The sequence below is a fragment of the Triticum urartu genome, chromosome 5 (assembly GCF_003073215.2).
Source record: "Triticum urartu cultivar G1812 chromosome 5, Tu2.1, whole genome shotgun sequence".
In the NCBI taxonomy this organism is placed as follows: domain Eukaryota; kingdom Viridiplantae; phylum Streptophyta; class Magnoliopsida; order Poales; family Poaceae; genus Triticum; species Triticum urartu.
The window spans coordinates 72,521,010-72,593,098 of record NC_053026.1 but is presented as its reverse complement, the minus strand read 5'-3'; the positions used below and the strand labels follow the sequence as shown (position 1 = coordinate 72,593,098).

General features: G+C 44.8%; 3 protein-coding genes and 1 pseudogene across 3 annotated transcripts; 3 read left to right on the top strand and 1 right to left on the bottom strand.

Annotated features, from left to right (window-relative positions):
- The first annotated feature begins 19,325 nt into the window (after positions 1–19,325).
- LOC125555678 (B3 domain-containing protein LOC_Os12g40080-like) lies at positions 19,326–20,752 on the top strand. Its single transcript, XM_048718551.1, has 2 exons — positions 19,326–19,439; positions 19,872–20,752. Exons 1-2 carry the CDS (start codon positions 19,377–19,379, stop codon positions 20,298–20,300), a joined length of 492 nt encoding a protein of 163 aa, XP_048574508.1. The 5' UTR covers positions 19,326–19,376; the 3' UTR covers positions 20,301–20,752.
- A 9,325-nt stretch (positions 20,753–30,077) lies between these two features.
- On the top strand, positions 30,078–33,597 carry LOC125507956 (putative FBD-associated F-box protein At5g22720). Its single transcript, XM_048672500.1, has 3 exons — positions 30,078–31,181; positions 31,267–31,410; positions 32,923–33,597. Exons 1-3 carry the CDS (start codon positions 30,153–30,155, stop codon positions 33,349–33,351), a joined length of 1,602 nt encoding a protein of 533 aa, XP_048528457.1. The 5' UTR covers positions 30,078–30,152; the 3' UTR covers positions 33,352–33,597.
- Positions 33,598–34,469: 872 nt separating this feature from the next.
- LOC125507957 (54S ribosomal protein L37, mitochondrial-like) lies at positions 34,470–36,786 on the bottom strand. The gene is made up of 2 exons (XM_048672501.1): positions 36,535–36,786; positions 34,470–35,192 (listed from the first exon to the last, which is right to left on the bottom strand). Exon 2 carries the CDS (start codon positions 35,171–35,173, stop codon positions 34,784–34,786), a length of 390 nt encoding a protein of 129 aa, XP_048528458.1. The 5' UTR covers positions 35,174–35,192; positions 36,535–36,786; the 3' UTR covers positions 34,470–34,783.
- Positions 36,787–38,700: 1,914 nt separating this feature from the next.
- On the top strand, positions 38,701–39,776 carry LOC125555677 (annotated as a pseudogene).
- The last annotated feature ends 32,313 nt before the right edge of the window (positions 39,777–72,089 follow it).

Here is a 72,089-nt window from a genome sequence, read left to right as displayed (position 1 = left end):
GGATACCCATGTTGTCTCCCACATGTTCCACGATGATCTCATCGGATGAACCACGATGTCAAGGACTTAATCAATCCCGTATACAATTCCCTTTGTCTAGCGGTACGATACTTGCCCGAGATTCGATCGTCGGTATCCCGATACCTTGTTCAATCTCGTTACCGGCAAGTCTCTTTTACTCGTTCCGTAACACATCATCCCGTGATCAACTCCTTGATCACATTATGCACATTATGATGATGTCCTACCGAGTGGGCCCAGAGATACCTCTCCGTTTACACGGAGTGACAAATCCCAGTCTCGATTCGTGCCAACCCAACAGACACTTTCGGAGATACCCGTAGTGTACCTTTATAGCCACCCAGTTACGTTGTGACGTTTGGCACACCCAAAGCACTCCTACGGTATCTGGGAGTTGCACAATCTCATGGTCTAAGGAAATGATACTTGACATTAGAAAAGCTTTAGCATACGAACTACATGATCTTTGTGCTAGGTTTAGGATTGGGTCTTTGTCCATCACATCATTCTCCTAATGATGTGATCCCGTTATCAATGACATCCAATGTCCATGGTCAGGAAACCGTAACCATCTATTGATCAACGAGCTAGTCAACTAGAGGCTTACTAGGGACATGGTGTTGTCTATGTATCCACACATGTATCTGAGTTTCCTATCAATACAATTATACCATGGATAATAAACGATTATCATGAACAAGGAAATATAATAATAATAATCAATTTATTATTGCCTCTAGGGCATATTTCCAACAGGGACATCATCGAGCTGAACGTGTGCTGAACTCGGAGGTGCCGTGCGTTCGGTACTTGGATCGGTTGGATCGTGAAGATGTACGACTACATCAACCGCGTTGTGCTAACGCTTCCACTTCTGGTCTATGAGGGTACGTAGACAACACTCTACCCTCTCGTTGCTATGCATCACCATGATCTTGCGTGTGCGTAGGAATTTTTTTGAAATTACTACGTTCCCCAACAGTGGCATCCGAGCCAGGTTTTATGCGTTGATGTTATATGCACGAGTAGAACACAAGTGAGTTGTGGGCGATATAAGTCATACTGCTTACCATCATGTCATACTTTGATTCGGCGGTATTGTTGGATGAAGCGGCCCGGACCGACATTACGCGTACGCTTACGCGAGACTGGTTCTACCGACGTGCTTTGCACACAGGTGGCTGGCGGGTGTCAGTTTCTCCAACTTTAGTTGAACCGAGTGTGGCTACGCCCGGTCCTTGCGAAGGTTAAAACAGCACCAACTTGACAAACTATCATTGTGGTTTTGATGCGTAGGTAAGAACGGTTCTTGCTAAAGCCCGTAGCAGCCACGTAAAACTTGCAACAACAAAGTAGAGGACGTCTAACTTGTTTTTGCAGGGCATGTTGTGATGTGATATGGTCAAGACATGATGCTAAATTTTATTGTATGAGATGATCATGTTTTGTAACCGAGTTATCGGCAACTGGCAGGAGCCATATGGTTGTCGCTTTATTGTATGCAATGCAATTGCGCTGTAATGCTTTACTTTATCACTAAGCGGTAGCGATAGTCGTGGAAGCATAAGATTGGTGAGACGACAACGATGCTACGATGGTGATCAAGGTGTCGCGCCGGTGACGATGGTGATCATGACGGTGCTTTGGAGATGGAGATCACAAGCACAAGATGATGATGGCCGTATCATATCACTTATATTGATTGCATGTGATGTTTATCTTTTATGCATCTTATCTTGCTTTGATTGACGGTAACATTATAAGATGATCTCTCACTAAATTTCAAGATAAAAGTGTTCTCCCTGAGTATGCACCGTTGCCAAAGTTTGTCGTGCCCAGACACCACGTGATGATCGGGTGTGATAAGCTCTACGTCCATCTACAATGGGTGCAAGCCAGTTTTGCACACGCAGAATACTCAGGTTAAACTTGACGAGCCTAGCATATGCAGATATGGCCTCGGAACACTGAGACCGAAAGGTCGAGCGTGAATCATATAGTAGATATGATCAACATATTGATGTTCACCATTGAAAGCTACTCCATTTCACGTGATGATTGGTTATGGTTTAGTTGATTTGGATCACGTGATCACTTAGAAGATTAGAGGGATGTCTTTCTAAGTGGGAGTTCTTAAGTAATATGATTAATTGAACTTAAATTTATCATGAACTTAGTCCTGGTAGTATTAGCATATCTATGTTGTAGATCAATAGCTCGCGTTTAGCTCCCCTGTTTTATTTTTGATATGTTCCTAAAGAAAACTAAGTTGAAAGATGTTAGTAGCAATGATGTGGATTGGATCCGTGATCTGAGGTTTATCCTCATTGCTACACAGAAGAATTATGTCCTTAATGCACCGCTAGGTGACAGACCTATTGCAGGAGCAGATGCAGACGTCATGAACATTTGGCTAGCTCAATATGATGACTACTTGATAGTTTAGTGCACCATGCTTAACAGCTTAGAATCGGGACTTCAAAGACATTTTGAACGTCATGGATCATATGGATGTTCCAGGAGTTGAAGTTAATATTTCAAGCAAATACCCGAGTTGAGAGATATGAAGTCTCCAACAAGTTCTATAGCTAAAAGATGGAGGAGAATAGCTCAAGCAGTGAGCATGTGTTCAGATTGTCTGCGTACTACAATCGCTTGAATCAAGTGGGAGTTAATCTTCTAGATAAAATAGTGATTGACAGAATTCTCTAGTCACCATCATCAAGTTAGTAGAACTTCGTGATGAACTATAGTATGCAAGGGATGATGAAAACGATTCCCGAGCTTTTCATGATGATGAAATCGATGAAGGTAGAAATCAAGAAAGAGCATCAAGTGTTGATGATTAACAAGACCACTAGTTTCAAGAAAAGGGCAAAGGGAAAGAAAGGGAACTTCAAGAAGAATGGCAAGCAAGTTGCTGCTCAAGTGAAGAAGCCCAAGTCTGGTCCTAAGCCTGAGACTAAGTGCTTCTACTGCAAAGGGACTAGTCACTGGAAGCGGAACTGCCCCAAGTATTTGGCGGATAAGAAGGATGGCAAAGTGAACAAAGGTATATTTGATATACAGATTATTGATGTCTATTTTACTAGTGTTCGTAGCAACCCCTTGGTATTTGATACTGGTTCAGTTGCTAAGAGTAGTAACTCAAAACGGGAGTTGCAGAATGAACAGAGACTAGTTAAGGGTGAAGTGACGATGTGTGTTGGAAGTGGTTCCAAGATTGATATGATCATCATCACACACTCCCTATACTTTCGGGATTAGTGTTGAACCTAAATAAGTGTTATTTGGTGTTTGCGTTGAGCATGAATATGATTTGATCATGTTTATTGCAATACGGTTATCCATTTAAGTAAGAGAATAAATTGTTGTTCTGTTTACATGAATAAAACCTTATATGGTTACACACCCAATGAAAATGGTTCGTTGGATCTCGATCGTGGTAATACACATTTTCATAATATTGAAGCCAAAATATGCAAAGTTAATAATGATAGTGCAACTTATTTGTGGCACTGCCGTTTAGGTCATATCGGTGTAAAGCGCATGAAGAAAATCCATGCTGATGGGATTTTGGAATCACTTGATTATGAATCAGTTGATGCTTGCGAACCATGCCTCATGGGCAAGATGACTAAGACTCCGTTCTCTGGAACATTGGAGCGAGCAACATATTTGTTGGAAATCATACATACTGATATATGTGGTCCGATGAATATTGAGGCTCACGGCAGGTATCATTATTTTCTGATCTTCACAGATGATTTGAGCAGATATGAGTATATCTACTTGATGAAACACAAGTCTAAAACATTTGAAAAGTTCAAAGAATTTCAGAGTGAAGTGGAGAATCATCGTAACAAAAATAAAAGTTTCTACGATATGATCGCAGAAGTAAAATATTTGAGTTACGAGTTTGGACTTCAGTTAAAACAATGTGAAATAGTTTCACTACTCACGCCACCTGGAACACCACAGTGTAATGGTGTGTCCGAACGTCATAACCGTACTTTATTAGATATAGTGCGATCTATGATGTCTCTTACCGATCTACCACTATCATTTTTGGGTTATGCATTAGAGATGGCTACATTCACATTAAATAGGGCACCATCTAAATCCATGGAGATGACACCATATGAACTGTGGTTTGGCGAGAAACCTCAGCTGTCGTTTCTTAAAGTTTGGGACTGCGATGCTTATGTGAAAAAGTTTTCAACATGGTAAGCTCAAACCCAAATCGGAGAAGTAAATCTTCATAGGATACCCAAAAGAAACTGTTGGGTACACCTTCTATCATAGATCCGAAGGGAAGATATTCGTTGTTGAGAATGGATCCTTTCTAGAGAAGGAGTTTCTCTCGAAAGAAGTGAGTGGGAGGAAAATGGAACTTGATAAGGTAATTGTACCTTCTCCCGAATTGGAAAATAGTTCATCACAGAAATCAGTTCCAGTGATGTCTACACCAACAAGAGAGGAAGTTAATGATGATGATCATGAAACTTCAGATCAAGTTACTACAGAACTTCGTAGATCAACCAGAGTGAGATCCGCACCAGAGTGGTACGGTAATCCTGTTCTGGAGGTCATGTTACTTGACCATGATGAGCCTACGAACTATGAGGAAGCGATAACGAGCCCAGATTCCACGAAATGGCTTGAGGCCATGAAATCTGAGATGAGATCCATGTATGAGAACAAAGTATGGACTTTGATTGACTTACCCAATGATCAGCGAGCCATTGAGATTAAATGGATCTTCAAGAGGAAGACGGACGCTGATAGTAGTGTTACTATCTACAAAGCTAGAATTGTCGCAAAAAGGTTTTCGACAAGTTCAAGGTGTTGACTACGATGAGAGTTTCTCACTCGTATCTATGCTTAAGTCTGTCCGAATCATGTTAGCAATTGCTTCATTTTATGAAATCTGGCAAATGGATAAACAAAACTGCATTCTTTAATGGATTTATTAAAGAAGAGTTGTATATGATGAAACCAGAATGTTTTGTCAATCCTAAAGGTACTAACAAAATATGCAAGCTCCAGCGATCCATCTATGGACTGGTGCAAGCATCTCAGAATTGGAATATACGCTTTGATAAGTTGATCAAAGCATATAGTTTTATACAGACTTGCGGTGAAGTCTGTATTTACAAGAAAGTGAGTGGGAGCACTACAGCATTTCTGATAAGTATATGTGAATGACATATTGTTGATCGGAGATAATGTAGAATTATTCTGCAAAGCATAAAGGAATATTTGAAAGGAGTTTTTCAAAGAAGAACCTCGGTGAAGCTGCTTACATATTGAGCATCAAGATCTATAGAGATAGATCAATACGCTTGATAAGTTTTTCAATGAATACATACCTTGACAAGATTTTGAAGTAGTTCAAAATGGAACAGTCAAAGAAGGAGTTCTTGCCTGTGTTACAAGGTGTGAAGTTGAGTAAGACTCAAAACCCGACCACGGCAGAAGATAGAGAGAGAATGAAAGTCATTCCCTATGCCTCAGCCATAGATTCTATAAAGTATGCCATGGTGTGTACCAGAGCTATTGTATACCCTACCCTGAGTTTGGCAAGGGAGTACAATAGTGATCTAGGAGTAGATCACTGGACATTGGTCAAAATTATCCTTAGTGGAATAAGGATATGTTTCTCGATTATGGAAGTGACAAAAGGTTCGTCGTAAAGGGTTACGTCGATGCAAATTTTGACACTGATCCAGATGACTCTAAATCTCAATCTGGATACATATTGAAAGTGGGAGCAATTAGCTAGAGTAGCTCCGTGCAGAGCATTGTTGACATAGAAATTTGCAAAATACTTACGGATCTGAATGTGGCAGACCCGTTGACTAAACTTCTCTCACAAGCAAAACACGATCACACCTTAGTACTCTTTGGGTGTTAATCACATAGCGATGTGAACTAGATTATTGACTCTAGTAAACCCTTTGGTGTTGGTCACATGTCGATGTGAACTATGGGTGTTAATCACATGGTGATGTGAACTATTGGTATTAAATCACATGGCGATGTGAACTAGATTATTGACTCTAGTGCAAGTGGGAGACTGAAGGAAATATGCCCTAGAGGCAATAATAAAGTTATTATTTATTTCCTTATATCATGATAAATGTTTATTATTCATGCTAGAATTGTATTAACTGGAAACATAATACATGTGTGAATACATAGACAAACAGAGTGTCACTAGTATGCCTCTACTTGACTAGCTCGTTGATCAACGATGGTTATGTTTCCTAACCATATACATGAGTTGTCATTTGATTAATGAGATCACATCATTAGGAGAATGATGTGATTGACTTGACTCATTCCGTTAGCATAGCACTTGATCGTTTAGTTTGTTGCTATTGCTTTCTTCATGACTTATACATGTTCCTAAGACTATGAGATTATGCAACTCCCGTTTACCAGAGGAACACTTTGTGTGCTACCAAACGTCACAACGTAACTGGGTGATTATAAAGGTGCTCTACAGGTGTCTCCGAAGTTACTTGTTGGGTTGGCGTATTTCGAGATTAGGATTTGTCACTCTGTCGGAGAGGTATCTCTGGGCCCACTCGGTAATGCACATCACTATAAGCCTTGCAAGCATTGCAACTAATGAGTTAGTTGCGGGATGATGTATTACGGAACGAGTAAAGAGACTTGCCGGTAACGAGATTGAACTAGGTATTGAGATACCGACGATCGAATCTCGGGCAAGTAACATACCGATGACAAAGGGAACAACGTATGTTGTTATGCGGTTTGACTGATAAAGATCTTCGTAGAATATGTAGGAGCCAATATGAGCATCCAGGTTCCGCTATTGGTTATTGATCAAAGACGTGTCTTGGTCATGTCTACATAGTTCTCGAACCCGTAGGGTCCGCACGCTTAAAGTTCGATGACGGTTATATTATGAGTTTATGTGTTTTGATGTACCAAAGGAGTTCGGAGTCCCGGATGATATTAGGGACATGACGAGGAGTCTCGAAATGATCGACACGTAAAGATCGATATATTGGACGACTATATTCGGACATCGGAAAGGTTCCGAGTGATTCGGGTATTTTCGGGAGTACCGGGGAGTTACGGGAATTCGTATTGGGCCTTAATGGGCCATACGGGAAAGGAGAGAAAGGCCTCAAAGGGTGGCCGCACCCCTCCCCATGGGCTGGTCCGAATTGGACTAGGGAGGGGGGCACCCCCTTCCTTCCTTCCTTCTCCTTTTTCCTTCCCTTTCCTTCCCTCCTACTCCTACTACTTGGAAGGGCTCCTAGTTCTACTAGGAAAGGGGGAATCCTACTCCCGGTGGGAGTAGGACTCCCCTAGGGTGCGCCATAGAGAGGGCCGGCCCTCCCCTCCTCCACTCCTTTATATACGTGGCCAGGGGGCACCCCAAAGGCACACAAGTTGATCAGTTGATCTCTCCCAGCCGTGTGCGGTGCCCCCCTCCACCATATTCCACCTCGGTCATATCGTAGCGGTGCTTAGGCGAAGCCCTGTGTCGGTAGCAACATCATCACCGTCACCACGCCGTCGTGCTGACGGAACTCTCCCGTGAAGCTCTGCTGGATCGGAGTTCGCGGGACATCATCGAGCTGAACGTGTGCTGAACTCGGAGGTGCCGTGCGTTCGGTACTTGGATCGGTTGGATCGTGAAGAGGTACGACTACAACAACCGCGTTGTGCTAACGCTTCCGCTTCCGGTCTATGAGGGTACGTAGACAACACTCTACCCTCTCGTTGCTATGCATCACCATGATCTTGCGTGTGCGTAGGAATTTTTTTGAAATTACTACGTTCCCCAACAGTGGCATCCGAGCCAGGTTTTATGCGTTGATGTTATATGCATGAGTATAAGCCTTGCAAGCATTGCAACTAATGAGTTAGTTGCGGGATGATGTATTACGGAATGAGTAAAGAGACTTGCCGGTAACGAGATTGAACTAGGTATTGAGATACCGACGATCGAATCTCGGGCAAGTAACATACCGATGACAAAGGGAACAACGTATGTTGTTATGCGGTTTGACCGATAAAGATCTTCGTAGAATATGTAGGAGCCAATATGAGCATCCAGGTTCCGCTGTTGGTTATTGATCGGAGACGTGTCTTGGTCATGTCTACATAGTTCTCGAACCCATAGGGTCCGCACGCTTAAAGTTTGATGACGGTTATATTATGAGTTTATGTGTTTTGATGTACCGAAGGAGTTCGGAGTCTCGGATGAGATCGGGGACATGACGAGGAGTCTCGAAATGGTCGACACGTAAAGATCGATATATTGGATGACTATATTCGGACATCGGAAAGGTTCCGAGTGATTCGGGTATTTTCGGGAGTACCGGGGAGTTACGGGAATTCGTATTGGGCCTTAATGGGCCATACGGGAAAGGAGAGAAAGGCCTCAAAGGGTGGCTGCACCCCTCCCCATGGGCTGGTCCGAATTGGACTAGGGAGGGGGGCGCCCCCTTCCTTCCTTCCTTCTCCTTTTTCCTTTCCTTTCCTTCCCTCCTACTCCTACTACTTGGAAGGGCTCCTAGTTCTACTAGGAAAGGGGGAATCCTACTCCCGGTGGGAGTAGGACTCCCCTAGGGCGTGCCATAGAGAGGGCCGGCCCTCCCCTCCTCCACTCCTTTATATACGTGGCCAGGGGGCACCCCAAAGGCACACAAGTTGATCAGTTGATCTCTCCCAGCCGTGTGCGGTGCCCCCCTCCACCATATTCCACCTCGGTCATATCGTAGCGGTGCTTAGGCGAAGCCCTGCGTCGGTAGCAACATCATCACCGTCACCATGCCGTCGTGCTGATGGAACTCTCCCGTGAAGCTCTGCTGGATCGGAGTTCGCGGGACGTCATCGAGCTGAATGTGTGCTGAACTCGGAGGTGTCGTGCGTTCGGTACTTGGATCAGTCGGATCTGAAGACGTACGACTACATCAACCACGTTGTGCTAACGCTTCCGCTTCCGTTCTACGAGGGTACGTAGACAACACTCTCCCCTCACATTGCTATGCATCACCATGATCTTGCGTGTGCGTAGGAAATTTTTTGAAATTACTACGTTCTCCAACACCAACTGCGGCAGGCCGTCAGGGAAGTTGCACCGGGTGTTGGCATTGTGGAGGTGCACTGACAGTATGTCGTACTCCCGTGCCTCTTGCACTGTCGAGAGGGAAGAGCCAATCCAAATCTTCTCATGTGTTTCACAGTCGGTGGTCTCCGCAACCCACACCCCCCAGCGGCGTTGCCGTACGCCAAGGTATTTCCTTTGTGGCAGGGGCGGCGATGAGAGGTGCCATGGGCTCGTGACTACTCATGGCGACATGGATCCGCGCGATGGCGAGGAGTGGCGACAGCTGGATCTGGCCATTTTTTCAGCAGGGCGATGATGCTGGAGTGGATAGGGATGGGGGTGGAGGCCCGCCGGCAGGGATTGTGCATCAATGGAATGGAAAAGGAGGAAAGGTGGGGTGTGGATAATTTTTACTCTATGAATGGGTGGTCGAGTATATATAAGGGTCATGACAATCACGGAGTAAAAATATATCCTCCACTAATGGCGATAGGGGTCGGTTTGTTGTCAGTTAGAGGAGGAAAACGAAATTTACCCTCCTCTAGCCGAATAATGGATAGTTTTTTTTCTGAATAGAATAGTGGATCGGTTAGAGATGCTCTAAGGGTTTGTCGGTTGGTCAATTAGTAGCCTACCAGATTCGAATCTTATATTCGGTGCAAAAATAATCAAAATGTTTGTGCCACATTTTTTTTGCGGGGGTGTGCCACATTATTTGAAATGTAGACCAATAGATTGGGCAAAACTGACCTGCTGCGGTAGCGAAACATATGTTAATAGTACTAACTGATCCAAGTACCTTTTTACATAAAATTCAAATTAATTGTGATATTTCCAGCGAAAAGCAAAAAGTTTGCCCACTTGAAAATGTCCAAATTTCTGGAAATTTCAACGAAAATTTAAACCTTGATCAGACTCCGCTATTGGTGTCTCGAACTTCCTCGAGAGTCACTGCCTTCACACCATACGAAAATCCCCTTTGCGCCCCCAACGAGGGACACACGGGACAACTTTGGGTTCTCTTTTTCACAGAAAAAAGTTGTTTGGGTTCTCTTGGTTACATTTTCTTTGAACGACATATTTTATTTATTTTGAGTACAGGGTTCATTTAGGATTCTTTTTATTTGTAGTATTTTATTGGAAAAGGAACGGTCTAGTGTGGTTTTTTTTGAGCAAAGATAGCTTTTTTTTTTGAGGCAACGTCACGAGGCTTTATTAATTCGTCACAATGTTTACAGGGACGGAAGGTAGGTTTCCGGGATGGCCTAACCAGACACGGCGGCCACCACCGAGAGATAATGCATGCCTCACTAAGTTGTGAGCTTCATAATTGGAGCTCCTAGACTCATGTTTAAAATTACAGAACTAAAAAACTGAAGAGTGGGCTATTATTTCATGTACAATTGCACCGTAGCTCGCAAGATTGTCCTTCTGTAAGTCTTTCACGACCACTTTGCAATCCGATGCAACTTCAACCCGCCTCAAATATAGATCATCCGCCAGTGCCAAGGCTTCTCTAATAGCTAGAGCTTCAAGGGTCGGTGGGTCTGCAATGTTGCTGAAGCCACAAGTTGATGCACCGATGAACATGCCTTCATGATTTCTACAAATCACTCCAACTGAGCCGAACCCTTGCCTCGATACAGCCGCATCAACGTTAATCTTGGCATTCCCCGCCGACGAGGCCAGCCACCCCCTTGGGTTGACGCATCTCTGCGTCGTGACAGCCGGGGTTTTGGCATTGATCACCAGCAACTCCCCCAAGTAGCTAGATATGAAGCTGTCGACCGAGTGAGGAGATTGGAAGATACTCTCATGAATGGCCTTCCTCCTGGCTCCCCATATTGCCCAAAGAGACACCACCAAACGATCAAACTGCTCTTTTGTTAATATTTCATGTATAGCAAAGAGCCAATCTTTTGAGTTCTCCTCTCCTCGTTCTACCATGTGTTGCACCAAATCCTCCGGAGCCAGAGCCCATATACTCGCAGACATAGGGCATGTAATCAGTGCATGCTTCCATGTGTCCACGGCTCCACAGAGTAAGCAAGAGTTTTCGGTTGACATATGACGGTGATGCAAAACAGTCCCAGTTGGCATAGATTGTCGGGCCAATCGCCATAGAAACATCCTGAGTTTTGAGGGTACTTGGATATGCCAAATCATGGACCAGTTGTTGGTCTCACTGGCCTCATATGAGGTGCCTCCCTTCTCATGCAACCATGCTTCCCTGTCGTGCTTAGTCTTGAGAATCATGTGATAGGCAGACCGAACACTGAATCTCCCCCTAGGGTCATGATGCCACGCCCAAAAATCGTCAACACGACGCGTGCACAAAGGGATCTTGAGAATTGCCTCGGCGTCGAAGGTAGTGAAAATCGTTCGGACCAGGCCCTCATTCCAGCTAGCCGATGTGACATCAATGAGTTGTGATACTCGGTCCGGTGGATTTTGGACGAGAGCTGTTATAGGGCGCTTGTAATTGTCTCGCGGTATCCAGTTGTGTCGCCAAATATTAGTGGATGCACCATCTCCTATTCTGCGCACCAAACCTTGTGCCAAGATGTCACGCCCGTCCAGTATCGCCCTCCATATCTGTGATGGGTGGGCTCCTAGCTTAGCCTGAAGTAAAGAGCAATCCGGAAAATATACTGCCTTGAGAATCCGGACACTGAGAGATGTACTGTCTGTGAGCGTACGCCATGCCTGCCTTGCTAACAATGCAAGATTGAAGATCTCCAAGTCACGAAATCCCAAACCTCCTAAATGCTTCGGCAAAGTCATGGTATCCCATGCTACCCAGCTCGGCTTCCTCTTCCCTTGTTTTGAGCCCCACCAGAACTGACGAATGATCGATGTGATGCTATCACAAAGACCTCTTGGCAGACGGAAACATGCCATCGAGTAGACTGGGATCGCTTGTGCAACCGATTTAATCAAAATTTCCTTGCCAGCCGCAGACAACAATTTCTCCATCCAACCTTTAATCTTTTCCCAGACACGGTGTCGGAGATATTTGAACGTACCATTCTTCGAGTGACCAACATCTGTTGGCATACCCAGGTAGCGTTCACTCAATGATTCATTCTGGACCTGCAAATTGTTCTTTATAGTCTCTCTCAACTGTGCCGGGCAACCCTTACTGAAGAAAATCGAAGATTTATCATTGTTGATCCTCTGCCCCGAAGCGTTATAGTAAATATCAAGTAGGTTTGACACCTGAACTGATCCTTCCCCACTGGCTTTGAAAAGCAACAGGCTATCATCTGCAAACAGGAGATGGTTAACGGTAGGAGCCGTAGGAGCCACCTGAATACCTGTCGGAGACGACTGAGAACTTGATTTAAGGAGGCACGAGAGGCCCTCTGCTGCGATCAAGAACAAGTAGGGGGAGATCGGGTCTCCCTGCCGGATACCTCGTGTAGGCTTGAACGATTCTATCCTTTCTCCATTGACACACACCGAAAATGAGACTGAAGAAATCATGCGCATGACAATATCTATCCAGTGGCCGTCAAAACCCAATTTTGTCATGATCCCTCGCAAATAGTCCCACTCTAATCTGTCATACGCCTTCATCATATCCAGTTTTAGAGCACAGAAGCTGTTGGACTTTGATCTGGACCTCTTCATGAAGTGCAAACATTCATATGCGCAAATGATGTTATCAGTGATGAGCCTTCCGGGGACAAAAGCAGATTGCTCTTCCGATATTATGTCAGGTAATATCACTTTTAATCTATTGGCTATCACCTTTGAGGCTATTTTATACAAAACATTGCACAGGCTATTTGTAGTATTTTATTGGAAAAGGAACGGTCTAGTGTGGTTTTTTTTTTTAGCAAAGATAGCTAGCCTTTATTGATCATCTAAAATGTTTGTAGGTATGGTGGGCCTAAACAAATTGGCCCAAATCGCTACCTTTCTCACCAAAACTGCCGCCAGCGCAGCGGCGAGCGCCGGAGCCTAACCTTCTCCGTCACTACCGGGGAAGAAGATTTCGAGGATGCGGTTTGCTGCTCCAGGTGGAGGTGGCGGCGAGTCGCCTGATGCCCTACGGCGGAAGCAGGCGCTCCGCGCGCGTTGATCCCGCCTGGGTCCAGAGGGTTAGCGCGAAATTCGACTAGGCGAGGCGTAGTTGGTGGCAGTGTCTCGCCGTGGAGAGAGACCGTGGCCTGTGAGGAAGAGGGTGAGGGGATGAGGAGGAGGAAGAAGAAGGATATTTGGGTCTTTGTGCGTGGCCTGATGGTAGGTATTTGGAACTCGTATTTGCAGTTCAGACATGAGTAGATAGGTAGACGAGAAACAGCTAAATGAAATTGTACTGAAACAGGAAACGGGCAGATACCTTTGCAGGAGCTGCATTTGTACTTTTTTTGTTTCTCCCAAATTCAGTGGATATAATTACAATTTTCGGATCATTACCCACAAATTTCTCTTGGGATGCTTAAGTGATAGATCTTCTAACAGCTTGATCTCAATTAACATGGCAGGTGTGGTCAAAGAATGCAGACATCTGTAGCAAGATGCAACGAGTGCGTCGTGTACCATAATTGGCACCGCAAGGGTGACTGGAAAAAGCGTTTCGTCAAGATTGTCACTGGTGATTTTGTGGTAAGACCTGGTCATTCTCTGTTCTGGAAAAAGAGTTTCGTCAACAGTGCTTGTTGGTCAAAGGCATGTTTTAACGGAAACCAAAGAATGCGAGGTAATATGGAACGTATGTAGGTGGCACTTCACAAAATAACAAGTAGGGGTGAGTAAAGTCATCAGCACTTATCTGGGTATAAGAAGTCATTCTGAGCATGACGATGAACTAGTGATAAGTGCCTTCGTTGTTGTTGATATCTTTTCCCACTTACAGCAGTGTCAAATTTCCTAACCCTATGATATTCTCCATACTGACATAAATCACCTACAAACTACTACTACAGTTTCCCAATCCCATGCCAACCATCTACAGACTATACTAGCGTAGCATGAGTAACTTTCATGTGGTCACACTCAACTATTGTTTGCTTGGTGCCGACATGACTACATTTTGATATGATCCAGTCGGTGTGTGTTATTTTTCTCCGTAAAAAATAAATGTTGGTTTTGTTCAAACAAATGGGCTTTTATAGTGCACCATTGAATCTTGATTGCCAGTACAGGAACCTTCTGTTTAAGTAAAAAAGAGCTCACATTTTCTTATTCTTGCAGGATGTACCAAGAAAGTTTTTAGAAAATAATATCAGAGGGCAGATACCTGACGAAGTCAATCTTGATTTACCTAACGGTAAAACATATACCGTTCAGGTTTCGAAGCAAGAGAACGGCCTCATCTTTCAATCTGGATGGGCAGAATTTGCCAGAACTTATGAACTCGTACAGGGTGATATCTTATTGTTTGAATCCAGTGGAAGCTCCTGCTTTGAAGTTCGAATATTCAATCAAACTGGCTGTGAGAAAGAGTTATCCTGTGTTGCGATGAAAAACACTGCTTGTCTCGATGAAAAGAGCATGCCGCATGATAATGATATGCAGTCGCCAAATAATGAAAGGCTGGCTTGTAACTGCAGTGTTACCTCTCGTCACCTTTATGCCCTAACAAGTAAAATTACGTAGAAATATCGATATTCTATCCTTATCCATACTGAAGTAGGAAATTCTCTTATTTTCCTTTAGTGTTTATTGTGGCGCATACTTGCCCGCCTACTGCAATAATCCAAATTTATTACTGTATTTATTATCATGTAAGTAGACTGTTTACCTAACTGCAGCATGTGGTGTCGTAACATGAGTGAGTATCTGAGTTAGTGTGCGTCTAAACAATTTCATCTCTGCTAACATGGTAGGTGTGGTAACATGAGCGGCAAACGTCACGCAATATGCAAGGTGTGTGCTGCATTTTATTATTGGCACCACATGGATAAAATGCGTTTCTTCATGGTTATGATGGGTGTCAGTGCCTCAAAAAATGAACTGGTAAGACATTGCTAATCACGCTGTTCTCGTGCACCAATATGTATCTTATATAGTTCTTTTAGATTGTTATTTGGGGGGATGTTGATAAATTGAGCTAGCAACTTTGTAAACTTGATGCCGAAGTTGGGACCTTAGATTTTGTACACTGCTCTTGGTTTCCTTTACAGTGACTGCTTTAACTCGTAAGTAAATATGTGTTCTTTTTGTTATTCCTGCAGACCATACCAAAAGAGTTCTCAAACAATGTCAGAGGGAAAATATCTGACGAAATAAAGCTGGAAGTGCCAGATGTACAAGCATATAGAGTTCAGGTTGACAAGGAACCGAATGAAGTAGTCCTTCGATCTGGATGGGATGCATTTGTTAGTGCCTATGAACTTAAAGAGGGTGACACATTGTTGTTTGTGTATACTGGGAACTCCCACTTAAAAGTTCAAATCTTCAATTTAAGTGGTTGTGATAAATTGTTATCGTGCGTCGTGAAGAATAATCATATGCACTCACCTAGAGAAAGGTCAGTGGTAACTAAATTCACATTCTGTGTTTCTAGGACAAATAAGCATAACTTTGTGCACTTGTTGTGTCATGTCTTCTATATACTTTCTTGTAAATGTACCTAGGACTCCCTCCATTCCTAAATAGTGTGCTTTAGTTTTTTTTTAAGTCAAACCTTGTAAGCTTTGATCAAGTTTAAGAAATTTTTATCAACATCTTGAATACGAAATCAATACCATTAGTGACCTGCTGGTGCTCCACCTTGGACTATATCTTAATGTTGACACATAGGCAAAAATCTGATGTGGCACACTATTTAACGAGGAAAGAGAGCATTACTATATCTTAATCTAGATATAGCTCTTAGCACAAAAACCAAGACAAATCATGTGTTTTCTCTCTCAAAACACATTAATTAAGAGCTCTTTTAAATACAACAATAAGATAGGATCCAGTGAAGGAGCTATATCTAACTACAAACTTAATTTATATGATATAGCTTAAGCTATAATGCATTAGCAATGCCCTTAGATTCATCATGAAATACATTTTCATATGGGATATATTTGGTATTGTAGATATAGATGGTTATCTCAATAAACCTGGCAAAGTTTTTACTTTGGTGAAAACACATCTCACTACATTATGGGACAAAGGGAGTACATATGACATCTCCAACAAGCTGTACACATTCTTGTTGGAAAAAAAATATACATGTCATCAATCAACAAATTATCATACAACTACTCCAATGAGTTGTATCTAAATTGTCCAATAGGAGGTGAGAGAAATAAGCGTGGTTGCTAACTAATTCACCTCATTAGCTTGTGCAAGGGTTGTTGGTTAATTTACATACAATTTCTCTCTCTCTCTCTCTGTGCGTGTGTGTGTGTGTCCCCCCCCTCCTCTCTACATTTACTAGATGATATCCTGCGTGTTGCAGCGGGATTGGTTGCAATATTTTCAAAGAGTTTTAGTTGTATGGAATTTGAATATGAGAATGTAAATGGGAAATTATATATAATTTACCATACAACAACAAGAAAGCCTTTACTCCAAAACTAGTTGGAGTAGGCTAGAGCTGAAACCCATAGGATCTCGCAACTAACTTATGGTTTTGGCACATGGATAGCTAGCTTCCATGCGGCTAGTTCTTTGGTGATACTCCGGTCCTTCCATGCGGATATCTCTTTATAGACTCCTCCCATGTCAAGTTCGGTCTACCCTGACCTCTCTTGACATTATCAACACGCTTGGCCGTCCGCTAGGTACTGGAGCTTCTGGAGGCCTGCGCTAAATATGCCCAAACCATCTGAGACGTTGTTGTACAAGCTTCTCTTCAATCAGTGTTACCCCAACTCTATCCCGTATATCATCATTCCGGACCCAGTCTCCTTGTGTGGCGACACATCCATGCCAACATGCGCATCTCCGCTACACATAACTGTTGGATATGTCGCCTTTTAGTCGGCCAACACTCAGCACCATACAACATTGCAGGTTGAATCGCCGACCTATAGAACCTGCCTTTCAACTTTTTTGGCACTCTTGTCACGGAGAACGCTAGAAGCTTGGCGCCACATAATCCATCCGGCTTTGATTTGATGGTTCACATCTTCATCGATATCCCCATCCTTCTGTAGCATTGACCCCAAATATCGAAAGTTGTCCTTCTGAGGCACCACCTGCCCATTAAGGCTAACCTCCTCATCGTTCCTAGTAGTACTGAAACCGCACCTCATGTACTCGGTTTTAGTTCTACTAAGCCTAAAACCTTTCGATTCCAAGGTTTGTCTCCATAGCTCTAACTTTCTATTAACCCCAGTCCGACTAACATCGACTAGCACCACATCCGCAAAGAGCATACACCATGGGATATTTCCTTGTATATCCCTTGTGACCTCATCCATCCCCAAAGCAAATAGATAAGGGCTCAAAGCTAACGCTGGTGTAGTCCTTCGGAAAGTCATCAATGTCGTCATCACTTGTCCGAACACTTGTCACAACATTATCATACATGTCCTTGATGAGGGTAATGTACTTTGTTGGGACTTTGTGTTTCTTCAAGGCCCACCACATGACATTCTGTGGTATCTTATCGTAGGCCTTCTCCAAGTCAATGAACACCATATGCAGGTCCTTCTTTTGCTCCTTGTATCTCTCCATAAGTTATCGTACCAAGAAAATGGCTTCAATGGTCGACCTCCCAGGCATGAAACCAAACTGATTTTTCATCACGCTTGTCATTCTTCTTAAGTGGTTCTCAATGAGTCTCTCCCATAGCTTCACTGTATGGCTCATCAGCTTAATTTCATGGTAATTAGTACAACTTCGAACATCCCCCTTGTTCTTGAAGATTGGTAATAATATACCCCGTCTCCATTCTTCTGGCATCTCATTTGCTCCTAAAATGAGGTTGAAAAGATTAGTTAGCCATATTAGCGCTATGCCTCTAAGGCCTCTCCACACCTCAATGGAGGTACAATTAGGGCCCATTGCCTTGCCTCCTTTCATACTTTTTAAAGCCTCCTTGAACTCAGACTCCTAGATTCACCGCATAAAACGCCTGCTGGTATCATCAAACGAGTCATCCAGTTCAATGGCAGAGCTCTCATTCTACCCATTGAATGCCTTGTCGAAGTACTCCCGCCATCTATGCTTAATCTCCTATTTCTTCATCAGGAGCTGGTCTACTTCGTCCTTGATGTATTTGACTTGGTCGACATCCCTCGTCTTCCTCTCTCAGATCTTGGCCATCTTATAGATGTCCCTTTCGCCTTCCTTTGTGTTTAACCGCTGGTAGAGATCCTCATACGCCCGACCCCTTGCTTCACTCACAGCTCGCTTTGCAGTCTTCTTTGCGTAGGCTAGAGCAAAGCTTAAGATATCTTCTCCTTCTTGATTCTTGATGCCATAGCCAAAGCCCCCATGCACTCCTTCAAAACTTGTGTTAGATGTACCCACGTGGCCGTTGATGTCTCTTCCTGTGAAGAGCTTCTCGCCAATGGGTACACTCCTAACCATGTCCTCCAGGCCATCCCAGAACTCCCTCTTGGTCTTCTCATTGTGGCCTACTTGCGGGGCATACACGCTGATAACATTGAAAACCAAGTCCCCAACTACTAGCTTGACCAGGATAATCCGGTCCCCACTCCATACTTGAGGCCCTTGTTGATCAAAGATGCCTGCTCCATTTCTCTTTGTAGTCGTCCCCGTGTACCATAGCTTGAAGCTGGAATCCTCCACCTCCTTCGCCTTATGTCCCGTCCATTTGGTTGTCCCCTCTATGTAGTTGTAAAATATTTATAGAATATAAGTATCATGTCCCGTGCATGTTGAGAAAATATAATTAGTGGGTTTGGTTAAATGGCATGTGTGATGAGGTGAAAAGTGTACATGTTGAGAACAACAGAAGTAATGGAGTCATGCATGTTGAGAGTAATAGAATTAGTTGGATTGATGAGGTGGCATGTGTGGTGAGGTAGGATGTGTGCATGTTGAGAGAAATGAAAGTAGCGGGGATCAAGTATATAGACATATAGGATTCCTGTCACATGATCATACATACTAGGTGTCAAGTTTTACCAACACCTATCTTACAACTGTTGGAGATGCCCTTAGTAAGGTATATCTGTGTGCATGTGTGGTGCTTGGGTGTGTGCATGTGTGTGTGTGTGTGAGCATGTGCTCTCGGTGGATTTGATTTCTGTATTCTAACAATTTCATCTCAACTGAACACAGTATGAAGAAACTATGCACAGTGTGCCTAGAATGTGTTGATCGCCATTATTGGCACATGAAAGATCATGATTGGTGTTTTCTCAAGGTTATGAGTCTGAGTAATTTCAAGGATGAAATGGTAAGACCTTGTCAATAACACTATTTTCTGCACCAAATATATATTCTACAGTTCTCTAAATTGTTGTTTAGTGAGCAATTGAGAAACACTGCCAATCTTGATGCTGAAATTAGGAGCTTGAGAACCAATTTTGTTCACAATAAATATAGTTTACATGAAATGAAACTGCATGAAACCCAAACAACCAAAATTTTCTACTCCCTGTGATCCAAAAAAAAGTGTCGTGGGTTTACTTCAGCTTTAGTTCAAATTTGAACTAAAACCACGACACTTTTTTTTTGGATCGGAGGGAGTAATAAATAGTAGTGAAAACATGTGCTCTTAATTTTTCTCACAGTGAATTATAGGTAGGGAGATGGGATGGAAATCACTTAACCATGTCTATGGTCATTGGCTGCTCAATGATCCTTTTTCATTTGTTCCTTTATGCAGGCCATACCAGATGAGTTCACCACTAATTTCAGAGGTCACATTTCTGATAAAGTCAAACTAGAAGTACCTGATGGCAACATTTATAATGTTCAGGTTGCCAAGGAACAGGATAAGTTTATTCTTCGATCAGGGTGGGTGGACTTCACTGGTGCTTATGAACTTAAACAGTACGACTCCCTGTTCTTTATATATAGTGGGGACTCCCACTTCAAAGTTCGAATCTTAAAACCAAGTGGTTGCGAGAAAGCGTTGTCATATGTTACAATGAGCTGTGGTCCTAATGTCCAAGAAAGGGTCATTTGTCATGCTCTATCACTACCTAGCATAAAAAGATGTAGAAATGACAATTTGACGGACAATTTGAAAACTGCAAAGGTTACTCCAACGGACTCACCTTCGCAGAAATCAAGTTCAGAAATGAACAGTTGAGTGTGCAATTTCCATTACTGCTTTTTAGGATTTCTTTTACTACTTTTTTGTTCTCATTGCTGCTTTCATGATTGATGTTGCACAGCACAAGATGTCACATCTTCAAAAGATATTCCGGAACCAAGGAGTTCATATGGCCTTCCGGGGTCCACTGAATCATGATACATCTTAGAAAAGGGCTGTATACTGACTAGCGCTCAGAAGGCAAGAGTTGACACATTTGTGAAGGAAAGTTGGACTGGAATCCAAATTTATGTCACAGTCATGAATGAGAAAAGTCTGCCTGATGGTTGTCTGGTACAGTATCTTTTGCAGTGAATGATCTTTTTGAATGAATACTATAATATCTTGCTAGAGCTTTGTCGAAATTGTTAAAACCCTAGCTCTCTGCAATTACGGTCAGTTCATTTATTTGTAACAGGTCATCTGCAAGGATTTTGCAGCCAAACACCTTCCGCGCCAAGACCAGACAATAAAACCCTGTTATCCTCAGAACAACAAAACATGGGACGCCAATTTGGCGGTTATCACTGATGGTGCATGCACCCGTTCATGCATCCTTGCTGCTGGTTGGCTGGACTTTGTACGCGACAACAACTTGCGGGAAGGTGATATCTGCGCATTCTAAGTGTCAAAGGACCATGATAGAGTGATAATAACAGTCCACCTCTTAAAGAATGTTGTCGTAACAGGACATACCAAACCAACCAGCCAGCAGCAGAAGAAATGGTCTCACCCAGGCTATGTGGTTACAAAATACACCAAACTGACTTGCAAGCAGAAGAGAAAAATCGAAGAGAGGATCCAGGCTATTAAACCTGAAATCAGAATATTCGTATCCATCATCTATAGCAGCCGTGCCAAGCTGGTAAGTTGCGTCGATCCGTGCTGTTTCATCTTCTTAATAAGGATCTATATATGTTGTTTGTTGCTCTGTTGACAACTTACCATTCCGCCTTATGAATGTGCAACGAACAAACTCAGTCCATAGAAGTGCGATATGCTACCGCTCATCTTCCACGCGAGGAGCAGTGGGTGAGGCTTCAACTGCCTGGGAAGAACCACACTTGGAAAGCCAAGCTCTATATCGGCGACAAGGACAAAGGCAAATGTTATGCGCTACAAACAGGCTGGAAGAAGTTTGTAGATGACAACAAACTGCAGGATGACGACATGTGCCTGTTTGAGCTACTCAAGAACGAGGAGCTCACCATGAACGTCCACATCATTCGCAGAGATTGAGAGAAGCGTAGCTGGCCAATGTCGCCTGCCATGGTGGTGGTGGCGCCACTCTTGTAGTTGGTGCATTTTGTATCAGAAATGCACAAACTTTGGGTTCCCCCATCTCCCAAATACTTGCGAGAAACCCTGTTGATGTCGATGAGATGGGTTTCAGTTTGGTTTCAGCTCCTGCAAGCATGTCTATGTTTTGTTTCAAAGCTACTGGTTAGTTTTGTTTTATTTTTTTTTGAAGAGGAAAAAACCCTCAATCTCTACACCGAGTGATGCATGCATATTGTTAATTATTGATATTGCTGAATCAATCTTTTTTTAATGACAAGAAGCCTGGCCTCTGCATCGAAAGATGCACACAACCTATTTATTAAGCAAAATAAGTCCAATTCACTGAGTACAAAAAGGTTGCAAAACACAACCTATTTGTAGGTCTGAAAGGGTCTGAAAGAACTACATAGCTCCACATAATCTGTTACTGGCAATGCCAGCCAAACTGGATGAACAAACTTAGTGCAACAATTTTTTGACGGTTGCACCCAAAGACCATAAGCCCTCTCGTGTGTCCACACGCTGCATCCATGACACATATAATCAACGTCGTAGCTTTGAAGATAACCTGCAAAAAATGGAATAGATCATCTGTTAAACAGGTACATTCAGGCAATTCCAAATTGCCCAAAGAGTGACATAAATTCACAACGCGATTTGGCCCTTCAGACTATGGTGAATACCCTCCAACCAACTAGTACATTTAACAACAAATCTAAAGATATATATTTTAGAGCAACTCCAACACGCCGACTCAAACAGACGACGTTTTTGTCCGTTTTTTGACCGTTTGTAGGTGATTCAAGATTGTGGGCCGTTCCTAAATATAAGTCTTTCTAGAAATTCCAACAAGTGACTACATACGAAGCAAAATGAGTGAATCTACACTCTAAAATATGTCTACATACATTCGTATGTTGTATTCCATTTGAAATGTCTAAAAAGACTTATATTTAGGAACGGAGGGAGTAGCAAACTAGTTTTGTAAAGTGCTCTTGATTTTTCTTTACAATGACTGCCTTAACTTGTTAGTAGGTTATTCCTGCAGACCATACCAGAAAAGTTTGCAAACTATGTCAGAGGGCACATATCTGAAGAAATAAAGCTAGAAGTGCCTTGGTGGCTTCGGTCACCGTTCTAGGGTGTTGGCCTTGCAGATCCGGTGGCTGGAAGGGTTCCAGGGGAATCTCTTGGCCGGTGTGGCGGCCACTCCGATGGCAGTGCCTTTGGGTGTTGCTTCCCTCGTTGGAGGCTTCGGAGAGGATCTCCTTCCTTCCACCTCTCCCAGGAACTCAGGTGAAAACCTCAGACTCCCCCTGTTCCAAGCGACGACGACACCACGGTGGCGTGCTCCTTCCTGAAGGCGTTGCTCGGGGGCTGCTCAAGCGGCGGTGGAAGTGGCGGCGGTTCGATGTCGACACATGCATTCTGGTCAGCTTCATCTTGGAGGCTGCGGCGACGTAGGCGACGCTCGTCTGGTGGAGCTATTGCCGATGGTCGAGGCATCGTTGGCAGTCTGCGCCATCAGGTTCGGGGTGCTCAGGGGGAAACCCCAGATCTGAGTCTTCCGGATCGGATGATGATGGCGTTCTATCGCTTTCCCTTCTGGGGGCATCGTCTTGGAGCAAGTGCTGACTGGAGGGATGGTGGAGCGGTGTTTCATCCCAAACTTTGATGGCGGCGGAGATCGATGGCATGGCGCTGTGGAGACTCGGCGTCCGACGTGCGGAGATGGGCTTGCGCAGGAGGAGGTTGCTGTCTGGCGTCACGGTGACGTCGATGGCAGAGTGGCCAGACAAGGTAGAAGCCTCAATATGATCTGAAGACCTGTGGAAGATGGCGGCGACGACACACGAGTGCGTCTGACCGGATTGTGCCCCAGACCCGGTATGTGGCTCGGCTGGGGCTTCCGAATGAGTTTTGGCTTCCGGCTTTTGATGTTAGGCTTAAGTGAGTGGTTTGAGTAGTGGCCCAGCTAGCACCCCTTCATCATTTTGGATAGGAATAGCGGCATATGTTGCCAAGATGATGGATTCAGGCACATTGTTGTAATACTTTGTAAGGCCCCTCCCAATGCTCTACTTTGTACAGGTGTTAAGGTTGTCAACTAAGCAAAAAATATGATGTGGCATGCTAGTTAAGAAGAGAGAGAGTAGTATGGTGACCCCAGGAAGAAACGGTGCTAAGCACGTGTACCTAGGTGGAAGTACAATTCTGAGTCTACAACGAATTAAATGCACAAAGTTTAGCACCCAAAAGCTTAGCACCTTTGCATTGTGAACTTGAGTTGCTAAGGCATTTAATATGATTAGCACCTCATCTAAGCACCTTTGCATTGGAGGAGGTCTAAGGTCCTCGAGAATAATCAATAAAGTGGCCGTATGCATCTCCCAGATGCAGAGGACGGAGTCATCCTCCTTTTCTAAAAAAAAATGAATGTTGACATAATTAAAGCATAGCTGGCTGGTGTCGCCTGTCATGGCGTCGACGCCACTCTTTTGGTGATCCGTAATCTAGTGACGCCACTCTTTTGGTGATCCGTAATCTAGTACCTTTTCTGTCAGAAATCCACAAGCTTTTGGTTCCCCCATCTCCCATTCTTGCAAGAAACCCTGTCGATGTCGATGCGACAGGTTTCAGTTTGGTTTCAGCTCCTGCGAGCATATCTATGTTTTGTTTTGAAACTATTGGTCAATTAAGACTGGTTTGATGTTTCTGTTGGCTTGTAAATTGGCTAAAACATGGTGGGCATTGTTACATCAGCCTTACAGCCACCTTCTCTTGCAATGCTATACCTCTCTGTGCATATGTTATCCTTCAAGAAGGTTCTGAGATGAAATTATTGTGCTATAAACTCAGCACTGTACCCAGGATGCATTCTCGCGACGTATGTTCGGAACTTGTTTTAAAAGTCTGGTTTTCCATTTTGGAAAAGAAATGCTGCGTCCACAAATCTGCAGCCACATGAACGGGTGCCGCTCCCAGCTCGCGCGCTGGCTCCAGCTCCTCGCTGCCAAGGGCGTCCAGGACCTCGTCCTCGTCAACCGCCCGACCGCTCGACGTGCCTCTCCCCGTCTTGCTCTTCAGCATCACCACCCTCACCCTCCTCTACGTCGGCGTCTGGAAGCTGCCGGGCACGGCCGCCCTGCGTGGCGCCTCCTTTCCCCACCTCCGCGAGCTCGGCCTCTGTTTCATCGAAATGGAGCACGGCTTCGTCGACTCCCTCGTTGCCAGGAGCCCCGTCCTGGAGATCCTCAACGTCGTCGGATGCTTGGGTGGCTTGCGTTTACGTCTCATCAGCAAGAGGCTCCGGTGCGTGCAAATCTGTGTGATGAAATTCTCGAATTCATTGAATTTCAGCTCGGGATAAAGCCGGGCAGCGGAAGTGCCATGCTCACGGGTGTGAAGATTCTGAGTTTGAATGTGTGTTTCGGTGTTCGCAATGACGTTAAGACGGTGCCTACCTTCCTCAAATGCTTTCCCAACACCAAGAGACTGCATATTGTGGTATGTGTCACCAATCCATGATCGGCTTATATTTGTATGGATTTCTCGCCTGTTGTTGCGATGGGCTTTGAGATGTGTTTATATGTGATGGCTCTTTATATGTGGTTGCGGAGAGACTACATATTAATGATTGATTGCATACTTCAAGTCAGTCATTGTGATAGCTCTTTATATGATCTTTTTTGTTTCGTGCACTGTAATGTATGATGCGTGACATATGTGACTAGTTATAGGTTAAACTCCATGCCTTGCCATTTATTCTCAGCCACCATCTGGTCTTCTCGACAATCTACATAGGTAGACTATACCATACAGATAGAATTATTAAGGGTTTCATGCTGATCAGTTTATGCTGACACTTGGTAAGAATGTTTTCTTGTGGCACAATGATTACTATTCCGATACCTTGATTTGTGGTGCTTTGCTTTTTTATGTATGTCCAAATTTTCTTGTTCTATTGTTTCTCACTGTGTTAATAGGAGTTACTGTAATAGATGCTATATTAAAGCTTATATTTTTGAAAGGTAAACATAGTAAACTTGCACATTAAGTACAGTTTCCTGAGGCTTTCTGGTATTGGTACTACCATAATCGCTATATTGATGCTAGTAAACTAATTTTACCATATTAGGATCTTAGGAATTTATCTCCTAGTAATTTGTATTAATTTGCTGTCCATGAATCATCTTGTTTTTCTCTCTCTGCACTACTAGGCTTTTTTTTCAATTTGACTACTAGGCTATTTAGTACTCTCTCCGTTCTAAAATAGATGACTCAACTTTGTACTAAAGTTAGTATAAAGTTGAGTCATCTATTTTGGAACGGAGGGAGTAGTTACAGTACATTCTGCTAGTTGCTGAAAAAGGCTTCCGCCCCACTTTATATATAAAGCAATGATCAAACACGGCCAGGTACAAACACACGCTAGTCCGTCCGAGGAAGGATTAGGTTTTCACCCCGGCCAACACTCACCGCCACCGAACGCCACACCCCGGCGACCACGTTGCCCACACGGACATGGCCACCGGGCAGCACCAAACCGCGAGCTCTGCCCATGAGCACCACGGTACCACCCCTAGGGTCGCCGCCCCAGAATCCAAGACCTTCATACCACCTCACCCGAGACTTGGCGCTACCCCAACCAAAGACACGAGCGGAAATGACTCGCCTTTCGCATCCCTGGGCGGCCCCAGTGCCGTGACCCAACAAGCCGGCCAAAATTGGCCTCCATCGACCCGTCCTGCTGCACCGGGTGCGAGACGAGCTCGGTCCTGCCGCCGGGCGCGAGATGAGCATAGTGCTGCTGCCGGGCGCGAGACAAGCTCGGTCCTGCTGCCGGGCACAAGACAAGGTCAGTCCTGCTACTGGGGGCGAGACGAGCTCGATCCTGTAGCATGGGGCGCGAGACGAGCGATGGACCGCAACTGGGATCGGACCGACCCTTCAACGGAGTGAGCGCCTGGACGACGGGGGAAGGGGCCGAAGGCCGACACAGACCGCCTACAGACGGGCCGACGCCAGAAAAAACCAGCCGCCGCCGCAACCGATCTGCCACCACCACAACACCAGCGTGTCCACGCCCTGGCTAGATCCGCCCAGAGCCCCGCCACCCCGCCCGGAGCAACAGAGACACTAGCCGCATCACCACCACCTCATCAAGGCCGGCGGCCACCGCTGCCAACACCAACCCTCACCATCCACCGGATCTGGGCAGGGAATCCCAGATCCTCAGCCCCCGCCACCCACCACCATCCAGAACAGGGCAGGGGGCCAGATCCGCCACCAACCCGCACCGGAGCCCCGAGCTGCGCCCGCGCCGGAGGGAGGGAAGGAGGCAGCGCCAGCGACCGAAGGACGCCGGGAGGGAGAGAAGGAGCCAAGGCAGGGCCGGCCCGATGCCCGGCGCCACCAGGCAGAGGGGAGCGCCCCGCGGAGCCCCCAACTGCGTGCAGGAGAGAGCCGCCTCGCCGCCGCCAATGCTACACGGCCTTTGGCCGGCGACGCCCCAAGCGGCGGCGAGGGAGGGGGTTGAGGCGTGGGGGGCGGAGGGGGCGGCGCTAGGGTTTCCTCCCGGGGGCGCCCGCGGGAGCGCCTCGAGGAGGCAGGGGAAGGTACTTTCATGCATTGAACCATAGAGTTGTCATTAAGGGTCCTAGTTGTCACATCTCCTACAAATCTGATCCCGCATTTAGGTGTACATTCAGCTGTTATTTTGACTTGCTGTGTAATGCAACCTTGAAACGTTCCATTGCTGGTTGTGATTTGGTGATGATATATTCATATATTGCTCATCAGCATCAGTTGATCAACTGCAAACCTTAATGTCTCTTTTTAGGCCTTCTCTAGCTATAGTGAAAAACCCCTTGTTCTGGATGCTTATTTCTGAAGACATAATGCGCGACGTGTGAAGAGCAATTTGCAATAAGAGTAATGCCATAGTTGTTGCAGTTTGATTTGCCATGTTGCATTCGAATTTATGGCAATTATTGCCGGCCAAGTTCTAAAAGTTGTTAAATTTTTGGATTTTTTACTTTGTTTCGAGAGTTTATTTGAATCTTGTTTTTTTCATCAGAAAATAACGCCTCATTGTCAACTGTTATTTTTTTTTAAGCATCAGTACAGACACAAGCGCTCATATCGTAGGCGCCTCGTCGTCAACGGGCGCATCGCCGGAAATCCTGAAATAAATCCAGAAATAATGCGAGCACCAGGATTTGAACCCTGGTGGGTTGGGGATACCACTGTCCACCTAACCAACTCAACCACAGGTTAATTCGCGCCAACTATTATACTTGGGCATCATAAAACCATACAAAGAATGAGTGAAGTGATGCGAGAGTCGCATGATGTCTTCTAACCTGTAGATTCGGTCCAGTCAAGTGAAATACAAATAACCGAAAATTAAGAGAAACGAGACTTGGCTCAAGGAGTGCTAAATATTTTCAGATCATAGAAATAAGAGGGAAAATGGCGAACACAAATGAGAAAAAATACAAAACATAAAAGAAAAAAAAACACATGTTGACATCACCTGACTTAAAATTATCAAAGTAGGCAGAGTTAAAGCGATCACTTGATTTTTCAGATCGTGTGCTTGCAGTGAACTGAGATCATAAAGTTAGGACGCCGCTAACTGCCACACGTGTGACATATACGACATGCGCCCACACACTGTGTGTGGTGTAAGTAGGAGGCAGCCCACACGGGCTGTGTGTGGGCGGACATTGGAATTACCCATACGTGTGGGCGCGGCTACTTCGTGTCACACGCCCAACAAGTACTATTCATCTTCACCCCGTGCGTGTGGCACGAAGCAAAAAAATGCCCACACGTCCTGACGCAGCTACGTTAGGTACCCCGCGGGATGACTATTTAGTTGCCATCCTGGTTGGCAGATGTAGTTATCCGGGATGGCAAGTGTAGTTGTAAAAGCATGGCAACTTTATCTGTTTTGGTTAATTATAGTTGCCATGTCTAATTTATGGTAGTTGCCGCGTGTAATCAAACCGTAGTTGCCGTGTGTGATTAACTACTTGCCACATATGGTCAAAACAGTAGTTGCCATGCGTGTTTACCTAGCTGCCACGTGTGGTCCAACCATAGTTGACATGTATTGTTAATCACAGTTGCCATGTGTGTTTATCTGGTTGCCACGTACGCGCAACTGCAGTTGCCGTGTAGCAAAGAATCACAGTTGTCATGTGTGTGTACCGAGTTGCCACGTTCGCGTAACTGCAGTTGCCGTGTAGCAGAGAATCACAGTTGCTATGTGTGTGTACCGAGTTGCCACGTTCGCGTAACTGCACTTGCCGTCCACAACATATGAGTGTCATGTGGGCGAAAAGCAGTTCGCCCACACGCGCATGACCTAGGTGGTGGCTGTGTAGGCAGAAACTAGTTCGTCCACACAACGCAGCTGGCAAACAGCATGGTGCGGGCGTATGGGCAAACTTTCCAACGCCCACAAAGCAGCCCCATCCCACATGGCACAAAAAATCAACCTTTTTGTGCCAACATTTGTGCAAAAGGCACTGGACGACGATCCAGACGTGTGGGTGAGTTGGGGAACGTCCACATGTGTGGGCGTTAGACTTTTCGTAAAGTTAAGTCATCTATTTTAGAACAGAGGGAGTAGGACCATAGTTAGAGTGTGACCCCCACCCCCAACATAACTTTAATACAGGTTAGAAAGACACAATGCCACTCTCAAAAATGGTGGGCGTTATTTTTAGAGGAAATGAAATTCAAATGAAACTATAGAAATCAAATAAAAATTCAAGAATTTAAGAACTTTCAGTAGTCCTATATCCCTTAGATATTACACGAAGATCCATGTAGATTTTAAATAAATTTTGCACGGATCTCCGCATAAAGTTAGACAGATTTTGCATTGACTTAAGTTGACTAAAATTTAGCAAAATCGAAATGATACTTAGCTCAAGTAGTGCTAAAAAGTTTCAAATCATAAAAATAAGAGAAAATGACAGAAATAAATGAGAAAAAAGATGCTGGCGTCACTGGACTTAGACTCAACTAAGTCTAAGTCGACTGAGATCTAGGCCTGAGTTCAAGGTAATCCACAACCATAACATTAATGTAGGTTAGAATATACGGTGTGATTTGCAAACTAGAAATTAGGCATTTTATTAGAGGACAGAAAATTCAAATGAAACTAGAGATATGAAGTAACTTTTTTTTTCATTTAGCAGCTTTTAGTAGTACTATATATAGATGAAATCTACATGGATCTGTGTGTAAACTCTGTCTTTTTTCAGATCATAAAATAATGTTTAAAGTACACAATCCTAATTCTTTTGGATTTTAGTGATATTAATAAGAGAGTTGAACAGAACAAATACTACTAAGTTTTTTAGGGGAGAAAACAAATACTAAGTTTTTTTAGGGTTAAACAAATACTAAGTGAGCAGCCATGGGCCCAGGATTTGGCCCAACTAAACGAACCAAGCGCTATATACAGTCACAGCCTAGTCTCCACTACACTAGTCGCTCGCCTCCGCTCGGAAACCCCACAAATCAGCGGGAAAACCCTCGCCGCCGACCATGGCCGGCCGTACGCCGTTCACCAACGTCGACCCGGAGACGGCGGCCTACTTGCGGCGCCTCGGCATCGACCCCCACGAGCTGGACCGAGCCACAGAGCAGCTGCTTACCTACATCTGCGTCGAGCTCCTCCCCGCCCCGCCCGTCTCCGACGCGCCCCCGCGCAGCATCTTCTCCCGCCTCCTCATCACGGAGGCCGCGCACGAACCCGCCCTCCCCGCCAGCGCCGACCTCATCAGCGTCCTCCCCGACACCCTCCTCCGCAACATCGTCTCCCGCCTCCCCATCGCGGACGCCGCGCGCACCGCCGTCCTAGCCTCGCGCTGGCGCCGGGTCTGGCTCTCCACGGAGCCCGTCCTCATCGACGCCTTCCTCCGGCCCAGCTCGTCGTCCGTCACGGCCGCCGTCTCGGGCATCCTCGAGTCGCACCCCGGGCCCTTCCGCCGCGTCCACCTAACCTGCAGCCACATGAGCGCGCACCAGGCCCAGCTCGCGCGCTGGCTCCAGCTCCTCGCCGCCAAGGGCGTCCACGACCTCGTCCTCGTCAATCGACCGTGGCCGTGCGATGTGCCCCTCCCTGACGCGCTGTTCAGCATCAGCTCCGTCGTCCGCCTCTACATCGGCCTCTGGAAGCTCCCGGACACGGCCGGCCTGCGTGGCGCTGGCGCCTCCTTCCCCCACCTCCGCGAGCTCGGCATCTGCACCGTCGCGATGGGGGAGGGCGACGTCGACTCCATGGTCGCCAGCAGCCCCGTCCTGGAGATCCTGAGCATCCAGGGAAGCCACAAGGGGCTGCGCCTCCGCATCGTGAGCCAGAGCCTACGGTGCGTGCAAATCTGCAGCTCTGTTGTGGAGAACGTCACGGTGGTGAAGGCTCCACGCCTCGAGCGGCTCATCCTGCAGGGAGGCCGGCACGCTGCTAGTGGCCTGTGTACCATGGTCAGCATTCTTGATGCCCCCAAGCTACATTCGTTTGGATTCTTGGAGCCAGGCAATCATGTCCTGGGAATCGGAGACACCGTCATAATGGTGAGTATCCATTTGTGCAGTTGTCACTGTGGGAGGTCCATGAGTTAAATGTGCCATCTTTGTTCTTAAATTGGGTGAATTTCAGGCTGGGATAAAGGAGAGTGCGGCCACCACTGTCGCAAGCGTTAAGATCCTGAGCTTAAATGTGCGTTTTGGAGTCCCCAATGAGGCAAGGATGGTGCCCATGTTCCTTAAATGCTTTCCCAATGTCGTGCGACTGCATATCATGGTAATTTCCACTAATTCAAGTTTTAATTTTACATGTTATTACTCCCACTAGTGTCAAAAACGCTCTTATATTGTGGGACGGAGGGAGTGCTTGTAAATGGTGTGTGTTCTGATTGAATGCATAGGCCTTTCAAGTCATTTATTCATCACAGTCAGTCAGTCAGCTCTTTATGGTGAATGCTGATAATTATGCAGTTCTACCACATGTTAAGGTGCCATTCATCGTCAGCGATCATGTCTTCTTTATATGTTGACTAGAGTACACAACTATAATTCCAGGGATTGCATGCTCATCTGCTTATGCTATGACATTTGGTAATAATTTTTTTTCTGGTGGCACAGTTTTTGTTTCTATTGCTTTGCTTCTTGAATTCTGGCATGTCCAGATCTTTTTCTGGAACACAGCATCTAAATGTTCGTTTTCTTATTTCACACTGGTGCATTTGAGCTGTTGCAAGCTAGTAGCAACATAGCAATCCTGCTATGCTTATTTCACACTGATGACAGATACATATGGTAATCTTGCACATTGCTGTCTACAGTTTCTTAGTGGTCTGTATGATATAACATAATACCAAAGTTTTAAATCGCGGGCAATTCCATTTCGCGGCAGCTTGTCCGAAATGCTACAGCCGCTATTGCAGGGAATAGCGGCCGCTAAGCCATTTAGTGGCAGCTAGTACATGGACATTTTTAGCAGGAAAACAGGGTGTTTTCAGCAGGAAAACAGAGGATTGCAGTATATACTTAGACATAAACTGAAACAAGCATCACCAATTAAAAGTTACAAACAAGCATCACTAGTTCACAAACAAGGGAACCAAGAGCCTGCCATGTTCTGGATCCCAATGAAAACTTAAATGCAACCGCGGGCCTCGCGGCAGATCGCGTAATTTTGGCCATAGCGTTGCGGGAAGCATCCCAGGCAGCGATTGCGCCGCAATAGCTGCACTTTCATGGGCGATTTTAATCTTTGCATAATACGTACTAGTTTGCATCAGCTCAGGAATGTATCTCCGATTTTTTAATATTGAAAGATTGCAGCCTCATTTCTTTTTTCTTTTCAGTTTGTCTAATTCACATCTAGATGTTTTTTAAGGATGTCACATCTAACCTCCCACAAGTATATAATGCATCAACAAGAAACAAAAAAAACTAGGACAAAAAAAATAGACCACAAACAGAGTGAAAATCAGTTTAGATGTGACATAACTATGTCACATCTAGATGTGTCCTAGACAGACCCATTCCCTCTAGATATTGCATGTAATACTTGTTCCTTCATGCGGCAGATTTTATCACTTGTAGATTATTTGTTCTGATTGATTTGCATAGACCTGTCAAGTCAATTACCATCAGAGCTCTTCACTTTCTATATTTTCTTCTGTTGTGGAAAGTGAATCCTGTATGTAGTTATTCAAGCAACACATGTTAAGGCTTTCTTCATTCACCAAATGTGCGCACCTCCCTCGGTTGCTCTCCAACTATTGACTGATTTGATCTCCCTTTGCAGTCCAGAAAATGTAATCGGTCCGCTGGTAAGCTCAGCCTCAATTTCCAGGAGGGTCCTACTGAAAGTGCTATGTTGCACATCAAAGAGATGCATTTCTGTGAATTCCGAGGGGAACAAGGCGAGGTTGCCTTCCTCAAGTCGATCTTCCCAAAGGTGCTGGAGACTGCGGTGATTATAATGGCAAACCCAAGCTTCACTCCATTTTCAGTAGCCGTGGCGTTCTCCAAACTGAAGGAGGCTTCTGAGGTCATAAGGTGCTGCCAAGTGCTGCTTCTTAAGAGTACAGGGCCCGAAGGAGGCAAAGCATGGAGTTTTAAAGAAGGAAGTGATTTTTCATGCGAGGACCCTTTTTCAACAGTGGAGAGCAGCGTATTCACTCCGGAGCAGTCGAAGTTTATTGGATTTGATGAAAGTAGGAAACAGGCATGACATCTGCTTCAAAATGCCTGTGAGGAGTGGAAGATTTTTGGATGTGCTGAACTATGAATCATCCATGGTATCTGCTTCTTTTGGTAGCCGCCCCTGACTTTGGTGGCCTTACATCGCAAACTTTGCGTTAAATTTGTGGTCTGATTGATATCTGGTGGGAAACAGAAATACTATGAACTGGTATTTTGCTTGCTGTGTAATCTGTGCTATCAGTTTCCCTAAGTTTGCTCCTTCAAATGTTTGTTCCATCTGGCAGCATGTCACATTGCTTGCAGATTTGCATCTTCCCTTCCTGATTGATCTGAAAATTTTAGTTACCATCAGAGCACTCCATGGTCTTTGGCATGCACTGTAGTGATCACATATAATATCTTTGAGTTGCATGACCGGATATCCTTGACCAACAATGGCTTAGAACACCACCCCCTTGCCATTTTTTTTCAGGCCTTTCACATATCTGAAAGAGCCTTTGTTGCTTTGCATGTAACTATCATCCAATTTATGGGTTGCATACTCGCGTGCTTATCTCTTTTAGCTTGTAGCATTAGGTCTGATGCATGATATTATGATGCCATATCGTTTGATCTATAAATTTACATTGCATTGCTAGTTGTGTGTTCAGATTTTATTTGTACTGTTCTATTTGACCATTTGGAATATTTTCTTCATGTATAACCTCGGTAGTACTTAGTAGAGTTTGTTGTTCTGATAGAGTTTGAGTAGAATGAACTGCATGTATGACCTCGGTAAAACTTGATGCCATTTCGCATTGGCACAAACCTGTGATAAAAGCCGGTGCAACTGAAACCTGTGATAAAAGCCGGTGCAACCGTTTCCCACAAACAAGATGGTGTCATCAGCATACTACAGAAAAGTGGAGTAATTCTCAACTGGTTGTCACGGCTCACATTTGGCAAACCGTTCACATGTTTAAGACCTACATGGTTGACTGAAATCTGTTGCCTCACTTTCTAATTGGGAATGTTAAAAATCTAAGTTAGCAAGCATAACAAATCCTTGCTGGTTTAATGCATGGAAGTATTGATCTGTCAGTTCACGCACCGCGCTTGTGAAATGTCGGTGATAATTCACTGGGACAAGGAGGGGACAAGCATAAATAATTTACCAACCGTTTCAAATTTCAAAGCTGTACCAATAATAGGTACCATCACAAGGACCCCCCTGTGCTATATCTTTTACTTCAAAGCATGAAACTTACATCTTACCGCGAAACGCAAACAAGCAGGAGCATGGGAAACTTGCTACAGCATTTGCTGCAAGATACACAAGTTAAATCTTCACAAGAACATGACAAACAATATGCTGGTCGCATAGGCTACATTCTACTGTGAGCTTGACTTCAATGCTACATTATTACCAAAATCAACTACTCCAGATAAGAAGACACTATGATGAGATGAGATTGTCCTGATCAGTTCTTAGCTGTGAGAGCATTGTTCTCCTTGATCCGAGTCCGGTTGTCCAGCTTGACGAAACGCTTCTGGTCTTCATAGGGCAGCGTCTTGGCATCTTTCCTCCGAAGCTCGCTCAGCACCAGATGCTTGTCGATCATGTGCCACAGCCAGCCAGGGTACTCAGAGTCTGGTTGGATATTCGGGTCAGAACCCTCCTTCAGGATATTCACCCCAAACACACTTGTGCTCTTCATTTCTTTGCTGGGCACAGGTTTAGCATCAGCCGCGCCACCTTTTCCGTCCTTCTTTCCCTTGGCCACAACGGCAAAGCCTCTTGTCCCAACCAATTGAGTTGCGTCTCTTGGAATAACTCCACTCTTCAATACTCGTGTCCAGGACACTGCCATTCCTGGGTCGATATTTTAGCTGCACACATCAATCATCACAACTAAGAAGTGTTAACTCTGCTGAAAAAAGAATCAAGTGTCTACTGATATAACATTAGAAAACCACCAGTGCTGACAGAAAAAAGAAGGTTCAAAATCCGCAACGAATCAAGGCATTTGAACAGAAGGTCGTATAATTAGTACATGGATGTACAAGGAGTCTGCTGACTCTGGAATATCAGATCTGGGGCCATGTTATGCAGCCTGCTTCTGCCACAAGGTCTTTATTTATACACTGTAATATGGGGAACTAAAGCTCGAAAGCTAACATGTTTCATTTAAGACTTGTAATTCTGCTTTCAAGATGTTTACTGCAATTCATTTCCAAATTCTTATGTTGTTCAACTGAATACATGAATTACACATGGTTAAAGATGATAATCAGATATAACCATCATCTAAAGGTTCTTGCAAAAGTAAAAACAAATAAAACAACATTTAGACCGGATCAGACCAAAGTCCTGAAGAACATCAACGCTATTTCCAGCATCAAGCCCCAACCAAAGCAAAATCTGAACTATAATAATCCCCGATTCCCCGCGTAAGGCCATAGTGCATGATTGGCAGTATGGCATCATTCACAAGATGTCAGGCAATGAACACCACAATATGATTAGCAAATTTGTCTAGGAGTTTAGCAAAACCATGAGAAAGGTGCAGACCAGAAACACCGGTCTGTTTCTTGTTGAAGCAAAATCAATTGGAACATCAGACACACCTTCCAGCATCAAGCATTAGCCGACCCAAAATCAGAACTGCATCCGCCTTTCGACCATTTATTTATTATGCACAATTCACAATAAGCTATATGCGGCACTACATGGTTAGCGAATTTAATTCACCGTTAAACCATGGGAGGGCTGCACCTGATAAGGGTTTTAGTCTCCTAAAAACTCATATATCACAGGATGAACAACTTTGGCAGGGGCGGCTGCAGATTTTTTTCCCACCTAGAGCAGTAGTTAGTCCAATCCTACGTGTAATGTAGATGTTAAAAATGCTAAACCCATAATTGTTTTTGGTCCAATAGATGGACCAACCACAAAGAAGCACAGTACAATCTGTGCCAACATTATACCAAGAGATGTACAATATATCTGAAATTACTAGTGTCAGCAAAATTACAACAGAGAAGTACAACCTGAAATTAGAATGTCGGAAATTAGTCATCTCTCTAACTACCACAAGAGAAAGGAACGAGGATAATACTGTAGTAGTATTTGGTTTCAGAGAAATATGCAGTCTGAAATCGCCATTTCTGAAATTACTCATCTTTGCAGAAGAGAAAAGAGAGAGGGAGAGAAGCCTAGGCTGCTGAGTACCTTGGGTGGTGGCGGTCGGTAGAGTTGAAGATGGGGAGGAGCCGGCGGCGGTCGGTGGTGGCAGGAGGTCGGAGGGGAGGAGACTGCGGCGGGCGGCGGGGAAGTTCGGCGACGAACCCGGGGAGGGAAGGGGTGTGACGCCGGCTGCGGCGACGCGTGGGATCTAGGCGGCGGCGATGGAGGCAGCCCAAGATTCGAGGACCCTTTTCCAGCGAGTGCAGTTGACCAGCAGAGCTGTATCATTTCATTTCATCTGATTGTGAATTTGACTAGACTATATAGCAATTCAAAGCATGGTTAATAATATAGCCAACGGTCGATTATAAAGAGTTATCACGTTATCTATTTCCAACCTCATAGTCGTCATGTACAATAATAAAATTTAAATATTTATTACTAGTTGATCCATCTTACAATCTCACAAAGCGTTTTGGGGCTTATGTTGCAGCCGGCTACTAATCAAGAGTCTGCTTCTCTTCCTTTTCTTTTAATTAAAAAAAGATAGTATAATATTCTAGTGCTTATAGCATGCTTATATCATTTTATTGTACTTGGTCTTAGGGCATCTCCCACGTCGAGTCGCCCGTAACCATTTGACTATGACTGTTTTGCCATCATCGATCCATCAACCGATCTAGACGTGTTTTTCTAGACAATCTAGCGAGGGGGTTTGGGCGTATAAATTGCTGCCACGTACACCTTTGACTAATCTGGCCCACCAAAAAACTCTTTCCCACCCTGCACGTTTTCCCGCCCGAAGTCAGCTGCCCACAATGTCGGCCCATATCAGAGACGACACTGAAGTCGGCATTGAAGTGGCTTGCCGCCCGTTGCTCGTTCATTGCGCGCGTTGAAACAACATCAGTCTACCCACCTACCTTCATTAATCCGCGCATGTGCCGAGGAACATACTCCAGCACAATAAGTTCCAGGAAGGTTACCGCCATGACGTCTCCAGGTTACACAGCCAGTGCAGTTTCTCAACTAAGCCGTATCATTTTAGTTCAGGCCTGCCGTGCAAAACTTACTTTTGAACAGGTTTCCCGCAAATATGATTGACATTGTGAATCTTACTAGACTTAGTAGACTATATATAGCAGACAACGAAAATGCTGAATGGAGGTCGGCCTCCATGGAGGCTGAATTTAAGATGACCAAGATTGTATGTTTCAGATTTTTTTTTAAATACACATATACTTATAGACATTAATGTACAAGTGTGTAAATTTTCAAGATAAAATATGTTAAAATGAGTGTTGCAAAAAAATTATGCGCCTTTTTATTATATGCACCATTCATCCTTATAATCCATGATTTTGTTTTTATTTGTACAGCTCGCATTTCAAGGTATTTCACCCAAAAGTAATACACACATACACATTATATCCTTGTATACATACTTGTACAATTTTTTTTGAAACTGATAAGTTTGAATTTTATTATTTTTCAGAAAATTCGGCCTCCATGGAGGCCAAGGTCCAAAACGCCCTACTCTTCTTACAAATATATTGTCACATGTGGTACGCTTAGCATACAACATTTGGCTAGAAAACACTGGCCATGCACAAAGTTTGGATGCCATTTCTTTGATCCGTGATTTCACATTTCATTGCAGGCCTCGCACAAAGTGCTATGGATGTCTGTTTTTTTCTTCTTCTTTTTCATTTCCTGTTTTGGCTTGGAAGGATCCATTACTTTGCATATATTATGTGGGTGTGATGAGGACGGTCTTGAATTCCTGTTTTGCTTCTTCCGTACCTTCTATAACTAAGTGCATTCTTTTTCTTATTGGTACACAATGCTTAATTAATCAGTATTTATTTTACAGGTCGTGTACAGCTAATTAGTTAATCGACATCTTGTTCAACGATGTAACAAGATGTTCAACATTCTTCAGTCGAATAATATTAACTAGTGTTGTTCTCACCAAGCCAGCTCGCCCCCAAAGCAATTCCGTGCATTTGTTTAACAAAAGATTAGAACTAATCTTCCGTTCGCCCTCTCACGGCACGCAGCAATCACTGCCCCAGAATCAAATTAAGCAGTTCACTGCACACCAACCATCTCATGTCATATCTATATATAATCCTCATTACACCCACATGTATCATCACACAAACAAGATCCAGCACAACTTTCTCCATCAATCTTCCACCCCTACCAGCCATGGCTAGTTATTACTGGGTAGTTCTCGTTTTGGCGTGCACCTGCGCGCTCAGTGGCGCACTGGCGGCCCGCGACCTCGCCGACGATGCGTCCATGGCCGCGAGGCACGAGCAGTGGATGGGCAAGTATGGCCGCGTGTACGGTGACGCCGCCGAGAAAGCAAGGCGGCTGGAGGCTTTCAACGAGTCCACGAACGCCGGGAACAGCAAGTTCTGGCTGGAGGCCAACTAGTTTGCCGATATCACCGAGGACGAGTTCAGGGCTACCCACACCGGATACAAGCCAGTTGCTGTGACTAACAAGGGCCGGAGCACCGGGTTCAGATACGCGAACGCAAGCCTCGACGACCTCCCGGCCTCCGTCGACTGGAGGACCAATGGCGCCGTCACTCCCATCAAAGACCAAGGCCAATGCGGTAAGCAACACGGACCCAATACATTGCGTACGTGATGAAACAATGGACTGGAGTATGCTGACTCGTTTGTGACATTTCAGGGTGTTGCTGGGCGTTCTCCACGGTGGCCTCCATGGAGGGCATCGTGAAGCTGAGCACGGGCAAGCTGGTCTCCCTCTCGGAGCAGGAGCTGGTGGACTGCGACGACACAGACAAGGGCTGCGAGGGCGGGCTCATGGACAACGCCTTCGAGTTCGTCGTCAAAAACAGCGGCCTCGCCACCGAGGCCGACTACCCCTACACCGGTGCAGACGGCAGCACCTGCGACTCCAGCACGGCCGCGGCGACCATCACGGGGCATGAGGATGTGCCGGCCAACGACGAGGCGTCGCTACTTAAGGCGGTGGCGGCGCAGCCTGTGTCCCTGGCCGTCGACGGCGGGGACAACCTCTTCCGGTTCTACAAGGGCGGCGTGCTCTCCGGCGCGTGCGGCACGCAGCTCGACCACGGCATCGCGGCCGTCGGGTACGGCGTGGCCGGGGACGGGACCAAGTTCTGGGTGATGAAGAACTCGTGGGGTGCGGGGTGGGGCGAGGACGGCTTTATCAGGATGGAGAGGGACGTCGCCGACGAGCAGGGCCTCTGCGGGCTCGCCATGCTACCTTCCTACCCCACGGCGTAGCCAGCTGCTTCATTCCTATCCTACTAGCTTGTAAATCCATCCACCTTTGAAGCGTTTGTGGTGTATATATATGGATGCAATAATGCTAAACACACAAGAAGTTACACACAATTACACACCAACTAGGATTTTTTTTCATATACTAACCAATCACAAACTTGCCTCCCCCCTTCCTGATTTTCAGGGAGGTGGGCCGCCTCCCCATCTATTGACCAATCAAATTAACCCTCTTTGTAAAAGCTTGTAACTTGTTTGTACGTGTAGCATTACTCATATGAATGTGTATAACCTGCATTATTCTTCTACCACCCTTTTCGAAAAATAATTCTTCGATCAGAAATCTACTATTCACACACCTCTGGTCCTCACATGAGTATTAGTGTACTTACCATAGTCGGATATCTTATTTCTGCAGTAGTAAGCAGCAGTTATTCGAAACCACTCGGTTTTACAACAAAAGAGACTCAAATGTTCAGTGTAGCTTGGCAACTTAACATTGTCTCTTTAATAAAAAAAAGGGTCTTAATTTGATATACTCCCTTCGTCACTAAATACATGGCGTATAAACCGAGTCAAAAAGTCAACGCTTTCTAAGTTTGAAAAACCGTATATACAAATATGTGAAGGTAAACAATACCAAATCTTTTTGCAAAAAAATACCAAATCAATATAAATATACTTACCATTAGATATATTTTTATAGTGTATTCATTTAATATTATTGTTGGTGCTATTCTTATATATTTGGTCAAACTTAGGAAGCATTGAATTTTTGACTAAATTTACACGCCATATATTTGAGGATAGAGGGATCAATTTGGCTGCAAAATCTGTAATGTTCTTGTGAGAGTTCCCTCCTTCCTGCATTGCCTCTTTGGCCTTCAACATCCCCTTAGAAGCATTCCTTTGTACTCCTCGACACCCATCACTTCTTTGATGCACCTCTCCATCTCTTCCCTTCTCACCAGGCACTTCTCATCTCGACGTGCACACAAGCCGATCCCCCGCGCACTCTCTACATACTTTGCAGTGGTCGGTTGGTCCGTCCACTGCCCTATTGCGATCATAGGTATACCGGTGGCAATTGCTTCAGTGGTCAAATTCCATCCACAATGCATCATGAAACAACATGCATCACAACGGTTGCAAGCTTAAATTTTATTAATCGACAAATTCCACTAGCAATTATCAACCTTGTGAGCCAGTACTTCTAGCAGAGGGCAAAAAGGAACAATTAGGCCTTTATGTTGTGTTTGTCATGGAGTTCTTGGGGCAACTGTGTCTACCTCTTGGGACCTCAACACCCAATGAAAGGTTGCCAAAGTTGCAAAGTCCATAGCCTAGCTCCTCTAGTTGTGTCATGTCGAGGTTGGCGACTGTGCTGTAGGATGCAAGGAGCACAGCGCAAGTAGTTTGCTTGTTGTGGTTGGCAACTCTGTCGTAGGATGCCAATTCTGGCCATAAGAGAAATGACGATGATGTGCTCAATACATGCATTGTGCATAGCTGGTAAAAAGCATAGTCTTCTTGAGAAATGAGAGAGAGAGAGAGAGAGCCCGGTTGAAAGCCGGACTCATCTGTATGTTGCAAATGGTTTCTCTATTGCTACTAGGCAAGGACGAAAAAATGACACGTAAATTTGTGCAAGGACCAAAAAGAGGTTTGTTTCTTCATTCATAAGGTTTAACCACACATGCCGAGCTAGATTTTTTTTAAAAACTTTAAAAATACAGAGATAATGTAGGAAGAAGAAAAAAGGAGTGTGATACAAGGCTTTAAAAAAGCGGGCGATGTGTCCCATGTCTTCCCTGCCGCACGTCTGTGCCTCCGTGCTGTTGACCAACTCTTCCTTGTCTAATCCAAGGTTGGTAAATACTGCCAGCTATACTGCATAGGCTATGCTAGACGCATTTGAGGAGCGGAGCCCCTAACAAGGCTAAAGTCGTAGTGTGACAGCTTTCTGCTGCCGAGATGTACTTCCTGGTGGGCCTTTTATAGTGCTGAAGAGACACTAGGTTTCGGTGGTTGCGTGTACGGGTGACCAAAGATAACACACTCCTTTTATAAAGTTATGCTCCCCAATCTCCCATGAAATTTTAAGTGCAAAATTATGTACTCGAGGTATGTTGTATGCTACTCCCTCCATTCCAAAATATAGTGTGCCCGTGCTTCCCGAGGTCCAACTTTGACCATAAATTTAACCAACGAGACCAACTGCGGCGAGAGAAAAATTATATAATTGAAAACTTCTTTTGAATACGAATTCACTGATATAATTTTTACTCCCGCCGCAATCGGTCTTGGTAGTTAAATTTACGGTCAAAGTTGAAGCACGTGGATAGAGGAAGCACTACATTGTGGAATGGAGGGAGTATCAGAGGAGAGGAGCTGGGGAGCGTGTTCCCCTATTTAGGGTTCACACGAGTTTGGCTAGGGCTGGAGTGATAGCACGGACGCGCTTTGAGGATCCCGATGGGTCTTGTCGAGTTGTACGTCGGGCCGCTTCCTCGGCCGCCTGGAGATCAGCTGCGAAGGCAGCTGTTTGCTCCTCTGTATGGAGGGAGCGCTCTGTGTTGCCATTAATGGTAATGACACCATTGGGCCCCGACATCTTGAGGTTTGGGTAAGTGTAGTGCGGCACCGCGTTGAAGCGGACAAACGCAGTACGACCAAGCAACGCATGGTATCCGCTGCGGAAGGGGACTATGTATAAAAAATTAAGTCCTCGCTGCAGAAGTTCTCGGGTGAGCCGAAAACAACTTCCAGTGTTACGGTGCCAACACATTGGGCCTTCACGTCGGGTATGACACTCTTGAATGTGGTGTTACTGGGCTTGATTTGTGATGAATCGGTTCCCATTTTTCTGACTGTGTCGGCATAGATCAGGTTGAGACTACTCCCGTCGTCCATAAGGACACGGTTTAAGTGGAATCCATCGACAATGGGGTCTAGCACTAGGGCAGCCGACCCGCCATGACGGATACTGGTCAGGTGATCCTTCTTGTCAAAAGTGATCGGGCAAGCCAATCACGGGTTGAATTTCGGGGCTATAGGCTCTAAGGCGTAGATGTCCCGAAGTGCACATTTTCGCTCCTTCTTAGGAATGTGCGTGAGAAAGATCATATTCACATCTTACATCGAAAGGGAACTTATTTTGGCCACCGCTATTTGTCCTGCGTGGTTCATCCTCGTCGTCGCTCTGAGACTGGTCCTTGCTCGACCCCTCGACTACTGATTTGCCGGCCTGCCTGAACACCCAATAATTTCAATTGGTGTGGTTGGCGGGCTTATTCGAGGTGCCATGAATCTGGCAAGGCCTATCAAGTATTTTATCCAGAGCACTTGAGCCATTCTTATTCCCTTTAAAGGGCCTCTTTTTGGGTCCAGTCCGTGAGCCACTATACACTACACTGACTGCCAGGTCCTCGGCATCGCTAGGACACTGTTATTGTTCCGGCGCTTATTTCTGTTGCACCTGGATTTGCCATTCCCGTCACGTGCTTCAGAGGTCCGTAGTCCCTCCATGTGAGAGCTGCGAGCCAACCAACTATCCTCGCCCACACAAAACGGGTCATTAGAGAGAGAGGGAGGGAGAGAGGGAGAGAGAGAGGAAGCTCCAGGACTTACTTCATGAATGTTGATACATTTTTATAGGGGAATGATAACCCACAAGTATAGGGGATCGCCACACCTTTCGAGGGTAGAGTATTCAACCCAAATTTATTGATTCGACACAAGGGGAGCCAAAGAATATTCTCAAGTATTAGCAGCTAAGTTGTCAATTCAACCACACCTGGAAACTTAGTATTTGCAGCAAAGTGTTTACTAGCAAAGTAATATGATAGTGGTGGTAACGGTAGCAAAAGAGTAATGAAAGCAAAGCAATATTTTTGGTATTATGTAGTGATTGTAACAATAAGAACGGGAAAGTAAATAAGCGTAAACCAGTACATGGAAAGCTCGTAGGCATTGGATCAATGATGGATAATTATGCCGGATGCGGTTCATCATGTAACAGTCATAACATAGGGTGACACAGAACTAGCTCCAATTCGTCAATGTAATGTAGGCATGTATTCCGAATATAGTCATACGTGCTTATGGAAAAGAACTTGCATGACATCTTTTGTCCTACCCTCCCGTGGCGGCGGGGTCCTAATGGAAACTAAGGGATATTAAGGCCTCCTTTTAATAAAGAACCGGAACAAAGCATTAGCACATAGTGAATACATGAACTCCTCAAACTACGATCATCACCGGTAAGTATCCCGATTATTGTCACTTCGGGGTTAACGGATCATAACACATAATAGGTGACTATAGACTTGCAAGTTAGGATCAAGAACACTCATATATTGATGAAAACATAATAGGTTCAGATCTGAAATCATGGCACTCGGACCCTAGTGACAAGCATTAAGCATAGCAAAGTCATGGCAACATCAATCTCAGAACATAATGGATACTAGGGATCAAACCCTAACAAAACTAACTCGATTACATGATAAATCTCATCCAACCCATCACCGTCCAGCAAGCCTATGATGGAATTACTCACGCACGGCGGTGAGCATCATGAAATTGGTGATGGAGGATGGTTGATGATGACGACGGCGACGAATCCCCCTCTCCGGAGCCCCGAACGAACTCCAGATCAGCCCTCCCGAGAGGTTTTAGGGCTTGGCAGCGGCTCCGTATCGTAAAACGCGATGATTTCTTCTCTCCTATTTTTTCTCCCCGAAAGCAGTCATATAGAGTTGGAGTTGGAGTCGGGAGGTCTCCAGGGGGCCCATGAGGTAGGGGGGCGCGCCCGGGGGGGGGGGGCCGCCGGGGGGGGGGGGGGCGCCCCCACCCTCGTGGCAAGGGTGTGGGCCCCCTGGTCTTCATCTTTGGCGAGGATTTTTTATTATTTATTGTAAACAGGAGAATACAAAGCAATATGGGCTCTTGGTTAAATCAACAATAAAGCATATAAGAGCCACTTCAACAATTTAATCATGGTCTTCTCCTACTGACCCCCAAAGAAAAGAAAAGAAATAAAACTATTTACACGGGAAAGCTCCCAACAAGCAAAAGAAGAACATGAAATATTTTTGGGTTTTCTTTTTAATTACTACTACAAGCATGGAAAGTAAATTAATTAAAAGCTACAACTAATTTTTTTGGTTTTTTCTTAAGGTTTATTAAACACACAAGAAGAAAGCATAAAAGGAAATAAACTAGCATGGATGATACAATGAAAAAGTATGAGCACCGACATCTAGCAATGAGTGTGTGTGAACATAAATGTAACGTCGGTGAGAAATACGTACTCCCCCAAGCTTAGGCTTTTGGCCTAAGTTGGTCTATGGCCATGGCTGGCCTGGCTGATATCCATAATAATAGTTGGGGTCGTACTGCGATGAGGAAGAAGAAGGATCCGATTGCCACTGACTGGCAATCATCTACGGATCCCACTGATAGTTAGACTGTCGTGAAGGATCAAATTGTGGTTCTGGTTCTGGCTCCTCGGCTGGTGCAGGGTTCCGGTAGGCGTGGATAGCCGTCAACAGAACAAGGTACATGCCTACAGTCAAATCAAACAAAGAAGGAGCAGGCAAGGTAATAGTCTCAGGATGATGTTTATTAAAAACAATTGATATTTAAGCTCTCCTGCCCTATTCTTAATAATAAAATCATGTGCCACCATACTTTTATAATCTAAATAAACACGGGGCAGCACTTTTTCTTCCTTTTCAGCATGCCTAATAGGTATGTTAAAATGTGCAGCTAGGCGTGTAGCATAGATGCCTCCAAAGATGGGACCCTTAGTACAGTTCATACTTAACCGTCTAGCAATAATGCCGCCCATACTAAAAATGTTATCACTGTATAAACCTTGGAGCAAAATAATAATATCAGGGATACTAAGGTTTCCATAGTTTCCGCGACCAATTAAGCAACGACTAGCAAATAATGCAAAGTAACGTAAGACAGGAAAATGTATGCTAGTGATTCGTGCATCGGAAACCTTCCTAGTTTCCCCTACAGTGATAGTATTAATAAATCCCTCCACATCATCACGATGTGGTTCTTCTGTCTTGCCCTCAAAAGGGACTAAACAAATCCGACAAAAATCATAAAGTGACATCTCCTTATGCTCATCATATAAATGAAACTCCACCATAGGTGGTGAGTTCCTAGAATGAAAATGAAAGTTTTGCACAAGGGTATTTGTGAGTAAGGGATACTGATCGCATTGGTCGTGGAGGAAAGCGGTGAGGCCTGCATTATGAGCCAACTCATGAAAATCTTCATAAATCCCGGCTGCTCTTAAGAAATCCTCGGAAGGCCATTCACACGCCCGGACCTACGAAGTGCGCGGCAAATTATACTTAGGCTTCGGTGCCTTTTCCTTCGAGTTTTGGCTCAATGAGCCCCTCAATAATCTCCTCATCATTTTCTGAAAAATTCTGAAATTTTTAGTAACTTCAAAATAAAAGTAAACCAAACTCAATAATATTGATAGCAACTACTCCTACAAGTGCCTAGAGCCTATATCATGCATCAAAACTACTTTTGACCATATAAATTTGACATGCAAGCTCAAGAACAGGGTCATCTAAGCAGCAAAAATTTGCAATGAATAAAGCACTAGAACAAAAACTAATTGGACCAATGGAGGAGTCACATACCAAGGAACAATCTCCCTAAGCAGTTTTGTGAGAGGTGCTTTGAGTAAGGAGATCGAAAATGGCAGCAAAACGAGCTTGGACTCGGGTTTGAGTTGGTTTTTCGTGTTTGTGGGAGGAAGAAGAAGAGGATGGGTGCAGGAATAAGGGGAGGAGGGCCACCGTGGGCCCATGAGGCAGGGGGGCGCGCCCTCCACCCTCATGGCAAGGTGGTTGGCCCTCCTGGTGTGTTCTTTGTTCCATAAATCCTCAAATATTCTATAAAAATCATATTTAATTTTCAGGGCATTTGGAGAACTTTTATTTTCGATGTATTTTTATATTGCACGGATAATCAAATAACAGCCAGAAAATTATTTATTTTTACTTTATTTAATATAAATAACAGAAAGTGAAAGTGGGGTACAAAAGGTTGTGCTTCTAGTTTCATCCATCTCATGCTCGTCAAAAGGAATCCACTAACAAGGTTGATCAAGTCTTGTTAACAAACTCATTCCGATTAACATGAAACCGGAGAAATTTCGAATAACACTAGGTTACCTCAACAGGGATATGCACATCCCCAATAGTAAGTATATCATATTTCTTCTTGACAGTAGGAAGAGGAAATTCAAAACCTCCAAATATAATCGATGGAATTTTTCCGATAGAATTGATACTATGAACTTGAGGTTGTTTCCTCGGAAAGTGTACCGTATGCTCATTACCACTAACATGAAAAGTGACATTGCCTTTGTTGCAATCAATAACAGCCCCTGCAGTATTAAGAAAAGTTCTTCCAAGAATAATAGACATACTATCGTCCTCGGGAATATCAAGAATAACAAAGTCCATTAAAATAGTAACGTTTGCAACCACAACAGGCACGTCCTCACAAATACCGACAGGTATAGCAGTTGATTTATCAGCCATTTGCAAAGATATTTCAGTAGGTGTCAACTTATTTAAGTCAAGTCTACGATATAAAGAGAGAGGCATAACACTAACATCGGCTCCAAGATCACATAAAGCAGTTTTAACATAGTTTCTTTTAATGGAGCATGGTATAGTAGGTATTCCTAGATCTCCAAGTTTCTTTGGTATTCCACCCTTAAAAGTATAATTAGCAAGCATGGTGGAAATTTCAGCTTCAGGTATCTTTCTTTTATTTGTAACAATATCTTTCATGTACTTAGCATAAGGATTCATTTTGAGCATATCAGTCAATCGCATACGCAAAAAGATAGGTCTAATCATTTCAGCAAAGCGCTCAAAATCCTCATCATCCTTTTTCTTGGATGGTTTGGGAGGAAAAGGCATGGGTTTCTAAACCCAAGGCTCTCTTTCTTTACCATGTTTCCTAGCAACAAAGTCTTTTTTATCATAACGTTGATTCTTTGATTGTGGGTTATCAAGATCAACAGCAGGTTCAATTTCTACATCATTATCATTACTAGGTTGAGCATCATTATGAACATCATCATTAACATTTTCAATAGGTTCATGTTCATTGCCAGATTGTGTTTCAGCATCAGACATAGATATACCATTTGGATTATCAGGTGGTTCAGCAATAGGTTCACTAGAAGTTTGCACAGTTCTATCATTTTTCTTTTTCTTCCTTTTAGAAGAACTAGGTGCATCAATATTATTTCTCTGAGAATCTTGCTCAATTCTCTTAGGGTGGCCTTCAGGATACAAAGGTTCCTGAGTCATTCTACCAGTTCTAGTAGCCACTTTAATAGCATAATCATTTTTCTTACTATTCATCTCATTGAGCAATTCTTTTTGAGCTTTAAGTACTTGTTCTAATTGAGTGGTAACCATAGAAGCATGTTTGCTAACAAGTTTAAGTTCACCTCTAATATTAGCCATATAGTCACCCAAGTATTTAATCATATCAGCATCTTGTTTTAATTGTCTACCAAAATAAGCATTGAAGTCTTCTTGCTTAAACATAAAATTATCAAACTCATCCAAGCATTGACTAGCAATTTTAGCAGGAGGGATTCCAGCTTTATCATATCTATAGAGAGAATTTACCTTTACTAGTTATTGGGGTCTGGAGGTTCCTCGATAAATAAAGGATTAAGATCATATGTTTCTTCAATAGGCGGTAAATTAAGACCATGTATTTCTTCAATAGGAGGTAAATTCTTAACATCTTCAGCTTTAATACCTTTTTCTTTCATAGATTTCTTTGCCTCTTGCATATCTTCGGGACTGAGAAATAGAACACCTCTCTTCTTCGGAGTTGGTTTAGGGATAGGATCATTAATTGGAGCAGGAGCTAGCTCAGGAGGTGCCCAATTATTTTTATTTGTCAACATATTATTCAATAAGATTTCAGCTTCATCCGGTGTTCTTTCCCTGAAAAGAGAACCATCACAACTATCCAGGTAATCTCTGGAAGCATTGGTTAGTCCATTATAAAAGATATCAAGTATTTCATTTTTCTTAAGAGGATGACCAGGCAAAGCATTAAGTAACTTGAGAAGCCTCCCCCAAGCTTGTGGGAGACTCTCTTCTTTAATTTGCACAAAGTTGTATATTTCCTTTAAAGCAACTTGTTTCTTATGAGCAGGGAAATATTTAGCAGAGAAGTAGTAAATCATATCCTGGGGACTACGCACACAACCAAGATCAGGAGAATTAAACCAAATTTTAGCATCACCCTTTAATGAGAACAGAAATATTTTGAGGATATGAAAGTAGCAGGATCTCTCATCATTAGTGAACAGGATAGCTATATCATTTAATTTAGTAAGATGTGCCACAACAGTTTCAGATTCATAGCCATGAAAAGGATCAGATTCAACTAAAGTAATTATATCAGGATCAACAGAGAATTCGTAATCCTTATCAGTAACACAGATAGGTGAAGTAGCAAAAGCAGGGTCAGGTCTCATCCTAGCATTTAGAGATTGCTTATTCCATTTAGCTAATAACCTTTTGAGTTCATATCTATCTTTGCAAGCTAAAATAGCTAAAGAAGCTTCTTGATCAAATAAATAACCCTCAGGAATAACAAGTGATTCTTCATCATCACTTTCATCTTCATAATCAGATTCAATATTTCCAATATCTCTATCCCTAGCAAGTCGTTCCTCGAGAAAGTCACTAAGTGGCATAGTAGTATCAGGCATAGAGGTAGTTTCATCATAAGTACCATGTATAGCAGAAGTAGCATCATCAATAACATGTGACATATCAGAACGAATAGCAGAAGCAGGTTTAGGTGTCGCAAGCTTACTCATAACAGAACGTGAATCAAGTGCAGAGCTAGATGGCAGTTCCTTACCTCCCCTCGTAGTTGAGGGACAAATTGTTGTCTTAGCGTCTTTCAAATTCTTCATAGTGTCCAGCAGATATAAATCCCAAGTGACTCAAAGAATAGAGCTATGCTCCCCGGCAACAGCGCCAGAAATTAGTCTTGATTACCCACAAGTATAGGGGATCGCAACAACTTTCGAGGGTAGAGTATTCAACCCAAATTTATTGATTCGACACAAGGGGAGCCAAAGAATATTATCAAGTATTAGCAGCTGAGTTGTCAATTCAACCACACCTGGAAACTTAGTATCTGCAGCAAAGTGTTTAGTAGCAAGTTATATGATAGTGATGGTAACGGTAACAAAAGAGTAACGAAAGCAAAGTAATGTTTTCGGTATTTTGTAGTGATTGTAACAATAGCAACAGGAAAGTAAATAAGCGTAAACCAGTACATGGAAAGCTCGTAGGCATCGGATCAAGTATAGGGGATCGCAACAGCTTTCGAGGGTAGAGTATTCAACCCAAATTTATTGATTCGACACAAGGGGAGCCAAAGAATATTCTCAAGTATTAGCAGCTAAGTTGTCAATTCAACCACACCTGGAAACTTAGTATTTGCAGCAAAGTGTTTACTGGCAAAGTAATATGATAGTGGTGGTAACGGTAGCAAAAGAGTAATGAAAGCAAAGCAATATTTTTGGTATTGTGTAGTGATTGTAACAATAACAATGGGAAAGTAAATAAGCGTAAACCAGTACATGGAAAGCTCGTAGGCATTGGATCAATGATGGATAATTATGCCGGATGTGGTTCATCATGTAACAGTCATAACATAGGGTGACACAGAACTAGCTCCAATTCGTCAATGTAATGTAGGCATGTATTCCGAATATAGTCATACGTGCTTATGGAAAAGAACTTGCATGACATCTTTTGTCCTACCCTCCCGTGGCGGCGGGGTCCTAATGGAAACTAAGGGATATTAAGGCCTCCTTTTAATAGAGAACCGGAACAAAGCATTAGCACATAGTGAATACATGAACTCCTCAAACTACGATCATCACCGGTAAGTATCCCGATTATTGTCACTTTAGAGTTAACGGATCATAATGTGACGCCCGGGTAATTAAGCTACAGTGATCCTCTGCTAATGATGCCACGTCACCTCGTTTATAGTTGCTAATCTCGAGTTAGTTAGAAACCGGTTCAACTTCAAATTCAAAAAAACAGGCAAACAATAAAAGTTTTCAAATATTAAAACTAAAATGTTCTGAGTGAACCAAATATTGCATAGATAATTATGGTGGAAAAACCACACATTTATAAAATGTTTAAATACTATGAGATGACTAAAACAGTAGCAAAAATGATTATTTAAATACCTTTTTTATTTAATAAAATGTCAAACTAAGATAATTGGGGTCTAGACTTTTTGTGACTATGGGCTAAGTTGTAATACTAATTTAGATACTAACTGTATATTTTACTAAAATAGAATGCAACTAAAATAAAGCAGGAAAGAATAAATAAAAGGAAAAGAACCCCCGGGCCAGCCGACCCAACTGGCCGGCCCATTCGGCCACTGGCCCAACTGGGCAAAGGCCCAGCCGGCCACTCTCTTCCCTTATCCCCACTCCCCCTGTAACCATAGCCGCCCACTCCCCACTCACCCCCACTCACTTCCCCCTCCTCCTCGATCCAGATCGGATCGAGGGAACGCCCCCCCGACGCCGTGCCCTTCGCCGCCGAACACCATCGCCTCCCCGTCTCCTTCCCACGCCGGACCGCTGCCTCGCCGGCGCCTCCTCCCCGACGGTCTGCTTCCTCTTCGGCAAGCCGTCCCCGTCGACCACCCCGGCACCCACTGCCCCGTTCCCTACGCCCCAATGTGAGCCCCGCCGCCGCGCTCGTCTCCGCGCGCCCCTCCTCGCTCCCTCTCTCGCCCGCGTGCCCGCCTCACCACGCGCGCACACGTCGCCGCGCCCCTGCTCCTGGACGTGCATGCCCGCGCCACAGCGCGCGCGCTCGCGCCCCCCAGAGCCGCGACCTTCCCCGCGCCGCTCCTGGGCCGCAAGCCCCGCCCGTCTTGCTCCTTGCTAGCCGCGCCGCACCCGTCGTTGCCCGCAACGCCAGCTTGTGGCCGCGCCGCCCCGTTCCTTCCCGTCGTCGCTACCCCCCCCGCCGTGGCCTCGCCCTAGCTCGCCGGCGCCCTGCCGTTCCTGCTCGCAACAGCCCGTGCCTCGTCCCGGTCGTCTGGCTCGACCACGACCATTCCCCCCTTTTTTTGGCCCTCGGCCTCGTCTGACGGCTCCCCCCCTCCGCAGCTGCTCGCCGGCCACCGCTCCGGCCGCCTGGCTGGCGCCATCGCCACCGGCGCCCCGCATCGCCCTGGGGCTACGCCCACAGCGCCCACGCCCATTCGGGCGGCGCCTGCGCCCTGCACCCAGTACCCGGCGCCCGCTATGGCCCCCTGGGCCACTGACACGGGGGCCCCATGGCCCCAGAACGTTTTATTAAAAAAAAGAAGAATAAAAAAAATATAAAAATATATAACTAATTAATTAATTAATTAATTACAGAAATAATTAACTTAATTAATTTTGATTAATTAAACTAAACAAATAATTAATTTAATTAAACATTAGTTATCTAATTAAGCTGGTTAGTTAATTAGCTAATTAATTAGTATGACAGTGGGGCCCACCCCTAATTAATTTTGATTAAGTTTAATTAATAGGTGTCACTGACCAGTGGGACCCACTGGTCAGGTTGACCAGTCAACTTTGTTGACTGCTGACGTTAGCATGACATCATGCTGATGTCATAAAACCAAATTTCGAATTAAATTAAATAATTAATTAAATTCTAGAAATTAATAAAATCTTTAGAAAATCATATCTTTTAATCCGTAACTCGGATTAAATTATTTTCAACATGAAAGTTGCTCAGAACGACGAGACGAATTTGAATACGTAGTCCGTTTATCCGCCACGCACCCCTAGCATAGCGAACACGCAACTTTCCCCCTCCGGTTCGTCTGTCCGAAAACGCGAAACACCGGGGATATTTTCCCGGATGTTTCCCCCCTTCACCGGTATCACCTCATACCGCGTTAGAACACGTCTAGCTTTGCCTGTTATCCTGTTAAGCACTTGCTTGCTATGTATTTACTGTTTCTCCCCCCTCTTCTCTCCGGTAGACCCTGTGACGATGCTGATGCCCTTGTGGTCGACTACGTCACCGACGACCCCTCCTTGTCTGAGCAACCAGGCAAGCCCCCCCCTTTGATCACCAGATATCGCCTATTCTTCTCTACTGCTTGCATTAGAGTAGTGTAGCATGTTACTGCTTTCAGTTAATCCTATACTGCTGCATAGCCTGTCCTTGCTACTACTATTGTTACCTTTACCTGCTATCCTACTGTTTAGTATAGGATGCTAGTGTTCCATCAGTGGCCCTACACTCTTGTCCGTCTGCCATGCTATACTACTGGGCCGTGATCACTTCGGGAGGTGATCACGGGCATATACTATTTACTTTACACTATTACATTACATGTGATACTGTTCGGAGATGGGGGCTGAAGGGGCAGGTGGCTCCATCCCGATAGAGGTGGGCCTGGGTTCCCGACGGCCCCCGACTGTTACTTTGTGGCGGAGCGACAGGGCAGGTTGAGACCACCTAGGAGAGAGGTGGGCCTGGCCCTGGTCGGCGTTCGCAGATACTTAACACGTTAAACGAGATCTTGGTATTTGATCTGAGTCTGGCTACTGGCCTATACGCACTAACCATCTACGCGGGGACAGTTATGGGCACTCGACGTCGTGGTATCAGCCAAAGCCTTTGTGACGTCAGCGACTGAGCGGCGCGCGCCGGGTTGGACCGCGTAACGCAACTTCCTTTGTAATGGAGGTTGCTAGGTCTGCTCTCCGGCCGCGTACGCAACGTGCAGGTGTGCAATGGGCGATGGGCCCAGACCCCTGCGCCATAGGATTTAGACCGGCGTGCTGACCTCTCTGTTGTGCCTAGGTAGGGCTGCGACGTGTTGATCTTACGAGGCCGGGCATGACCCAGGAAAGTGTGTCCGGCCAAATGGGATCGAGCGTGTTGGGTTATGTGGTGCACCCCTGCAGGGAAGTTAATCTATTCGAATAGCCGTGATCTTCGGTAACAGGATGACTTGGAGTTGTACCTTGACCTTATGACAACTAGAACCGGATACTTAATAAAACACACCCTTCCAAGTGCCAGATACAACTGGTGATCGCTCTCAAACAGGGCGACGAGGAGAGGATCGCTGGGTAGGTTTATGCTATGCGATGCTACTTGGAGGACTTCAGTCTACTCTCTTCTACATGCTACAAGACGGAGGCTGCCAGAAGCGTAGTCTTCGACAGGATTAGCTATCCCCCTATTTTTCTAGCATTCTGCAGTTCAGTCCACCGATATGGCCTTTACACATATACCCATGCATATGTAGTGTAGCTCCTTGCTTGCGAGTACTTTGGATGAGTACTCATGGTTGCTTTCTCCCTCTTTTCCCCCTATCCCTTCTACCTGGTTGTCGCAACCAGATGTTGGAGCCCAGGATCCAGACGCCACCGTCGACGACGACTGCTACTACACCGGAGGTGCCTACTACTACGTGATGCCCGCTGACGACGACCAGGAGTAGTTAGGAGGATCCCAGGCAGGAGGCCTGCGCCTCTTTCGATCTGTATCCCAGTTTGTGCTAGTCTTCTTAAGGCAAGCTTGTTTAACTTATGTCTGTACTCAGATATTGTTGCTTCCGCTGACTCGTCTTTGATCGAGCTCTTGTATTCGAGCCTTCGAGGCCCCTGGCTTGTAATATGATGCTTGTATGACTTATTTTATTTGTAGAGTTGTGTTGTGATATCTTCCCATGAGTCCTTGATCTTGATCGTACACATTTGCGTGCATGATTAGTGTACGGTCAAATCGGGGGCGTCACAAGTTGGTATCAGAGCCGACTGCCTGTAGGAATCCCCCTTCCACGCTCCTTGGCCGAAGTTGAGTCTAGACATTACAAAAACTTTTACTAACATGGCTATGCGGCCCATGGGCCCACGTCACCATTGGGTGGTATTAGGATCTTTTATTCCTCGTCTATACTCTGGGACTCTGATCTCTCTTCTATTTGGGTTAAATGATTTTGCTAAAATCTAACTTTAGGTTCTCGAAAATACTTCCTCCCGAAGAGCCCCATTCAGGCCAGATGATCGCCTACTGCACCAGAAGATTTCGTAGTTACTCTCTGCTACTCTTTCGAGACTTTGTGCCCATCGCCTTTGCAAATTCCCTACCACTGTTATATCATTATGGATAACTACATCCACTTGCCCTTTCAAATCCCATTGATCTTGTTATTACAAGATACACCGAAAATTCTCTGTATTGTTCCGAGAATATTTTGTGCCTACTGACTTGCAGTTCCTCGCCACCTGAATACCCCTACGGATAATATCTCGCCCTTATCGAGTATCTACTCATCCCTAGTTGTTCATGTGTTTCACAATGGTCATCGAAATACTATTCGATCCTCCAAAAAAAATCCTTAGTAGCTTATTGCTCTGCAATACTTGTCTGCTTGCATGATGGGTGCTTTCCATATGTCTGGCAATATTCGTTAGTATCCTTAGGCACCGTCATTTTGATCCCTTTGATTCAACATGAGTGCGAATGCACGCAATCGTCAGTTGATCCTTTTAAATTATGTTTCCGGCTCAGACGTCATTTTGAACATGGGCTGGTTCTCAACAAATCCAATTGCCGTCGATTGTACCCCTAAGGCTATTCAACTTATCCATCCCTAATCAGAACATTGCTTCTGATCCCTTGATTTGAAAATCATAATTCCTTTGCACTTGAGCTCTGGATTATTCAGTTGTTTCCATAATCCAATGCCTTTGCATTCTTTCTTCTTCTGGTAGAGTACCGATACTCACATCAGCTCCATTGTGTATCGTCAGATCCATTGTTTGATTTCATCCGACATCGTCCTTAATGTTCAATAACCTTGTGAGCCTTTCCACAGGTATATAATGCCTTTGGTAAACTGTATCCTCTGCCTTGTCATCCATGCTCTACTTTTGAGCTTGTGTTATTTACTCCTGAAGTTTGTGATATATGTTCCTAAGATACCCGATGGTTTGAACTAATGCCTTCCCTAATCTGTGCAAACCCGGAAGATTACACGGGTCATACTTATCTGGTATTGCACCAGGTAAAACTTTCAACAACTAATGTCATTTTCAAAATACAAGAGGTGCATGAAAGGTTATGTGTTGAACAAGTGGGAGTCGACCTTGAACCCTGTGTTCATGCCCATGGACACGATGTATACCTGATCATGGAAGCTTCTCTTAAAATAATTATCCCCTTGTTACAAGATCATCTTGTATCCTTGGATGTGGTTTCGACCAAAATTTCTTCCTTTGATCCATTTCTTGGACAAGTTAAAGTACTTGTCTTCTGCAGTTCATTATACCTGTCTAATCCTTATTCTGATCTACCTTCGAGTATTACCCTCTGGTGTCTCGAGAATAACACGGAACTACATAACTTCTTATGAGTTCTTCATCAATTATTATTCTCGTCGATTCCATTTTTCCAACGAGTTCTGAGTTGTTAGAACCCCTCAAGGACACCGACAAGTGAATCAATTCCGCACTCCGACTCAATAAGTTAATCTCCGTTGCTTATGAGTTTAATAATCCTTCACGTCACTCCTAGCCTGATCGGCTATATCATTACCATGTTAAATTTTAACTGTGCTACCCGGTCCTTCTTCCTGTAGCACAATTATTTGACAATGAGCTAAGCTTACGTCGATTTTCCTCATCATATCATTTTGCCTTGAACAACAAGCTTGATTTCGAGTTGTGCCGTACCCATGGTTCCAATAACCTTTCGCTTCATCATTCCTTTGAATTGATGTCGTCGCTGGGTGATTACATCTTCATGAAACCTCTCCACAAAAGTGTCGTGATCATTATCAACATTCTGAGTGTTTCCAGGATATCAATTGAATTCTTGATGAGAAATAGCATCCTTTGCCCTCGATGATTTGGGTTATCATCGACAACATTATTGCATTCCCTCCAACACAAAACTTGTTCCTGATTTGTGTTGTACCTTGAGTTCCTTGCTATCCGACTTATGATATGTTCTACCGCGGAGTATTACCATATTTAATGTCAAGAAGGTTGTGAGGATTGCTCCACCTCTTAAGAATTCTTGCTATAATGATACTTCTCACCATCACCATTCTTTCTTGGTCCTCGTGTTGATTCCAACCGGGGTACCCACAAGTGAACGGTGGGGTATGGATTCTGCACTTCTAGCAACCCTATTGCTTTGAAGTTAATGATCGAAATTTCATTCTTAGACTATCGGTTGCTGAACCACCGTTCTAACATTGATCATGCTACATAACCCCATAATTCGGGTGCACCTTTCAACAAATGTTTAATTGTGTATGTTTTCCTCAAGCATACCTCCTTATGTCATCTGATCTGAGAAATGTTATTTCCTTATTCACATAGTTGCGGAAATCCATCCTTTTGGAAATATCGAGGAATTGACGCTGAGTCCATCAGCCACCTCCCCGTCCTCTCATTGGTTAAATGACGAACTCTTGTTTTGGAACTCGCTTCCATAGTTCATTTCCAAGGGTCTTACATTATCATCTAGTCAATGTGTGTTACACATTTTCTTCTCAGGAACCCTGAGTCTGAGGTATCCTAACACCTACCAGATCTGAATCCCGGTCAGATATGATGGTTGGAATATATTTCCAAGGGTAATAACAATGTTCTTTTATGACCCGGTAAGGTGATGTCTTGCCCAGTACACCTGGCCGGAGGACCTATTGTTAATGTTTCCTTTTTAACAAGGTTATCCATTCTTCCCTGAGGAAATTGTAAGACTTATTCTACAAGTTATTCCTGATGGATCCTTTGTGTTTCCAAAGTCTGATCTTCACCTGATGACCATGTCAATGCTATCTCGAAGCATGTCAATGGTACTCCGATTTTCAATAGGAACATTTGAAGCACGATGCTAAATTTTATTTATCATTTATCCTAACACCGTTGTATGGGTAATATCATGATATCCCTCCCCCCTTACCTAAAAGGTTTTCTACTTTATATCCTGTCTTGGATATCATCCTCTGCTTGACTTTGGGGAGGATATACCCCTGATATATGTGTTTAAACACATTTTCCTTTCCATTGTTCTGATTAATTTGATAATCATATTATCCTTTCCATTGTTGGTTTAACCTTTCTTGAGGTTTATATGTTCTAAGCAGTAATATTTTCCTGCTTACGAAAACACCTCGGTGTACCACCTTATCAGTCAGACCCTGTTACTATTGTTGATGACATTTCGGTAGCCACCGATGGACGGGAACCTTGCCTATTGGCCCGCCTCGTTCAACGAGCAGGAAAATGGTTCTCTTCGTCCCTCGCCCTTGGTACCAACGTTGTTGCCGACATAGCTGACATGGTACTCCCTGACATGCCTTGCTATCACGACCGTGCAAGATGTCACTGCTCCTATAAAAAAAAGAACCACATGGTGGGCCCATAACCCACAGTTTCACAGGATCGAAACCTGACTCTCCTATACACCCTGTTGCCAAAGTTATTCCTAGAGCTTGACTTCGTATGTAATTTGCGAGCCACCTTCCTAGTGATCAATTCTGGTATCGGACACAATACTTATTCCCGTTGCTCTGAACCCCATTCACACTCTGTTTCAGGCAATGAACGATTGCCTATCTGCTTGAAACTTCTTATTGCACCGTCTTACTTTGCTCTCGATGTGTTTCATTTGTTCAACTCGAGAGATACTCATATGTTCATACTTGGGAAACCCCCAGAAGATTTTCCCTTGTAACATCCTATCGTTGTAGAGCTGCCCCTTACCTATTCGTAAGTACGATGGAGATCCCGAAGAAAGGATGACAAATTGATCATGGTGACTTGAAGCAGTGAAATGAAGACATCAACGAAAGGGATCAACCTCTTCGAAAGGGCAGCCAAGACCGAGAAGACTCGTTAGGTTTTTCGCTACCAACACCTTCGCCCCTTACTCCACCTCTTAAATCTCGGGACGAGATTTCTTGTAGTGGAGGAGAATTGTGACGCCCGGGTAATTAAGCTACAGTGATCCTCTGCTAATGATGCCACGTCACCTCGTTTATAGTTGCTAATCTCGAGTTAGTTCGAAACCGGTTCAACTTCAAATTCAAAAAAACAGGCAAACAATAAAAGTTTTCAAATATTAAAACTAAAATGTTCTGAGTGAACCAAATATTGCATAGATAATTATGGTGGAAAAACCACACATTTATAAAATGTTTAAATACTATGAGATGACTAAAACAGTAGCAAAAATGATTATTTAAATACCTTTTTTATTTAATAAAATGTCAAACTAAGATAATTGGGGTCTAGACTTTTTGTGACTATGGGCTAAGTTGTAATACTAATTTAGATACTAAGTGTATATTTTACTAAAATAGAATGCAACTAAAATAAAGCAGGAAAGAATAAAGAAAAGGAAAAGAACCCCCGGGCCAGCCGACCCAACTGGCCGGCCCATTCGGCCACTGGCCCAACTGGGCAAAGGCCCAGCCGGCCACTCTCTTCCCTTATCCCCACTCCCCCTGTAACCATAGCCGCCCACTCCCCACTCACCCCCCACTCACTTCCCCCTCCTCCTCGATCCAGATCGGATCGAGGGAACGCCCCCCCCGACGCCGTGCCCTTCGCCGCCGAACACCGTCGCCTCCCCGTCTCCTTCCCACGCCGGACCGCTACCTCGCCGGCGCCTCCTCCCCTACGGTCTGCTTCCTCTTCGTCAAGCCGTCCCCGTCGACCACCCCGACACCCACTTCCCCGTTCCCTACGCCCCAATGTGAGCCCCGCCGCCGCGCTCGTCTCCGCGCGGCCCTCCTCGCTCCCTCTCTCGCCCGCGTGCCCGCCTCACCACGCGCGCACACGTCGCCGCGCCCCTGCTCCTGGACGTGCATGCCCGCGCCACAGCGCGCGCGCTCGTGCCCCCCAGAGCCGCGACCTTCCCCGCGCCGCTCCTGGGCCGCAAGCCCCGCCCGTCTTGCTCCTTGCTAGCCGCGCCGCACCCGTCGTTGCCCGCAACGCCAGCTTGTGGCCGCGCCGCCCCGTTCCTCGCCGTCGCCGCTACCCCCCCGCCGTGGCCTCACCCTAGCTCGCCGGCGCCCTGCCGTTCCTGCCCGCAACAGCCCGTGCCTCGTCCCGGTCGTCTGGCTCGACCACGACCATTCCCCCCTTTTTTTTGGCCCTCGGCCTCGTCTGACGGCTCCCCCCATCCGCAGCTGCTCGCCGGCCACCGCTCCGGCCGCCTGGCTGCCGTCATCGCCACCGGTGCCCTGGGGCTACGCCCGCAGCGCCCATGCCCATTCGGGCGGCGCCTGCGCCCTGCACCCAGTACCCGGCGCCCGCTATGGCCCCCTGGGCCACTGACACGGGGGCCCCATGGCCCCAGAACGTTTTATTAAAAAAAAGAAGAATTAAAAAAAATATAAAAATATATAACTAATTAATTAATTAATTAATTATAGAAATAATTAACTTAATTAATTTTGATTAATTAAACTAAACAAATAATTAATTTAATTAAACATTAGTTATCTAATTAACCTGGTTAGTTAATTAGCTAATTAATTAGTATGACAGTGGGGCCCACCCCTAATTAATTTTGATTAAGTTTAATTAAATTGTTTAATTAATAGGTGTCACTGACCAGTGGGACCCACTGGTCAGGTTGACCAGTCAACTCTGTTGACTGCTGACGTCAGCATGACATCATGCTGATGTCATAAAACCAAATTTCGAATTAAATTAAATAATTAATTAAATTCTAGAAATTAATAAAATCTTTAGAAAATCATATCTTTTAATCCGTAACTCGGATTAAATTATTTTCAACATGAAAGTTGCTCAGAACGACGAGACGAATTTGAATACGCAGCCCGTTTATCCGCCACACATCCCTAGCATAGCGAACTCGCAACTTTCCCCCTCCGGTTCGTCTGTCCAAAAACGCGAAACACCGGGGATATTTTCCCGGATGTTTCCCCCCTTCACCAGTATCACCTCATACCGCGTTAGAACACGTCTAGCTTTGCATGTTGTCCTGTTAAGCACTTGCTTGCTATGTATTTACTGTTTCTCCCCCCTCTTCTCTCCGGTAGACCCCGTGACGATGCTGATGCCCTTGTGGTCGACTACGTCACCGACGACCCCTCCTTGTCTGAGCAACCAGGCAAGCCCCCCCCTTTGATCACCAGATATCGCCTATTCTTCTCTACTGCTTGCATTAGAGTAGTGTAGCATGTTACTGCTTTCAGTTAATCCTATACTGCTGCATAGCCTGTCCTTGCTACTACTGTTGTTACCTTTACCTGCTATCCTACTGTTTAGTATAGGATGCTAGTGTTCCATCAGTGGCCCTACACTCTTGTCCGTCTGCCATGCTATACTACTGGGCCGTGATCACTTCGGGAGGTGATCACGGGCATATACTATTTACTTTACACTATTACATTACCTGTGATACTGTTCGGAGATGGGGGCTGAAGGGGCAGGTGGCTCCATCCCGGTAGAGGTGGGCCTGGGTTCCCGACGGCCCCCGACTGTTACTTTGTAGCGAAGCGACAGGGCAGGTTGAGACCACCTAGGAGAGAGGTGGGCCTGGCCCTGGTCGGCGTTCGCAGATACTTAACACGTTAAACGAGATCTTGGTATTTGATCTGAGTTTGGCTACTGGCCTATACGCACTAACCATCTATGCGGGGACAGTTATGGGCACTCGACGTCGTGGTATCAGCCGAAGCCTTCGTGACGTCTGCGACTGAGCGGCGCGCGCCGGGTTGGACCACGTAACGCAACTTCCTTCGTAATGGAGGTTGCTAGGTCTGCTCTCCGGCCGCGTACGCAACGTGCAGGTGTGCAATGGGCGATGGGCCCAGACCCCTGCGCCATAGGATTTAGACCGGCGTGCTGACCTCTCTGTTGTGCCTAGGTAGGGCTGCGACATGTTGATCTTACGAGGCCGGGCATGACCCAGGAAAGTGTGTCCGGCCAAATGGGATCGAGCGTGTTGGGTTATGTGGTGCACCCCTGCAGGGAAGTTAATCTATTCGAATAGCCGTGATCTTCGGTAACAGGACGACTTGGAGTTGTACCTTGACCTTATGACAACTAGAACCGGATACTTAATAAAACACACCCTTCCAAGTGCCAGATACAACCGGTGATCGCTCTCTAACAGGGCGGCGAGGAGAGGATCGCCGGGTAGGTTTATGCTATGCGATGTTACTTGGAGGACTTCAGTCTACTCTCTTCTACATGCTACAAGGCGGAGGCTGCTAGAAGCGTAGTCTTCGACAGGATTAGCTATCCCCCTCTTTTTCTAGCATTCTGCAGTTCAGTCCACCGATATGGCCTTTACACATATACCCAATCATATGTAGTGTAGCTCCTTGCTTGCGAGTACTTTGGATTAGTACTCACGGTTGCTTTCTCCCTCTTTTCCCCCTATCCCTTCTACCTGGTTGTCGCAACCAGATGTTGGAGCCCAGGATCCAGACGCCACCGTCGACGACGACTCCTACTACACTGGAGGTGCCTACTACTACATGATGCCCGCTGACGACGACCAGGAGTAGTTAGGAGGATCCCAGGCAGGAGGCCTGCGCCTCTTTCGATCTGTATCCCAGTTTGTGCTAGCCTTCTTAAGGCAAACTTGTTTAACTTATGTCTGTACTCAGATATTGTTGCTTCCGCTGACTCGTCTTTGATCGAGCTCTTGTATTCGAGCCTTCGAGGCCCCTGGCTTGTAATATGATGCTTGTATGACTTATTTTATTTGTAGAGTTGTGTTGTGATATCTTCCCGTGAGTCCTTGATCTTGATCGTACACATTTGCGTGCATGATTAGTGTACGATCAAATCGGGGGCGTCACACATAACACATAATAGGTGACTATAGACTTGAAAGTTAGGATCAAGAACACTCATATATTGATGAAAACATAATAGGTTCAGATCTGAAATCATGGCACTCGGGCCCTAGTGACAAGCATTAAGCATAGCAAATACATAGCAACATCAATCTCAGAACATAGTGGATACTAGGGATCAAACCCTAACAAAACTAACTCGATTACATGATAAATCTCATCCAACCCATCACCGTCCAGCAAGCCTACGATGGAATTACTCACGCACGGCGGTGAGCATCATGAAATTGGTGATGGAGGATGGTTGATGATGACGACGGCGACGAATCCCCCTCTCCGGAGCCCCGAACGGACTCCAGGTCAGCCCTCCCGAGAGGTTTTAGGCCTTGGCGGTGGCTCCATATCGTAAAACGCAATGATTTCTTCTCCTATTTTTTTCTCCCCGAAAGCAGTTATATAGAGTTGGAGTTGGAGTCGGGAGGTCTCCAGGGGCCCACGAGGTAGGGGGCGCGCCCTAGGGGGGCGCCCCCACCCTCGTGGCAAGGGTGTGGGCCCCCCTGGTCTTCATCTTTGGCGAGGATTTTTTATTATTTATTGTAAGATATTTCATGGAGTTTCAGGTCATTCCGAGAACTTTTGTTTTCTACACATAAAACAACATCATGGCAATTCTGCTGAAAACAGCGTCAGTCCGGGTTAGTTCCATTCAAATCATACAAGTTAGATTGCAAAACAAGGGCAAAAGTGTTTGGAAAAGTAGATATGATGGAGACGTATAAGGGAACCCTACTTTTGAGTAGATGTTGTTTGATTATTGTTTCATTAGTACTTTACCGTGACCAGGTGGTGAAGGTCTGGTGGGATATTCAAAATGATGAAATAAGGCTTGTGGGTAATATTTTTGGAATTTCTGGAGAAAAATAAACATTTTAACCACTTAAAGCCCATTTTTGGCCTTTTAAGAAGGAAATAGATAAAAAAAACTTAAATAACTTTACAAATAATATGCCTCATAAATAACTTTTAATGAATTAATGTTTTGTGAAAATAAATACTTTTAGTTCAAACCTTCTTTTTTATGGTTAAGAAAAACAAAAAATGATTTATTTGATTTTTGGCAAAAAAATAATTTATTATATAGATACTTTGGGGCTCTACCCACATGACACGATCATTTGGAAATGTTAGGGCTAAAGTACCGAAGGAGGGTAGGTTTAGCATATCATTGAAATTAAGATTCAAGGAAGATACACGAGAGAGTGATTGAGCGCCGCTTAAGAAGAATGACAAGCGTGACCAAAATAAGGTTGGTTTCATGCGTAGGAGATCAACCATGGAAGCCATTTTCTTAGTATGACAACTTATAGAGAGATACATGAAGTAAAAGAAGGACTTGCATATGGTGTTCACTGACTTGGAGAAGGCCTACGATAAGATGTCGTGGAATGTCATGTGGTGGGTGACGATGACATGTACCTAGGGTAGGGTAATGGGCCTGACCTAGACGCCCTTCCCAAGGACACTACCCAAAGACCAGCATCATTCAAAGCACAATAATTTCCACCGACTAGAATCACCTCAGAGTGCAACCCACTCGATCAACAACTCCACTCGGATAGCCCAATTCCATTCGAACAATACACCATCACTCGACCGTACAAGAAATCACTCGAAGTATAGAAGATCTAAAGTCACTCAGGATGGCAACGGTCAGGCGTTCACTCCGTAGTGTTAATGATCATTTATATGACTTTATTGCTGGCGTTACCAGTAACGCCTCACCTTTATGTACATTGAACTCCTTGTAACGTGGGCTGGCTGGGGTCTTGGCGCACTCTATATAAGCCACCCCCACCACTGAGACAAGGGTTCGCACCCCTGTAACTTCACGCATAATCCAGTCGATCGCCTCAGGGCACCGAGACGTAGGACTGTTACTTCCTCCGCGAAGGGCCTGAACTCGTAAATCTTGCATGCACAACTTCATCGTAGCTAGGATCTTGTCTCCTCTTACGTACCCCCTAATCTACTGTCAGACTTAGAACCACGACAGTTGGCGCCCACCGTGGGGCAGGTGTCTTAGCGACTTCCGGTGAGGTTGTGATTTCTCCGAGTCCTATCATCATGGTTTCCGGCGGAGGTTTGGCTGAGGGCCGCGAGATCTGTGTCGGCGCGCTCGTTTTCTTCGCCGACGACTCCGCTTGGCTTCAGGAAGCTCCCCTCGATGTTGAGGCGCTCCCCATGTGCGGAGCGACCCACTTTTGGGCATGCACTCGTGGCGTCCTTCTGCGGCAGCCGTCGACCCAGTATCGGTCGGTTCCCGCAACGTCTTCACTCTTCGCCGCTCGACGCCGCAAGCAATCCGGTCGATCGCGACTTCAGCGGTGGATCAAGCATGCGGTGGCTCGCCGATCGGCCACCCCTCAAGTCGCGGCAATCGAGCCCGACGAATCTCTCTACGGGTTGTTCGACCTGTCGCCTGGCTCTGTCGAGACCCTATCCGAGTGTGACAGCAGCGACCCTGCGACAGAAGTTCTAATGGTCGACACGCCACGCAGCCCGCCTGGTTTCCGCCGTAGTGACGGCGGCGATGGCGGCGGTGATCCATCACACGTTCACGAAAAATATCGTCCTTAAGCCCTTACTTCATTGCAGCGAGAGGAGCTGCATCGTCGCAATTCGGAGGCACTCCACACTCCCATCGTCGGGGAAACCTCCGAGGCTCGAGCCTTGGAGACTGCGTGCCTGGCCACTTTGGTTGAGCGCGCACGACTGGAGAATCTCCAGTGTTCACTCGACGACCGCGCCCGACGGCTGGTCCCTGGATCCAGTCGACAACAACGGCAATTGTTTCCTCCCGAGCATCAGGTATACCGTACCCCAATTCAGAATCTTACTGCTGCGGCCTGCATAGCAGAGTCAATCCAGTTGTCCCAATCAGAGGCTGGAAGAGGTTTGATGCAGATTAGAGCGCTGCTCCATGCAGCGGGAGAGCAGAACACATCAGTTTCCTAGTCGCGCAATAGGATCCATAGCAGATCTGTGGTTGCGGACACTGTCCAGTCGGCTCACAGCCCAAGATTTCCTTCCCGGCGTGAGGGCCGTGGACACCGTCAGGAGCAGTTCATGGGCCGAAATTATGAGCAATATGATCATCGGGTTGACCATGAGGACCCTCGTCGAGTGTCAATGCCCCCTCCGAGAGGCGGGTCATATGCACCGCGGTGACCCGACGACAGGCGTCCGTATGGTGACGAGCGAAGGCATCCAGTCGACCCTAGGGAACCTGGATTTAATGCAAGATCAATGTTGGTACAAGGTCTGGTCGACCGGAACAGAGCTCACAGAGAAGGACAAGACAGAGATCGACCAGCGAGCATTCGAGTACATGTATCAGGGCCTAAGCGTTTCAGCAGTGCCATCAGAGCCGCAGAGATCCCTCTCAACTTTAGGTTGGTGACTGGGGTAAGTAAGTTTACCGGTGAATCCAAACCTGACACCTGGTTAGAGGATTGCCGAGTGGCTGTGCAGATTGGCGGCGGTAGTGATGAGGTAGCCATGAAACACCTTCCTTTGATGTTGGAAGGGTCGGCCAGGGCTTGGTTGAATCAGTTGGCTCCTGGCAGCATATTCAGTTGGGAGGAGTTGGCCCGAGTGTTTGTCAGAACGTATGAAGGCACTTGCAAACAACCCACGAGACTAACAGAATTGCAACATTGTGTTCAGAAGCCGAATGAGACGCTCGGAGATTACATCCAGAGGTGGACCACTTTGCATCACACAGTGGAAAATGTGTCACCGCACCAAGCAGTTTTAGCCTTCAAGGAGGGCGTTCGGTACCAGGAGCTAAACCTGAAATTCGGTCGGACAGGAGATATGACTCTGACCCAAATGATGGAAATAGCCACTCGGTACGCCAACGGTGAAGAAGAAGACTGACTCCATAGCGGCAAGAGCAAACCAGTCGCCCAGGCCGAACCCGCCGCTCCTGGTGAAGCCGCATCAGTGACTCAGGGAAAATTCAATGGAAAACCAAAAGGACCATGGGTCCCCAAAAAGGTGAAGGATTCAGCAGGGAATGATGTGTTGGATCTACCGTGTCATATACACACCAAAGTGGATGAAGAAGGAAACCTGATTTATCCCAAGCATACCACTCGACAATGTCGACTCCTTATTCAGCAATTCCAAGAGGGTCAGTCCAAAGAGAAAGAGAAAGAGTCTGATAAGGATGAAGACAAAGAGGAAGATGATGGTTTCCCCAACATCAATGCCACTTTGATGATTTTCGCTGATGTTGAGAGTAAAAATCGATTGAAAGTCATTAACAAAGAAGTGAACATGGTTGCTCCGGCAACGCCAACATATTTGAAGTGGTCAAAGACTCCCATTACATTCGACCAGTCAGATCATCCGGCACGTGTTGCCACCCCAGGGCGGCAAGCGTTGGTGGTCGACCCGGTCATCGGAGGCACCCGATTGACCAAAGTCCTCATGGATGGTGGCAATGGTTTGAACATTCTGTATGCTGAGACCCTCCGAGAGATGGGCATCCCGATGTCCAAGCTCAGCGAAAGCAATATGCGCTTCCACGGTGTCATCCCTGGGAAAAAGCTGATTCACTCGGCCAGATCACTCTTGACGTGGTTTTCGGCAATTGGAAGAACTATCACAAGGAAAGGTTGACATTTGAAGTCATGGATTTTCACAGTGCTTATCATGCTATTTTGGGCAGGCCTACGTATGCTCGCTTCATGGCTCGACCATGTTATGTATACCTCAAGCTGAAGATGCCTGGGCCCAAAGGCGTGATTACGATAACTGGGAATCGGTAGAGGACAGAGGAATGTTTATAGAAAGGCTCAAAGATTGCCGATGAATAGATGTGCTACCTCTTGAGCACTGCGTTGGTTTTCCCTTGAAGAGGAAATGGTGATGCAGTAAAGTAGCGTAAGTATTTCTCTCAGTTTTTTAGAACCAAGGTATCAATCCAATAGGAGATCACGCTCAAGTCCCATGCACCTACAAAAACAAATAAGAACCTCGCAACCAACGTGATAAAGGGGTTGTCAATCCCTTCACGGTCACTTACGAGAGTGAGATTTGATAGATATGATAAGATAATATTTTTGGTATTTTTATGATAAAGAGAAATAAAGATGCAAAGTAAAATAAATGGCAATAGAAATAACTAAGTATTGGAAGATTAATATGATGGAAGATAGACCCGGGGGCCATAGGTTTCACTAGTGGCTTCTCTCAAGAGCATAAGTATTAGGGTGGGCACACGAACTACTGTCGAGCAATTGATAGAACTGAGCGTAGTTATGAGAATATCTAGGTATGATCATGTATATAGGCATCACGTCCGTGACAAGTAGACCGAAACGATTCTGCATCTACTACTATTACTCCACACATCGACCGCTATCCAGCATGCATCTAGAGTATTAAGTTCAAGATAACAGAGTAATGCTTTAAGTAAGATGACATGATGTAGAGGGATAAACTCATGCAATATGATATAAACCCCATCTTTTTATCCTCGATGGCAACAATACAATATGTGTCGGTTCCCTTTCTGTCACTCGGATTGAGCACCGCAAGATTGAACCCAAAGCTAAGCACTTCTCCCATTGCAAGAAAGATCAATCTAGTAGGCCAAACCAAACTGATAATTCAAAGAGACTTGCAAAGATAAACCAATCATACATAAAAGAATTCAGAGGAGAATAAAATATTGTTCATACAAAATCTGGATCATAAACCCACAATTCATCGGATCTCGACAAACACACCGCAAAACAAGATTACATCGAATAGATCTCTAAGAAGATCAAGGAGAACTTTGTATTGAGATCCAAAGAGAGAGAAGAAGCCATCTAGCTAATAACTATGGACCCGTAGGTCTAAAGTAAACTACTCACACATCACCGGAGAGGCCATGGAGTTGATGTAGAGGCCCTCCATGATCAATGCCCCCTCCAACGGAGCTCCGGAAAAGGCCCCAAGATGGGATCTCTTGGGTATAGAAGGTTGCGGCGGTGGAATTAGGTTTTTGTGGTGCTCCTGGATGTTTGGGGGGTACGTGGATATATATAGGAGGAAGAAGTACGTTGGTGGAGCAATGAGGGGCCCATGAGGGTGGAGGGCGCGCCCAGGGGGGTGGCGCGCCCCCTGCCTCATGCCCTCCTAGATCGTTTCTTGACGCACACTCCAAGTCTCATGGATCACGTTTGTTGAGAAAATCACGTTCCCGAAGGTTCAATTCCGTTTGGACTCCGTTTGATATTCCTTTTCTTTGAAACCCTAAAATAGGCAAAAAAAACAGCAATTTGGGCTAGGCCTCCGGTTAGTAGGTTAGTCCCAAAAATGATATAAAAGTGTAAAATAAAGCCCATTGACATCCAGAATAGATAATATAATAGCATGGAGCAATCAAAAATTATAGATACGTTGGAGACGCATCAAGCATCCCCAAGCTTAATTCCTGCTCGTCCTTGAGTAGGTAAATGATAAAAGAAGAATTTTTGATGTGGAATGCTTTCTAACATATTTCTCAATGCATTTTTTTATTATGGCATGAATGTTCAGATCCATAAGATTCTAGACAAAAGTTTAATATTGACATAAAAATAATAATACTTCAAGCATACTAACTAAGCAATCATGTCTTCTCAAAATAACATGGCCAAAGAAAGTTATCCCTACAAAATCATATAGTCTGGCTATGCTCTATCTTCACCACACAAAATATTTAAATCATGCACAACCCCGATGACAAGCCAAGCAATTGTTTCATACTTTTGATGTTCTCAAACATTTTCAATCTTCACGCAATATATGAGCGTGACCCATGGATATAGCACTATGGTGGAATAGAATGGTGGTTGTGGAGAAGACAAAAAAAGGAGAAGATAGTCTCACATCAACTAGGCGTATCAACGGGCTATGGAGATGCCCATTAATAGATATCAATGTGAGTGAGTAGGGATTGCCATGCAACGAATGCACTAGAGCTATAAGTGTATGAAAGCTCAACAAAAGAAACTAGGTGGGTGTGCATCCAACTTGCTTGCTCATGAAGACCTAGGGCAATTTGAGGAAGCCCATCATTGGAATATACAAGCCAAGTTCTATAATGAAAAATTCCCACTAGTATATGAAAGTGATATCATAGGAGACTCTCTATCATGAAGATCATGGTGCTACTTTGAAGCACAAGTGTGGAAAAAGGATAGTAGCATTGTCCCTTCTCTCTTTTTCTCTCATTTTTTTGGCCTTCTTTATTTTTCTTTTTCTTTTTGGCCTCTTTCCCCATTTTTATTTTTTATTTTTCGTCCAAAGTCTCATCCTGACTTGTGGGGGAATCGAGGTCTCCATCATCCTTTCCTCACTGGGACAATGCTCTAATAATGATGATCATCACACTTTATTTGCTTACAACTCAAGAATTACAACTCGATACTTGGAACAAGATATGACTCTATGTGAATGCCTCGGGCGGTGTACCGGGATGTGCAATGATGCATGAGTGACATGTATGAAAATTATGAACGGTGGCTTTGCCACAAATACGATGTCAACTACATGATCATGCAAGAAATATGACAATGATGAAGTGTGTCATAATAACGGAACGATGGAAAGTTGCATGGAAATATATCTCGTAATGGCTATGGAAATGCCATAATAGGTAGGTATGGTGGTTGTTTTGAGGAAGGTATATGGTGGGTTTATGGTGCCGGCGAAAGTTGAGCGATACTAGAGAGGCTAGCAATGGTGGAAGGGTGAGAGTGCGTATAATCCATGGACTCAACATTAGTCATAAAGAACTCACATACTTATTGCAAAAATACAAGCTATCAAAGCAAAGTATTAGGTGCATGCTCCTAGGGGGATATATTGGTAGGAAAAGACCATCGCTCGTCCCCGACCGCCACTCATAAGGAAGACAATCAATAAATAAATCATGCTCCGACTTCATCACATAACGGTTCACCATACGTGCATGCTACGGGAATCACAAACTTTAACACAAGTATTTCTCAAATTCACAACTACTCAACTAGCATGACTCTAATATCACCATCTCCATATCTCAAAACAATTATCAAGTATCAAACTTCTCATAGTATTCAATGCACTTGTATGAAAGTTTTTATTATTGCCATGTTTTTCTAAGGGACTCTCAAAATAATATGAGTGAAGCATGGGAGATCAATTATTTCTATAAAATAAAACCACCCCCGTGCTCTAAAAGATATAAGTGAAGCACTAGAGGAAAAACTATATAGCTCAAAAGATATAAGTGAAGCACATAGAGTATTCTAATAAATTCCCAATCATGTGAGTCTCTCTCAAAAGGTGTGTACAGCAAGGATCATTGTGGTAAAATAGAAAGAAAAGACTCAAATCATACAAGACGCTCCAAGTAAAACACATATCATGTGGTGAATAAAAATATAGCCCCAAGTAAAGTTACCGATAGACGAAGACGAAAGAGGGGATGCCTTCCGGGGCATCCCCAAGCTTAGCCTTTTTGGTGTCCTTGAATTTTACCTTGGGGTGCCATGGGCATCCCCAATCTTAGGCTCTTGCCACTCCTTGTTCCATAATGCATCAAATCTTTACCCAAAACATGAAAACTTCACAACACAAAACTCAAAATAGAAAATCTCGTGAGCTCTGTTAGCGAAAGAAAACAAAACACCACTTCAAGGTACTGTAATGAACTCATTATTTATTTATATTTCTGTTAAACCTACTGTATTCCAACTTCTCTATGGTTTATAAACTCTTTTACTAGGCATAGATTCATCAAAATAAGCAAACAACACACGAAAAACAGAATCTGTCAAAAACAGAACAGTCTGTAGTAATCTGTAGCTAACGCAACTTCTGGAACCCCAAAAATTCTAAAATAAATTTCTGGACGTGAGGAATTTATATATTAATCATCTGAAAAAACAATTAACTAAATAGAACTTTCCAAATAAAAATGGCAGCAATTCTCTTCAGCACTAAAGTTTCTGTTTTTTACAGCAAGATCAAAAAGACTTTCCCCAAGTCTTCCCAACGGTTCTACTTGGCGCAAACACTAATTAAACACAAAAAACACAACCAAAACAGAGGCTAGATAAATTATTTATTACTAAACAGGATAAAAAAGCAAGGAATAAAAATAAAATTGTGTTGCCTCCCAACAAGCGCTATCGTTTAACGCCCATAGCTAGGTATAAAAGCAAGGATAGATCTAGGTATTGCTATCTTTGGTAGGCAATCCATAAGTGGCTCTCATAATAGATTCATATGGTAATTTAACTGTCTTTCTAGGTAAGTGTTCCTTGCCTTTCC

Excerpts from the sequence above, each read along its gene's own strand:
- LOC125507956 (XM_048672500.1), top strand. The coding sequence starts at position 30,153 with ATGGCCGGCCGTACGCCGTTCACCAACGTCGACCCGGAGACGGCGGCC. Across the intron at positions 31,182-31,266 it reads TCGGAGACACCGTCATAATG|GCTGGGATAAAGGAGAGTGC; the intron begins GTGAGTATCCAT and ends GGTGAATTTCAG. Across the intron at positions 31,411-32,922 it reads TCGTGCGACTGCATATCATG|TCCAGAAAATGTAATCGGTC; the intron begins GTAATTTCCACT and ends CTCCCTTTGCAG.
- LOC125507957 (XM_048672501.1), bottom strand. The coding sequence starts at position 35,173 with ATGGCAGTGTCCTGGACACGAGTATTGAAGAGTGGAGTTATTCCAAGA.
- LOC125555678 (XM_048718551.1), top strand. The coding sequence starts at position 19,377 with ATGAAAGATCATGATTGGTGTTTTCTCAAGGTTATGAGTCTGAGTAAT. Across the intron at positions 19,440-19,871 it reads GTAATTTCAAGGATGAAATG|GCCATACCAGATGAGTTCAC; the intron begins GTAAGACCTTGT and ends TCCTTTATGCAG.